At 46.1% G+C, this 72,089-nt stretch overlaps 1 protein-coding gene and 1 pseudogene across 1 annotated transcript; one reads left to right on the top strand and one right to left on the bottom strand.

Moving 5' to 3' along the window:
* The first annotated feature begins 17,472 nt into the window (after positions 1-17,472).
* LOC122936281 lies at positions 17,473-18,063 on the top strand (annotated as a pseudogene).
* A 23,654-nt stretch (positions 18,064-41,717) lies between these two features.
* FBXO30 (F-box protein 30) lies at positions 41,718-71,469 on the bottom strand. Its single transcript, XM_044289457.1, has 3 exons — positions 71,281-71,469; positions 46,704-48,690; positions 41,718-42,061 (listed from the first exon to the last, which is right to left on the bottom strand). The coding sequence occupies exons 1-3, from the start codon at positions 71,316-71,318 to the stop codon at positions 41,858-41,860; spliced, it is 2,229 nt and encodes a 742-aa protein (XP_044145392.1). The 5' UTR covers positions 71,319-71,469; the 3' UTR covers positions 41,718-41,857.
* Positions 71,470-72,089: the final 620 nt, after the last annotated feature.

Below are 72,089 nucleotides of genomic sequence, written 5' to 3'. Positions count from 1 at the left end.
AACCCAAACCCCACCAAAAACCACAAGTGTTAATTCCGGGTTTCGGTTTGTATTAGGTCAGTTCTGCCACAGATCTTACCCTTCCTTTGAACAGAGTGAAATCCACACCAAAGCCACAAATATAGCCGACATGCTGCAGATTTCTAAGGCTAGGTCTACACGACGACATTTGTTGCGCGACAGATAGGGCGCAACATTTGTCGTGCAACATTTTGTTGCACTAATGTCGCGCGACAATTTTTATAATGGCAGTCTATGGTGTCACACTGCAAGATGCGACATGCTGCGACTGCGACAGTCGCAGAAAAATCCATCTCAAATGGATTTTCTGCGACTGTCACGTCGCAGTCGCAGCATGTCGCAGTGCGACACCATAGACTGCCATTATAAAAATTGTTGCGCGACATTAGTGCAACAAAATGTCGCGCGACAAATGTCATCGTGTAGACCTAGCCTCAATCCGCATGGCAAAGTGTACATGAGGGTTGTGCAATCTCATACACCTTGCTGTACATTTAGGCCAGCTGCACATTGTGCAAATTTGTGTGCAGAAAATCCGCATGGATTCCTCACCAAAGCCGCACAGTGTGGTTATGTGGTTTTTGGTGTGGATTTCCCGCAGATCTCATCCTTCCATTGAAGACTTGACATGCCGCAGATTTCAAAATCCACATATCAGGTCAATTTCTGCACTTAAGGTAAAAAGAACGTGTAGATGAGATTTGTCTAATCTCATACACTTTGCTGGTACTCTATTACGCTGCGGTTTTTCCACCATGTGCAGGCATCCTAAAAGTAACCTCCATGGAAATATACTAAAAAATCTGCATTTCAGGTCAAACTATGTGCTGAAAATGTCCGCTTTATGTAGATGTGTGTTTTTTTAAATATCATTAGGGCTTTTTAGGAAATCAGTCCTTTCTTTTGTTTTTTAACCCCTTATGGACAGGGCTCATTTTCACCTTAAGGACCAGGCCATTTTTTGAAAATCTGACCAGTGTCACTTTATGTGTGAATAACTTTTAAACGCTTTTACTTAGCCAGACCATTCTGAGATTGTTATCAGTGTCACATATTGTACTTTATGACACTGGTAAAATAGAGTAGAAAAAAAATATTTTTATTTATAAAAAAATACAAAATTTACCAAAAATGTGGAAAAATTTGTAAATTTCCAAGTTTCAATTTCTCTACTTCTATAATACATAGTAATGTCTCCAAACACAGTTATTACTTTACATTCCCCATATATCTACTTCATGTTTGGATCATTTTGGGAATGAGATTTTATTTTTTGGGGATTTGGGGATGTTACAAAGCTTAGAAGTTTAGAAGCAAATCTTGAAATTGTTCAGAAAATTTCAAGAACCCACTTTTTAAGGACCAGTTCAGGTCTGAAGTCACTTTGTAAGGCTTACATAATAGAAACCACACAAAAATGGCCCCATTCTAGAAACTACCCCCCTCAAGGTATTCAAAACTGATTTTACAAACGTTGTTAACCCTTTAGGTGTTGCACTAGAGTTAATGGCAAATGGAGATAGGAATAGGAGGAAGGCAAACCGTAGAGTCTTGGGAGGCCTCTGTCTCCCCACCTGCTTCATCTGCTTCCTTGGGCTTCTTCTGTCCTCTGGTTTCAGGGCCACCACCTACCATCATAATAGGTATGATGGGGAGTGTTGTAGGTTGCATGGTGGGCCCTCCCAGCATGTAATAGGTGCCATTTTTATTTAACATCGGATATAAGGGGGTGATCTGTTTTAGAACTTTCCCTGTCCCTCCTGTCTTTGTCTCCTCAGAAGCCTGTTTTGCCTCTTCAAAAGTTATCAGAGGAGGATCTGAGCTACAAGGGGTGATGTGTTTGCTATCTAGTGGCGGAGGCTTAGCAGGGCAGAGGGTTGAGCGTACTGGGGGATGGGCACCTACAACTGAGGATGTGACACCATGGGGGTCTGTCCAGCACAAGGAAGATGGGGGCTGGGGGCACTACAAGCAGGACAAGAATCACAGGGGTCTGGATTTGGCTGGCCACAATGCATATATGTCCATCCAACAGACCCTCCCACTGAAATTCCATTCTGTGAGTTGGGTCTCAGTAGGTGAGATTCATCCAGTGCTATTGCTCCAGTGCCATTATAGGGTGGTGGCCCTGGATTTCCTATCTTATGAACATAAGCTTTCAAATTTTCATCCCATCTTTCTGATCCTCCATTAGTAGCCAGATGATTTGCTGTCCAGTGCCATGCTTGCACAGCACTGAGCAAGCCTACTTCAATCAGCTTTCCACGACACTGTCTCGTCACTTTCTTCCACACTTCAGAGTTCTCCATTCTCATTACATCCAGCTATCTTTATTAACTTCCTATAATGCTTAACATGCTTACTGCCTTCCTCACGTGCTACAAGTTGTGGAGCAGTATATTCACCCTCGGGCAGAGATGGAGACAGTCCCATGAGTTTACACACGTGTATAAAAAGACAACAGCACTTCCCCCCTCAACAGTAAGCAGAGTAGACCTCCCTCTTAACAGAATTATACACCGGCATCCACGTCTGGTTTCACCAGGCTGGGTGTCAGGAAACTCCTGTGTCCTAGGCGGTAGCCTTGCTCACTGAGCTACCGGCTACTCAGGACAGCTCCGCTCCTGAACCTAGTGAATAGTTTCCTAGTCTTGGACAATCTCTGATAGTTTAGCCTAATCAGCCATACCTTGGAACTTCCTATATAAACCAGACCTTGTCACTTCCTCCTTGCCAGATTATTGTGCTTCCTACCTCTATCTAGCTCCGTCCTGAGTCTTATCCTGAACTACTGTGTTTACTTGTGTACCGAATTTGGATTGTTACCTTACCACGCTTCTGCCTTATCCTGAACTGCTGAGTTTACTTGTGTACCGAATTTGGATTGTAACTGACCACGCTTCTGCCTTATTCAACTGCTGTGTTTACCTGGTACCAACCCGGACTGTTATTCGACACTGCTTGCTTCCGCTACACCAGTACTCCAGATTGTCTCAGCCATTGGACTCCTTACCTACTTTCCAGGCCTGGACTATTCCTCATTTGAGGTGAGCAATTGTGACATCACTCTTACACTGGGCTAATACATCTGCCACCGCCTCTGGAGATTCCCCAGTCCAAATTACAGGCATAAATGTATTGTAGCCTAAAGCCCCTGCCGGGAGTCGTCCCACTCTGCTTGCATGTTGTCTGGGAAAAGCAGCTGACAAGAAAAACATACAAAACCACAGCAGAGCAAACGTCATCTAGCTCAGTCGAAAGTTCTAAAAAACTTGAGATTTCAATAATCAGCTGAGGGCTGCTATTTTACAGTGTAACAAGCGACCAAGAGAAAGATTACCACAGCACGGTCGGTTACAACGAGAGGCAGGCAAGATAACGAGTTTTCTTACTGTAATCGTTTGTAGGACTGCAGTTCTCATCCTCACATGTCATCCACCGTGCTCTGGGAACCCAAATCTTTGGCTACAGCTGTTATATTCTCTCGAGATCCACGCTGGGCGCCAAAATGTTAAAGATGCTCTAATAAGAGCTATAACGTTTGCTTCTGCTGCTCCAAATTTCTAGCTTAATTCTAGGATTTTGTGTGCACAGAAGAAACGACTTGACACCAGCAGGGTCAATTCAGTTCTTAGCTTTATTACACTGCACATTCCTATACATAGTGAGGAAGTACATTGTGTAATGTCCTCATTGGTCAGTAGTGGTACAACGTATATCACAAATGACCCCTCCAGAAGGGGGGTCTTCCAGGATGGGCTGAGACCCTCATGCTGTCCTTTGTTCTTGGCTTCAAGCAACAGGATATGGGAGTCATCTTGGTTTCTGAAAAATGATATACATATATGCACATCTCTATCAAAATATAATGATTAATCTGGCTGTTAATTCTGTAGGTGACTTATAGCGATTTTTTTTTCTAGGTGCAATCCACCATCTTTGTTCCCCTGACGCAAATATAGTTAATCCGTCTGTTAGTTCGGTGGGTGAAATATACCTAATTTGTGTGTGAGGTACACTGGCATTGCATACCTGACAGGGAAATAAATACAGTTAATCTGTCTGTTAGTTTGGTGGGTGAAATATACCTAATTTGTGTGTGAGGTATGTAGTGTCCCACTAGGTAGGGGTGGGCACTGCACAAGGGTCAATTGGTGTGCACATTACTCCTACTCACAAGGGACAGAAATGTTATATTTAATTGTGCAATTAATGTATTTTCTAATGTGTTTTTATATGCAATGTTCCCCTGTATGATGCAATAGCAGGCCTAGTTGGGTGTAGTTTAGCCTCCCAGACACTAGAGGGAGATAGGGAACCCCTAGTATAAATGTCCAGGCCCAGACAGGGAGTGGTTAGGTCATAGTCAGGAGTCTGTGGAGACAGAAGTGAGAAGGCACCAGCCCAGGATATGCTGAGGGCCTCCTCCTGACATGCAGCTGGACAGTCCTGGTTTCTAGCTGCACCAAGGGGCTAGATGAAGTACAGCCTGCTTGGAGACCGAGTTCATTCCAGGGGACTAGAGGAGTTACCTCGTCAGCCTGAAGCTCCTGAGGCTAAGCTTAGCTCAGTTGAGATACCCCAGTAGAAGGACAGAACCTCCTGGGAGAAAACCCACAGTTCTTCACCAGACAAATCAGGATATTACAAGCAAAAATAAGTAACACTGATGGGCAGATGCCTTAGAAAAGCAAAGCAAGGATTTAATACGAGAGGAAGATATATAGATATACCAAGGATTTAAGCCACCATTTAGGCATCCGGGCCTTGGGATAGAAAGCCAGACAGGAGTTCTAGAAAGAACAGGTACAACCTGATTCTGAGTGCATTGTGGATATACCTGCCATCTTGTGAAATAAGCCTGCTTGTGAAGCTTGTGATCTAAAGGACTGTGTTACCATCTGTGTGTACAAAGTTGGACTGTTAAGTAAAGCAACGTTTGGTTCACTATACCACCTGTGTACCTCACTTATTCCAACTATCAACCGGTGTGCCACCGTCACAGGCACTGGCGTCACGAACCTTAAAGGGACCTTGCCCCAGGCACTCAAAATACCTGTAACATCCAGGGCACCTCATCCACCATCAGGCCTGGTCCCTACATACAGAGTGTGCCCCAGAGGAACCGTGTCTACCTCTCCTTCACTGCCACATGCCTGCCCAGGGTTCTCCAATACAGTGAGCAACCCTCGATTGCCCATAACCGTGACCTCACTTCGCTATACCCTGCAGGTCTGGTGTGTTGCAGGTACACCGGCATTGCATACGAGACAGTGAAATTGATATAGTTAATTCGTCTGTTAGTTCGGTGGGTGACCTCAAAGGATGAGGAGAGCATCAAATAAGGGACGTGGGCCTGGTCGTGGTGCTTCTGGTGTTGGTGGAGCTCCTGTTGCAGGGAGAGGACGTGGTCAATCTGTGCCAGCTACAAGCCAAAATGAAACACCTTCGTCAGGTGCACGTAGATGACAAAAACTTCAGCGTTATTTTGTAGGCCCGAATACCGATGTACGAATGGTGAGGCCAGAACAAGTAGAGGCGGTAGTAGATTGGGTGGCTGACAGTGCCTCCAGTTCCTTCACATTGTCTCCCACCCGCTCCCCGGATGAAAGCGCAGAGTTGACACATGCAGCCCATGGGCATCTGTCTTTCACCTCACCACCTTGCAAATCAGCCAAGCAGTCTGAGCCCCAATCATGCAGCAGTCTCTTATGCTTTTTGATGACTCTGCTGTCAGGGTTTCTATGGGCCATCCACCTAGCCCTGCCCCAGAAGCGGAAGAGATTGAGTGCTCTGATGCCCAACCACTTATGTTTCAGGATGTGGACATGGGAGGACCACCGCAGCACGTCTCTGATGATGACGAAACACAGGTGCCAACTGCTGCGGCTTTCTGCAGTGTGCAGACCGGCAAGGAGGGCAGGGGTGAGGATTGGGTAGAAGATGATGTGGTGGATGATAAGGTCCTAGACCCCACATGAAATCAAGGTCATGCGAGTGATGTGTGCAGTTCAGAGGAAGAGTCTGTCCCCTAGCCAGTACGCCTTCTACTGCCCACCGCACCCAGGGTCTGAGCACACCATAGCCAGCTCCAAGGAGTTCCCTGGCAGTTCTTCAGACAATGTGCTGACAACAAGACGCGAGTGGTTTGCACGCTGTGCAATCAGAACCTGAAGCGAGGCATAAATGTTCTAAACCTGAGCACCACCTGTATGACCAGGCATCTAAATGCAAAGCACGAGCTGCAGTGGAGTAAAGACCTCAAAAACCACGAAAGATCTTAGGCTCCTCCTGCTCCCTCTTCTGCTGCAGTCTCGGCCTCTTCTTCCCCCTCTGGAGTGACAGTTGCACCTGCCACCCAGCAAACAGAGGATGTTTCTACACTGTCCCATGGAAGCGTTCAGCTGTCCATCTCCCAAACACTGGAGAGAAAGAGGATGTACCCCCCCCACCCACCCACCCGCCCGCGATCCCTGGCCCTGAATGCCAGCATTTCAAAATTCCTGGCCTTTGAGATGCTGTCATTCTGTCTGGTGGAGACGGAGACTTTTAAAAACCTTATGGCGGTGGCTGTCCCACAGTACGTAGTTTCCAGCCGCCACTACTTTTCCAGGTGAACCATCCCTGCCCTGCACAACCAAGTGGCGGACAAAATTAGGTGTGCACTGCCCAACGCCATCTGTGGCAAGGTCCACATAACCACTGATACATGGACCAGTAAGCACGGGCAGGGATGTTATATTTCCCTAACTGAACACTGGGGTCCTCTACCACCTCCTCACCCGGTCAGCGTAACACCGTCACCACCAACTTCTGCACAGCCAGGGGGAAACAACAGCAGGCTGTTTTGAAACTCATCTGTTTGGGGGGGGGGGGGAAAGCACACCGCGCAGGAGCTGTGGACGGGCATGGAACAACAGACCGATGAGTGGTTGGTGCCACTGAGGCTCAAGCCCGGACTGGTGGTGTGCGATAACGGGCGAAATCTCGTAGCAGATCTGGGCCTAGCCGGTTTGATGCGTAATTTCAATGTGACATACCCACAACGTGGAACTCCACCTTGCACATGCTGGAGAGGCTGTACGAGCAGCAGAAGGCGATAGTGGAGTTTCAACTGCAGCACGCACGGATGAGTCGCTCTGCGGAACAGCGCTACCTCACCATAAACTAGTGTGCCTCCATGCGGGACGTGTGTACCGTGTTGCACTGTTTCGAGTACTGCACCATCATGGTCAGTGCCGTTGACGCGTCCACAGCGTTACTATCCCACTTCTATGTCTTCTTGAAAAAACACGGGTGATGATGGAAGAGGATGTGGCACAGGAGGGAGAAGAGGGATCATTTCCACGGTTATCAGGCCAGTCTATAACAAGTTGCTCGGAGGGTGGGTTCATGCATCAACAGAGGCCAGTTACACAACTGTCCAGTCAGGGCACAGTTCTGGAGGATGTGGAGAAGGAGGAGGATGATGAGGAGGAACCGTGTTCACAGCAGGGTGGCACCCAAAGCAGCTCATGGGCATCACTGGAGCGTGGCTGGGGGGATACAGAGGACAGCTTGTTCTTTGCATAGGGGCATCCTGGCATACATGAACGACTACATGCGCAACGACCGCCGAGTTGCCCATATTCTCACCAGTGCTGATTACTGGGTGGCCACCCTGCTGCTACAAGGACAACGTGCCATCTTTAATTCCACCACTGGAGCATGATAGGAAGCTGAGCGAGTACAAGTGCACGCTGGTAGACGCGCTGCTGATGGCATTCCCACCTGACAGCGGGGGCTCAATGGAAGCACAAAGTGAAGGTAGAGGAGGAGGAAGAAGTCGCTAACGCAGCTGGGGCACCGCCAGCACCTCATAAGGAAGGGTTAGCATGGCCGAAATGTGGGAAAGCTTTGTCAGCACGCCACAACAACCACCACCACCAGCTGATACGGAACGTCTTAGCAGGAGGCAGCATTTCAGCAACATGGTGGAACAGTACATGTGCAAATGCCTACACGTACTGACTGATGGGTATGCCCCATTCAACTTCTGGGTCTACGAATTGGGCACATGGCCTGGGCTTGCCCTTTACGCCTTGGAGGTGCTGGCCTGCCCTGCAGCCAGTGTATTGTCCGAACGTGTGTTTAGCACGGCAGGGGGCGTTATCACAGACAAGCGCAGCCGCCTGTCCACAGCCAATGTGGACAAGATCACGTTTATAAAAAAAAAACAGGCATGGATCCCACAGGACTTGTCCGTACCTTGTACTGAGTAGACAAGTATACCAGCCGCACCCAGCCATTGTTAAACTCCAGTGCACTTTCTCTTTGCATTCTCTTTTCTAGTTCCCAATGTTTTGGGGTCTTCACAAATTTATTTAAAAAAAAGAAAAAAAAAGGGAAAAAAATAGATAAATAAACATCAAAAACAGTGTTGGTTACCTCCTCCTCCACCACCGCTTCCACCTACACCACCACGTTCACCACGTCCTCAGCCTCCTACTCCACTTTGACCTCTGCCTCCTAGTTCAAGATTATTATTATAATATTTATTTTTCTATTCTATGTTATTTTAAGTCATTTCCCTATCCACAGTTGTTTGCAGGGCAACTGTCCTGCTCTTACCCCCATTTTGCTTCCGTTTGCAGCCCCCTAGCCCTTACTATATCTATTTTACAGGCATTTTAGTGCCCCAAAGATTGGGTCCCCATTGACTTCATTGGGGTTCGGGGTTAAGTTCGAGTCCCGAACCCGAACTTTGAGCCGAAGTTCGGCCGAATCCGGCGAACCCAAACTTAGAGTTGTTCGCTCATCCCTACTGATAAACTCTCCCTCCTGTACCAATAGTTGTTCAGGAAGTGAAAAAATTTATAAATTACAGGTTTTACTGAATCTTTTCCCACAAAAATATATAGCAATCTGCTAATCTCTTCCTGCTCTATAACATAAAAATCTTCAACAAAAGGTGATGTTTTCAGGAGGCTTTTTGCAATTTTAATGTGACCGTTTGTGGATTAAGGTGGTCATAGCCATGAAGTAGCTATCAGGCAAACAATCCATCTAATATTAATATGAGCACAAAAAATAAAATGGAAAATGATCAATCACATACATGTACCTAAAATTTTTGCAAGAGTCTTTCTTGGTGGGGTTTGAGTTGTACCATCCAGTAGCGTAGTAAAGAAGTGTTGCACGCTTAGGATTTTATGAAATGAGGAGTTCATGGACATGGCTATGTGCATGGATACACATGCACTTGCTTGCCCAGGTCAGTGCACTTAAAAACACATATACAATGCCACCTTGCTGTACATATAAATAATACTGTCCCACTGTACTGTATATGAATGCATTAATATACTGTTTAAACACAAATCTGGAGAAACAAAACGTATCCCTATTACACCTGCAATATCTTATATGACCAGCAGATGGTGCATCTATCCTAGGGCTTGATATTGTTAAATAGTTTCAGTGTCTGTTGAGGATAGTAGTTACTTTTGAGTCTAATAATACACAACTAGGGATGAGCAAATCGACTTGGGATGAAACATCCGAAGTCGATTCGCATAAAACATTGTTTCAATACTGTACCTTGGAACCGAACCCGAGTTGGGGAAATGTTTTTTGTACAGTATAAATACATTTTTGAAGTTATTATGCGAAGTCTCACGAGACTTCGCAAAGTAATAACTTCGGCTCATCGGAGCCAATACATTCTAATATTGTACGGAGTGCTCGCTCCGTACAGTATTGAAACAAAGTGAGACTTCGCATAATAACTTCAGAAATTTATTTATACTGTAAAAAAAACATTTCCCAAACTCGGGTTCGGTTCCGAGGTACAGTATTGAAACAAAGTTTTATGCGAATAGACTTCGGATGTTTCATCCGAAGTTGATTTGTTCATCCCTATACACAATTAATAGCTTTTTATCAGAATTTTCCTACACAAAAAATCTAAAATAACATGTGTGTAGTCTGTTTTCCATGCATGCAGCAGAAAATTTTCCTCCGTTTGATAGATGGGTCCATAAACACTTATGGGCCACCATATTTTGCCATTGGCCAGGCGGCTATACATGAGTATTCCTTTTATTTTGCTGTATAGAAAAGGGTAACCTTCTGCACAGCAAGAACGAAAACATCACATGCACACAACGTTATTTGCCTGGCCAAATCCCAGCATATCTGCGAGGTAGTGGCCGGATCTCCACCAGACCCCATTATAGTCAATGGAGCTGTCAGGCATTCTGGCAACATCCGGCAAAGCTGAATCCAGAGTGCTCTGGCAGGCTGCACTCTGCTGGAATTCCTGCCACAAGTGCGAAACAGGCCTTACTTAAATAGCAGCTGCCACATTTGTCATTTGGTCTTGTTCATTCCTAATATCATTTCTCCAGTAATTTACTATGTAATTATTTAGATAACTGGAAGATTTATAAGATTTTTTTACCTTTTCCAGAAATCTACCATACATGTGCGGCGGAAGTCAGCCAATAAGTACCTCAACCATCATAACAACAGTACTAAGGGTCTAGTCTAAGTTGTACTGAAAACCTATAGAGAATAATTAATAACCCCCAATTAATCATGACATCCAAATCAAAAGTATAAAATATATTTAATACTTTTGATTTGGATGTCATGATTAATGTAACAGCGGCTGCAGTACGCCGCTGTTCCCCCGCTTACCGCCGTGGAACTGGGTCGCCTCTGCAGTCCTGGACTCTGTTGCCTGTACATGCTGTGGTGCTGAGGATTCCGTGCCATGGGTTCCATTTAGCCCTGGCCACAGCATGCTTGTTGCTGGTGTCTGGTTTCACTGCCCTGGAGGCGGCAAGCATCACTTTCCTGGGTTGCATGGGTTGGGTCACGTGACCTCACTGAACAACCCAGGCTCTCCAGCAAGGATTTAGTATGCTCGGCCCACTTTCCAGGTGCCTCAGTGTCAAGGTCCTTGTGCTTGCTAAATTCCTTATATTCACGTGTGCTCCTGATTTACGCTTCGTTCCTGGACTCTGCTTCTTGTCTGTTCCCTGCCTGCTTGTATTGACTCTCCTGTTGCCGATCCGGATTGCCTGACCTCTACCTCTGCCGCCTTCCCTGACCTTTTGCTTGTCTGACTACGCCTCTGCTTCATCCTTGATCCTGTTGCTCCTGGTAACGACCACTCCTGCCTGACTACACTGTACTGCTAGTACCTACTCAGGTATCTCCTGGTCCCCCCGGACTAGCTGTCTCTGACTCGGGGACTGCTCTGGAGTAGCTCCTGGCAACTACCCTAAAAGCTCAAGTCTATCCTCACCATCTGAGGCTCTAGTGAAAACCAGGTAGTTGCTTAGACACTCCCCTCCTGAGTATAGCCAGTCAGTGGCACAGTGGGTTCACATCCGCTGATCCGTGATAGTACTCTAAGGCCATGGACCCCGCTGGTCACACCAAGCCTGTCGTGCAGGAATTGCTACATGAAATAAGGCACCAGAGTGAACGTCAGAATGCCATGAAGCAGTTCATGCAAAATGTTGCTGCTCATTTGGACGCTATCCGTTCCAGGGCTACCGCAGGGTCCTCAGTCATGGCTACTCCGGCCATTTCCTTACCGGCGAATATGGATTTGTGTGCTGCCGGCGTGCAACTCCTGCTGCCATCACGCTATGGTGGAGATCCAAAGACCTGTCGTGGATTCCTGAACCAGTGCCTGATCCAATTTGAATTGCATGGGCAGAGGTTTCCCACTGAGCAGTTCAAGGTTGCCTTCATTGTGTCCCTACTGTCTGATGAGGCAATTGCGTGGTCAAATCCTATTTGGGAACATAGAGAGCCAGAGACCACTAATCTGCAGACTTCCCTGGCTACCTTCCGGCTGATCTTTGAAGAGCCCGGCCGCACATCCTCCGCTGCATCAGCTCTGCTGCATCTACAACAGGGTTCCTCGTCTGTGGGTCAGTACGCCATCCAGTTACCCTGGCTGCCGTTGCATGGAACAATGAGGATTAACTGGCGGTGTTCTGGGAGGGCCTTTCTGACCGGATTAAGGATGAATTAGCTGGTCACGACCATCCATCTACTCTGAATGACCTGAACACCTTGGTTTCAGAGAACATTCTAAGGAGGTCGCAAGCCCCAGAAGACCACCTCGTTTGGCTCCATCCTTCCAGAGGCCGGTCTTTCCTCTAGTGTCCACCCCACCTAAAGAGCCCATGCAAATAGAGTGCCTTTGACTATATGACGAGGAACGTTTACACTGTAAGGCAGAAAACATGTGTTTGTATTGTGGAGGCAAGGCCCACTTTGTACATAATTGCCCACAGAAGCCGGGAAACGCCAATGCCTCGGATCAGTTGGAGAGGTGGTCCTAGAAAAGGAGAACTTGAGGAGCTCAAGAGCTGAACCAATAAAAGACTACTTCTTTACGTTGGAGCCCCGGTGTCTTGAGCTTTATCCTATGTCCTCCCCCCCGGAGAATTAAGTGCAACACTCTGTTATTACTTAATAGAGATATCTACCAAAAACTCAATAGAAAATATTGGAGTTTATGTGGAGCCCCCTGGATATTATCAGGAACCCAGAAATTTGCCAACCCAGAAATTTTCTTTCAATTAAAGGAGTGCTTTGCTTCTGCACTGGTTTTGAGTCACCCCGATGTCTCCCGCCAATTTTATTTTAGAGGTGAATGCCTCTTTCATTGGAGCCAGTGCCGTTCTCCTTCAGAGAGGTTCCAAGGGCAAGATGGTTACCTGTGGGTTCTATTTCAAACTCTTTTCACCGGCTGAGAGGAATTACTGTATTGGAGACAGAGAACTTTTAGCCGTAAAACTAGCCTTGGAGGAATGGCGATATCTGTTGGAGGGGGCTCAGCATCCAGTAATAATATTCACGGATAACAAGAATCTCACTTATCTTCAGACAGCTCAGCGTTTGAACCCTAGCCAAGCCAGGTGGGTTCTCTTCTTCTCTCGCTTTAATTTCAAGTTGCACTTTCGCCCAGTGGAGAAAAACTTCAAGGTGGACGCTCTGTCTAGGTCAGGGATGCTCAACCTGCAGCCCTCCAGCTGTTGTAAAACTACAACTCCCACCATGCCCTTCTGTAGGCTGATAGCTGTAGGATGTCCAGGAATTATGGGAGTTGTAGTTTTACAACAGCTGGAGGGCCGCAGATTGAGCATGCCTGGTCTAGGTCATTCGACTTTCCAGACCAGCATGAGGAGACCCAATTCATTGTAGATCTTGCTCGCGTGATCACAGTCGCTCCTGTCCTGGTAAGAGGCATTCCTCCCAGGAGGACGTTTGTGCCTTCGGCCAAAAGAAGACGTATCATAACGTGTGGCCACAACTCCAAACTGTCCGGTCATCCAGGTATTCGCAAGACCACAGAACTAGTGTTTCGCCACTACAGGTGGCTCACATTGTCCAAAGATGTACGTCATTATGTCCCTGCCTGCACTGTCTGTGTGCAAAATAAAATCTCCATAAACATACCGCCTGATTTGTTGCTACTGCTACCTGTTCCTGATGCTCCACAGCAACACATTGCCATGGACTTTATTACAGCTCTACCCTCTTCGGCCGGATGTATCGTGATTTGGGTGGTGCACTTCGTACCTTTGACGACTGCCCTCGGCGGCGCAACTTGCCAAATTGTTTGTGCAACATATATTTTGTTTGCAAAGGCTTAGCTGGGCATATTGTCTCTGATCGGGGACTTCAGTTTATCTCCAAACTCTGGAGAGCTCTTTGCTGACTACTAGAACTTGACCTGGACTTCTCCTCCGGTTATCATACTTAAACCAACAGACAAGTAGAGCGGGCCAATCAGATATTGGAGAATTACCTTTGGCATTTTGTCTCAGCTCAACACGACAACTGGGTACAATTGTTACCTTGGGCAGAGTTCTCCTACAATAATCATACTAGTGAGTCTACGGGGTCATCTCTTTTCTTTGTCGTTTTCGGACAGCATCCTCGTACCCTTCTTCCTGTTCCTATGTCTTCTGGGGTACCAGCGGCGGATTCCTCTTCTAGGGATTTTTTGAATATATGGCAAGATACCAAGACTTTCATCGACAGGGCATTGACCCGCATAAAAACAAATGCGGACCAGAAGAGAAGAAAACCGCCTCAGTTCTCGCTGGGAGATAAGGTTTGGCTTTCCTCCAGAAACATCCGTTTAAAGGTTCCTAGTTTTAAGTTTGCCCTTAGGTTCCTAGGAGCCTTCATAGTTTTGAAGAGGGTCAATGAGGTGACCTATAAGCTACGACTGCCTCTCTCTCTCTTTGTGTCCCCAATGCCTTCCACGTATCCCTGCTCAAACCGGTAGTCATTAACCACTTCTCTACCGCTCCATCTACGGCGGCTCCGATATCTGCAGACTCTGAAGAAACCTTGAAGACAAAGACATCTTGGACTTCAGGAAACGTGGTAAGAAGACCTACTACCTGGTGGATTGGAAGGGCTTCAGTCTGGAAGAGAGGTCTTGGGAGCTGGAGGAGAATATTCACGCTTTGGACCTGATTAAAAGGTTTTTGGCCGGTCGAGGCCTCAGGAAGAGAGGGCGTAAGGGGTGTGGATACCGTAACAGCGGCTGCAGTACGCCGCTGTTCCCTCGCTTACCGCACTGGAGCTGGGCGCAGTGCTCTGCGATGATTCTTCTGTCCACCGCTGCAGTCCTGGACTCTGTTGCCTGTACATGCTGTGGTGCTGAGGATTCCACTCCACAGGTTCCATTCAGCCCTGGCCACAGCATGCTTGTTGCTGGTGTCTGGTTTCACTGCCCTGGGGGCTGCATGCATCACTCCCTGAGCTGCAGGGGTTGTGTCATGTTATCTCCCTGACCAACCCAGGCTCTCTGGCAAGGTTTTAAGTGGCTCGTCCCCCTTCTCAGGTGCCTCAGTGTCAAGGTCCTTGTGCTTGCTAAGTTTCTGTTCTTCGTTCCTGGACTCTGCTTCTTGTCTGTTCCCTGCCTGCTTGTATTGACTCCTGTTGCCGAACCGGATTGCCTGACCTCTACCTGTGCCGCCTGCCCTGACCTTTTGCCTGTCTGACTACGCCTCTGCTTCATCCTTGATCCTGCACTGTTGCTCCTGGTAATGATCATGCCTGCCTGACTACGCTGTACTGCTGGTACCTACTCAGGTATCTCCTGGTCCGCCAGGACAAGTTGCCTCTGACTCGGGGACTGCTCTGGAGTAGCTCCTGGCAACTACCCTTATGGCTCAAGTCTATCCTCACCACCTGAGACTCTAGTTAAAACCAGATAGTTGCTTAGACATGCCCCTCCAGATTATAGTCAGTCAGTGGCACAGTGGATTCACATCTGCTTATATGTGACAATTAATTGGGGGTTATTAGTTATTCTATTTAGGTTTTGGAAGTCCAGTCATTAAACATGGTGCCCACTCAGAAGCTGAGCAGGTACCATAGCCACCAGGTGCCTGCTGTATAAAACAGGCAACATCCACAGACATTTAACCACTCAGATGCTGTGTTCAATTGCAACCATGGCATCCGAGTGGCGAAACCCAGGGAGTGCTGCACTCCTGGGGCTTGAACGCCCCCGCGCCAAGATTGAGGGAGCTGTTCAGTTGTCTCTAGCACTATGAAGGATCCGAGGCCTGCCATAGCAATGTTCCTATGGAGCCCAGCCTATAACCTGTCTTAGTGTCCCCCATTTTGCCACAGTAGACAGCTAATTTATGATTAGGCATGTACATTTTCATAAACTTAGCAACTTATGCCTGCTAAAAAAAACTATGCCACCCAGTAGGTTTTCAACTACCTTTACATTTCCGTCCTGGCACAGCCCCTGCTCCACCCCACTGTCGAAAACATTTGTGACAAAATATTGCTGCACAGCCATTAAAAAGGTGATTTGTGACTTTTTATTTGACTTAAAAAAGTTGCAAATCTCTTAGAAAACATGCCCCATTCTGCCTCACATATAATAAATGTTATCTTGCCACACACAACCCCTATAAATTTGGCTCAGTTAAAGGTTTCGTCTGAAACCCACAGACTTTTGAAGGGAGTCTGGAGAGGATGTGATATCTAAGAAAACCCAGCCTACCTTTTCAATGGTTCCCATCTACAGTCCTTAGTCTTAGGTGACATGTGCATGAATGGCACGGGAACCTCAGTGGTCACGAGCCATACATGCAAACGTCACACTCTCTGTAGTCAACTGCAAAAGTTTGTGGATTTCAGACAACTACTTTAAGACACCAGTCAATGAAGCTGAATTAGGAGATGCTACCTTCCAAACTTAGCTATGATTTCTTGAAAAAGCTGCCCCAGGGCACCTGTTACTGTATCATGCTGAGGTTTCCTTTAAGAAATCTCTTCAGATGCCTCACTCTAGCAGGAAGCCACTGGGAAAAGAGTGGAGTATTACTGGTTTACATTATGGCCTGTGGCTTTATTTGCGCCACATTTATCTATCCTTAATCAGTTACAGACAAATAAAAGCCATTTACATGCTCCTCCAAGAGAGAAATGTCACAAAGAATTAACTTCTTAGCTTTGTAACAATTTGTAGAACGTCACTGACCTTTAAAAATGTAATAAGACTAAAAGGCCTCTCCAGGCAAATGAGAAAATGCCACACAAATGAGATCTGTGCCCTGCGGAGACACAGACTGGGCAACTGCTGTACTGAAAGGTTACATCTGAATCTGCAGAAATGCTGCTTATAAAGAGGAAGTATGGAGCACATAGAAGTGGCATCAAAAGTGGAAACCAAGTTAAAGGGGTTATCCCATCTTAGACATCGCAAGGATATGCCCCCATTGTCTGATAGGTGCGGGTCCCACCTCTGGGACCCGCACCTACAACGAGAACGGAGCATGGTTTCCCAGGGTCCGACCACCACCAGGCACAGCTCCCCGCCTCTCCCATTGAAGTGAATGGGAGCACACCGCACATGCGCGGCCAACGCTCCCATTCATTTCTATGGGGCCGACGGAAATAGCCGAGCCAGCGCTCGGCTATTTTTGGCGGCTCCATAGAAATGAACGGAGGGCGGCTGCACATGCGCAGTGCGCCCTCCTTCACTTTCTCTGCTCCGTTTTCCTTGTAGGTGCGGGTCCCAGCGGTGGGACCCGCACCTATCAGACAATGGGGTCATATAGGCCCCCATTGTCTAAGATGGGATAACCCCTTTAAGGTTCTCACATTAGAGGACATTAACAATTTCTGAAATTCATTTATAATATACACTTGCCCCGTACATCAAAATTACTGGGCCACATAGAAAGAATCTGAATTGGGCCCCCATGTCAAGAGGCACCAGATCTAGCACTGCCGTGATTTTCATTGTTGTGCTTCCATGACAGAGCAGAACTAGCGCAGATGTGAACAAAGCCTAATATACACCTCAGCTGCTGCAGAACATCATAATAGTGATAAGAGAACTACAAGTCTCATCATGACCAGTTTAGGCCTGTTTCACGCAGGACAAGAGAAGACAGAATGTCAGAAGGATACAGTATCGGAGAATCAGTACATGGCAAGCCCTCGCTGATATATTGCTTCTTCACACGGCTAGGGCAGGTTTACCAGTCATGGCTAGACCTTATCTACACCTTACACAGCAGTGCGATGGTTGATGACCATTGGCCTAAGTGCACTCTACAAGATAAGGGTTTATATACTACAGGGTTGATATATAGTAACGTATGCCTTGGGTATCTACCATCTAAATCTCTTCATAGCATTCTTATCGCCGAAGGTAGATCTGTCCTTACTGGAAGATTCAGATGAGGGGCCTTCATTACCCACAAAACAGAATGAAGAGCTTCGTCCGTTTATCCGGAGGCTGCCAGAGTTTAAATTTTGGCATTAGGCCACTAAAGGGATCGTTGTGGCGATGGTGTGCACTTTCTTCGAAGCATTCAATGTCCCCGTATTCTGGCCAATCCTGGTCATGTAATTCATCATGCTTTTCTGCATCACCATAAAGAGACAAATAAAGCACATGGTTAAGTACAGATACATCCCAATCACACACGGCAAGCGGAAATACAAAGGAAGGAGGAAACCGGCAAGCCATTTTCCAGTTAGAAGAAACTGTTGCCTTCTTTATGACTTTCTTATGTAAAAATGTAATCAACAAAAAAAAGGAAAACAAAAACTGAGCCAGTAGTAGCTACAGCAAACTGTTCCGGCAGAGTATAGCCTGCCGGAGCTCTCTGGGTACGATGGGGCCGACAGGGACTCCGATGAGCTCCAGCAGGTTGTTCTCTGCTGGAACTACTGGTGGCAGTGTGAATACATGAAGGGGTAAAATAGGAGAGATCTACAACTCCCAGCAAGTCCAGGCTGTTATTAAGGAACCCAAGTTGACATTACAGGAAGAGGGTATAAGAAGAGAGAACTATAACCCCCAGCATTGCCAGACTGTTATGGATATTATAAAAGGAGAGAATTACAACTCCCAGCATGCCCAGACTGTTATTGTAGGGAATCAGTGAACATTACATGAAGGGGTATACAGAAGGACAAAACTACAACTCCCAGTATTAGGATGTCATGGGCTATCCCAGGTTCCTCCCCATGTAGTTTTACTACATTTTCCTCTTTACGGCTGAGCTCTAGGGATAAGAGTAAGCAGTGGCGTCTCTAGCGTTCAAATTTTGGGGGGGCACACTGGGGGCCAGGACAAAAGTAGGGGGGGCAGCTATAACTACGATGCATTTACACAAGTACGCTTAGAAATGCTACGATACTTTACCCAATACCTAAAACCGCAATAGGGAAGAAAAACCCCAATCATTCAGATTTCAACATGTCCTAGCTGCCTGGGCATGCTGGAATTACTCAAATTCCAGCATCTACTGGCTGTGTCAGAGGCAAGTCCCCTTCTCTTTGATCTGTGGATGACACTGCTATTGGGGGGATCTGTGGATGACACTGCTATGGGGGGGGGGGGATCTGTGGATGACACTGTTATGGAGGGGGGATCTGTGGATGACACTGTTATGGAGGGGGATCTGTGGATGACACTGTTATGGAGGGGGGATCTGTGGATGACACATACCGTTTATAGCATCTTATGCTATATGTGTCATCCACAGATCCACCCCATAACAGTGTCATCCAGGGATCCACCTCCCTATAAGGCCCCATTCACACGTCCGCAATTTTGTTCCGCATTTTGCGTAACGGAATTGCAGACCCATTCATTTCTATGGGGCAGCATGATGTGCTGCCCGGATACGGAAATGCGGACCCGCACTTCCGGGTCCGCAATTTCGTTCCCGAAAAAAATAGAACATATAGGCATATTCTATTAGTGCCGGCAATTAGGGATGAGCGAACTCGAACTGTATAGTTCGGGTTCGTACCGAATTTTGGGGTGTCCGTGACACGGACCCGAACCCGGACATTTTCGTAAAAGTCCGGGTTCGGGTTCGGTGTTCGTCGCTTTCTTCGCGCTTTTGTGACGCTTTCTTGGCGCTTTTTGAAAGGCTGCAAAGCAGCCAATCAACAAGCGTCATACTACTTGCCCCAAGAGGCCATCACAGCCATGCCTACTATTGGCATGGCTGTGATTGGCCAGAGCACCATGTGACCCAGCCTCTATTTAAGCTGGAGTCACATAGCGCCGCCCGTCACTCTGCTCTGATTAGCGTAGGGAGAGGTTGCGGCTGCGACAGTAGGGCGAGATTAGGCAGATTAACTCCTCCAAAGGACTTGATTAACTGATCGATCTGCAGCTGTGGATCATTGAGCTGCTGATCCTCAATTGCTCACTGTTTTTAGGCTGCACAGACCGTTTGTCAGTCTCATTTTTCTGGGGTGATCGGCGGCCATTTTGTGTCTTGTGGTGCGCCAGCACAAGCTGCGACCAAGTGCATTTAACCCTCAATGGTGTGGTTGTTTTTTGGCTAAAGCCTACATCAGGGTGAAGCTGTGACACCAAGTGCATTTAACCAGCAATAGTCTGTTCATTTTTTGGCCATATACAAAATCAGGGGCAAGCTGCGCCTGTCACCAAGTGCATTTAACCCTCAATGGTGTGGTTGTTTTTTGGCTAAAGCCTACATCAGGGTGAAGCTGTCACACCAAGTGCATTTAACCAGCAATAGTCTGTTCATTTTTTGGCCATATACAAAATCAGGGGCAAGCTGCGCCTGTCACCAAGTGCATTTAACCCTCAATGGTGTGGTTGTTTTTTGGCTAAAGCCTACATCAGGGTGAAGCTGTCACACCAAGTGCATTTAACCAGCAATAGTCTGTTCATTTTTTGGCCATATACAAAATCAGGGGCAAGCTGCGCCTGTCACCAAGTGCATTTAACCCTCAATGGTGTGGTTGTTTTTTGGCTAAAGCCTACATCAGGGTGAAGCTGTCACACCAAGTGCATTTAACCAGCAATAGTCTGTTCATTTTTTGGCCATATCCCAGTCTAATTCTGTCACTAAATCCATACCGGTCACCCAGCGCCTAAATACTAGGCCTCAAATTTATATCCAGCTAAATCTGTCCCTAGTGCTGTAGCTGGGCGAGTTATTTAGTGTCCGTTCAAGCACATTTCTTGTTCTGGGTTGAAATACAATTCCCAATTTAGCAATTTCATAATTTAGTGGTTCCTGCTATATCAGAGCTCTTTGAAATCTATCCCAAAAAGGGTATATAATATTGAAGGTGCACATAGGGTCATTCAGAGTAACTTCACACACACCCGCTACTGTGTATTTCCAAGTCTAATTCTGTCACTAAATCCATACCGGTGACCCAGCGCCTAAATACTAGGCCTCAAATTTAATTCCCTCTAAATCTCTCGTTACCCACCGCTGTACTGTTGTTGCTGGGCAAGATATTTAGTGTCCGTCAAAGCACATTTTTTGTTCTGGGTTGAAGTACAATTCCCAATTTAGCAATTTCATAATTTAGTGGTTTCTGCTATATCAGAGCTATTTGAAATCTATCCCAAAAAGGGTATATAATATTGAAGGTGCACATAGGGTCATTCAGAATAACTTCACACACACCCGCTACTGTGTATTTCCAAGTCTAATTCTGTCACTAAACCCATACCTGTCACCCAGCGCCTAAATACTAGGCCTCAAATTTAAATCCCTCTAAATCTCTCGTTACCGTTGTCCTGTTGTAGCTGGGAAAGTTATTTAGTGCCCGTCAAAGCACATTTTTTGTTCTGGGTTGAAGTACAATTCCCAATTTAGCAATTTCATAATTTAGTGGTTCCTGCTATATCAGAGCTATTTGAAATCTATCCCAAAAAGGGTATATAATATTGAAGGTGCACATAGGGTCATTCAGAATAACTTCACACACACCCGCTACTGTGTATTTCCAAGTCTAATTCTGTCACTAAATCCATACCGGTGACCCAGCGCCTAAATACTAGGCCTCAAATTTAATTCCCTCTAAATCTCTCGTTACCCACCGGTGTACTGTTGTTGCTGGGCAAGATATTTAGTGTCCGTCAAAGCACATTTTTTGTTCTGGGTTGAAGTACAATTCCCAATTTAGCAATTTCATAATTTAGTGGTTTCTGCTATATCAGAGCTATTTGAAATCTATCCCAAAAAGGGTATATAATATTGAAGGTGCACATAGGGTCATTCAGAATAACTTCACACACACCCGCTACTGTGTATTTCCAAGTCTAATTCTGTCACTAAACCCATACCTGTCACCCAGCGCCTAAATACTAGGCCTCAAATTTAAATCCCTCTAAATCTCTCGTTACCGTTGTCCTGTTGTAGCTGGGAAAGTTATTTAGTGCCCGTCAAAGCACATTTTTTGTTCTGGGTTGAAGTACAATTCCCAATTTAGCAATTTCATAATTTAGTGGTTCCTGCTATATCAGAGCTATTTGAAATCTATCCCAAAAAGGGTATATAATATTGAAGGTGCACATAGGGTCATTCAGAATAACTTCACACACACCCGCTACTGTGTATTTCCAAGTCTAATTCTGTCACTAAATCCATACCGGTGACCCAGCGCCTAAATACTAGGCCTCAAATTTAATTCCCTCTAAATCTCTCGTTACCCACCGCTGTACTGTTGTTGCTGGGCAAGATATTTAGTGTCCGTCAAAGCACATTTTTTGTTCTGGGTTGAAGTACAATTCCCAATTTAGCAATTTCATAATTTAGTGGTTTCTGCTATATCAGAGCTATTTGAAATCTATCCCTAAAAGGGTATATAATATTGAAGGTGCACATAGGGTCATTCAGAATAACTTCACACACACCCGCTACTGTGTATTTCCAAGTCTAATTCTGTCACTAAACCCATACCTGTCACCCAGCGCCTAAATACTAGGCCTCAAATTTATATCCAGCTAAATCTGTCCCTAGTGCTGTAGCTGGGCGAGTTATTTAGTGTCCGTTCAAGCACATTTCTTGTTCTGGGTTGAAATACAATTCCCAATTTAGCAATTTCATAATTTAGTGGTTCCTGCTATATCAGAGCTCTTTGAAATCTATCCCAAAAAGGGTATATAATATTGAAGGTGCACATAGGGTCATTCAGAGTAACTTCACACACACCCGCTACTGTGTATTTCCAAGTCTAATTCTGTCACTAAATCCATACCGGTGACCCAGCGCCTAAATACTAGGCCTCAAATTTAATTCCCTCTAAATCTCTCGTTACCCACCGCTGTACTGTTGTTGCTGGGCAAGATATTTAGTGTCCGTCAAAGCACATTTTTTGTTCTGGGTTGAAGTACAATTCCCAATTTAGCAATTTCATAATTTAGTGGTTTCTGCTATATCAGAGCTATTTGAAATCTATCCCAAAAAGGGTATATAATATTGAAGGTGCACATAGGGTCATTCAGAATAACTTCACACACACCCGCTACTGTGTATTTCCAAGTCTAATTCTGTCACTAAACCCATACCTGTCACCCAGCGCCTAAATACTAGGCCTCAAATTTAAATCCCTCTAAATCTCTCGTTACCGTTGTCCTGTTGTAGCTGGGAAAGTTATTTAGTGCCCGTCAAAGCACATTTTTTGTTCTGGGTTGAAGTACAATTCCCAATTTAGCAATTTCATAATTTAGTGGTTCCTGCTATATCAGAGCTATTTGAAATCTATCCCAAAAAGGGTATATAATATTGAAGGTGCACATAGGGTCATTCAGAATAACTTCACACACACCCGCTACTGTGTATTTCCAAGTCTAATTCTGTCACTAAATCCATACCGGTGACCCAGCGCCTAAATACTAGGCCTCAAATTTAATTCCCTCTAAATCTCTCGTTACCCACCGGTGTACTGTTGTTGCTGGGCAAGATATTTAGTGTCCGTCAAAGCACATTTTTTGTTCTGGGTTGAAGTACAATTCCCAATTTAGCAATTTCATAATTTAGTGGTTTCTGCTATATCAGAGCTATTTGAAATCTATCCCTAAAAGGGTATATAATATTGAAGGTGCACATAGGGTCATTCAGAATAACTTCACACACACCCGCTACTGTGTATTTCCAAGTCTAATTCTGTCACTAAACCCATACCTGTCACCCAGCGCCTAAATACTAGGCCTCAAATTTAAATCCCTCTAAATCTCTCGTTACCGTTGTCCTGTTGTAGCTGGGAAAGTTATTTAGTGCCCGTCAAAGCACATTTTTTGTTCTGGGTTGAAGTACAATTCCCAATTTAGCAATTTCATAATTTAGTGGTTCCTGCTATATCAGAGCTATTTGAAATCTATCCCAAAAAGGGTATATAATATTGAAGGTGCACATAGGGTCATTCAGAATAACTTCACACACACCCGCTACTGTGTATTTCCAAGTCTAATTCTGTCACTAAATCCATACCGGTGACCCAGCGCCTAAATACTAGGCCTCAAATTTAATTCCCTCTAAATCTCTCGTTACCCACCGCTGTACTGTTGTTGCTGGGCAAGATATTTAGTGTCCGTCAAAGCACATTTTTTGTTCTGGGTTGAAGTACAATTCCCAATTTAGCAATTTCATAATTTAGTGGTTTCTGCTATATCAGAGCTATTTGAAATCTATCCCTAAAAGGGTATATAATATTGAAGGTGCACATAGGGTCATTCAGAATAACTTCACACACACCCGCTACTGTGTATTTCCAAGTCTAATTCTGTCACTAAACCCATACCTGTCACCCAGCGCCTAAATACTAGGCCTCAAATTTATATCCAGCTAAATCTGTCCCTAGTGCTGTAGCTGGGCGAGTTATTTAGTGTCCGTTCAAGCACATTTCTTGTTCTGGGTTGAAATACAATTCCCAATTTAGCAATTTCATAATTTAGTGGTTCCTGCTATATCAGAGCTCTTTGAAATCTATCCCAAAAAGGGTATATAATATTGAAGGTGCACATAGGGTCATTCAGAGTAACTTCACACACACCCGCTACTGTGTATTTCCAAGTCTAATTCTGTCACTAAATCCATACCGGTGACCCAGCGCCTAAATACTAGGCCTCAAATTTAATTCCCTCTAAATCTCTCGTTACCCACCGCTGTACTGTTGTTGCTGGGCAAGATATTTAGTGTCCGTCAAAGCACATTTTTTGTTCTGGGTTGAAGTACAATTCCCAATTTAGCAATTTCATAATTTAGTGGTTTCTGCTATATCAGAGCTATTTGAAATCTATCCCAAAAAGGGTATATAATATTGAAGGTGCACATAGGGTCATTCAGAATAACTTCACACACACCCGCTACTGTGTATTTCCAAGTCTAATTCTGTCACTAAACCCATACCTGTCACCCAGCGCCTAAATACTAGGCCTCAAATTTAAATCCCTCTAAATCTCTCGTTACCGTTGTCCTGTTGTAGCTGGGAAAGTTATTTAGTGCCCGTCAAAGCACATTTTTTGTTCTGGGTTGAAGTACAATTCCCAATTTAGCAATTTCATAATTTAGTGGTTCCTGCTATATCAGAGCTATTTGAAATCTATCCCAAAAAGGGTATATAATATTGAAGGTGCACATAGGGTCATTCAGAATAACTTCACACACACCCGCTACTGTGTATTTCCAAGTCTAATTCTGTCACTAAATCCATACCGGTGACCCAGCGCCTAAATACTAGGCCTCAAATTTAATTCCCTCTAAATCTCTCGTTACCCACCGGTGTACTGTTGTTGCTGGGCAAGATATTTAGTGTCCGTCAAAGCACATTTTTTGTTCTGGGTTGAAGTACAATTCCCAATTTAGCAATTTCATAATTTAGTGGTTTCTGCTATATCAGAGCTATTTGAAATCTATCCCTAAAAGGGTATATAATATTGAAGGTGCACATAGGGTCATTCAGAATAACTTCACACACACCCGCTACTGTGTATTTCCAAGTCTAATTCTGTCACTAAACCCATACCTGTCACCCAGCGCCTAAATACTAGGCCTCAAATTTAAATCCCTCTAAATCTCTCGTTACCGTTGTCCTGTTGTAGCTGGGAAAGTTATTTAGTGCCCGTCAAAGCACATTTTTTGTTCTGGGTTGAAGTACAATTCCCAATTTAGCAATTTCATAATTTAGTGGTTCCTGCTATATCAGAGCTATTTGAAATCTATCCCAAAAAGGGTATATAATATTGAAGGTGCACATTGGGTCATTCAGAATAACTTCACACACACGCTTCTGTGCATTTCCAAGTCTAATTCTGTCACTAAATCCATACCGGTGACCCAGCGCCTAAATACTAGGCCTCAAATTTAATTCCCTCTAAATCTCTCGTTACCCACCGCTGTACTGTTGTTGCTGGGCAAGATATTTAGTGTCCGTCAAAGCACATTTTTTGTTCTGGGTTGAAGTACAATTCCCAATTTAGCAATTTCATAATTTAGTGGTTTCTGCTATATCAGAGCTATTTGAAATCTATCCCTAAAAGGGTATATAATATTGAAGGTGCACATAGGGTCATTCAGAATAACTTCACACACACCCGCTACTGTGTATTTCCAAGTCTAATTCTGTCACTAAATCCATACCGGTGACCCAGCGCCTAAATACTAGGCCTCAAATTTAATTCCCTCTAAATCTCTCGTTACCCACCGTTGTACTGTTGTTGCTGGGCAAGATATTTAGTGTCCGTCAAAGCACATTTTTTGTTCTGGGTTGAAGTACAATTCCCAATTTAGCAATTTCATAATTTAGTGGTTTCTGCTATATCAGAGCTATTTGAAATCTATCCCTAAAAGGGTATATAATATTCAAGGTGCACATTGGGTCATTCAGAATAACTTCACACACACCCGCTACTGTGTATTTTCAAGTCTAATTCTGTCACTAAACCCATACCGGTCACCCAGCGCCTAAATACTAGGCCTCAAATTTATATCCCGCTGAATTTGAATACAATACATTGGGCCAAATAATATATTTGTTGTTGTGGTGAACCATAACAATGAGAAAAACATCTAGTAAGGGACGCGGACGTGGACATGGTCGTGGTGGTGTTAGTGGACCCTCTGGTGCTGGGAGAGGACGTGGCCGTTCTGCCACATCCACACGTCCTAGTGTACCAACTACTTCAGGTCCCAGTAGCCGCCAGAATTTACAGCGATATATGGTGGGGCCCAATGCCGTTCTAAGGATGGTAAGGCCTGAGCAGGTACAGGCATTAGTCAATTGGGTGGCCGACAGTGGATCCAGCACGTTCACATTATCTCCCACCCAGTCTTCTGCAGAAAGCGCACAGATGGCGCCTGAAAACCAACCCCATCAGTCTGTCACATCACCCCCATGCATACCAGGGAAACTGTCTCAGCCTCAAGTTATGCAGCAGTCTCTTATGCTGTTTGAAGACTCCGCTGGCAGGGTTTCCCAAGGGCATCCACCTAGCCCTTCCCCAGCGGTGAAAGACATAGAATGCACTGACGCACAACCACTTATGTTTCCTGATGATGAGGACATGGGAATACCACCTCAGCATGTCTCTGATGATGACGAAACACAGGTGCCAACTGCTGCGTCTTTCTGCAGTGTGCAGACTGAACAGGAGGTCAGGGATCAAGACTGGGTGGAAGACGATGCAGGGGACGATGAGGTCCTAGACCCCACATGGAATGAAGGTCGTGCCACTGACTTTCACAGTTCGGAGGAAGAGGCAGTGGTGAGACCGAGCCAACAGCGTAGCAAAAGAGGGAGCAGTGGGCAAAAGCAGAACACCCGCCGCCAAGAGACTCCGCCTGCTACTGACCGCCGCCATCTGGGACCGAGCACCCCAAAGGCAGCTTCAAGGAGTTCCCTGGCATGGCACTTCTTCAAACAATGTGCTGACGACAAGACCCGAGTGGTTTGCACGCTGTGCCATCAGAGCCTGAAGCGAGGCATTAACGTTCTGAACCTGAGCACAACCTGCATGACCAGGCACCTGCATGCAAAGCATGAACTGCAGTGGAGTAAACACCTTAAAACCAAGGAAGTCACTCAGGCTCCCCCTGCTACCTCTTCTGCTGCTGCCGCCTCGGCCTATTCTGCTGCTGCCGCCTCGGCCTCTTCCTCCGCCTCTGGAGGAACGTTGGCACCTGCCGCCCAGCAAACAGGGGATGTACCACCAACACCACCACCACCACCTCCGTCACCAAGCGTCTCAACCATGTCACACGCCAGCGTTCAGCTCTCCATCTCACAAACATTTGATAGAAAGCGTAAATTCCCACCTAGCCACCCTCGATCCCTGGCCCTGAATGCCAGCATTTCTAAACTACTGGCCTATGAAATGCTGTCATTTAGGCTGGTGGACACAGACAGCTTCAAACAGCTCATGTCGCTTGCTGTCCCACAGTATGTTGTTCCCAGCCGGCACTACTTCTCCAAGAGAGCCGTGCCTTCCCTGCACAACCAAGTATCCGATAAAATCAAGTGTGCACTGCGCAACGCCATCTGTAGCAAGGTCCACCTAACCACAGATACGTGGACCAGTAAGCACGGCCAGGGACGCTATATCTCCCTAACTGCACACTGGGTAAATGTAGTGGCAGCTGGGCCCCAGGCGGAGAGCTGTTTGGCGCACGTCCTTCCGCCGCCAAGGATCGCAGGGCAACATTCTTTGCCTCCTGTTGCCACCTCCTCCTTCTCGGCTTCCTCCTCCTCTTCTTCCACCTGCTCATCCAGTCAGCCACACACCTTCACCACCAACTTCAGCACAGCCCGGGGTAAACGTCAGCAGGCCATTCTGAAACTCATATGTTTGGGGGACAGGCCCCACACCGCACAGGAGTTGTGGCGGGGTATAGAACAACAGACCGACGAGTGGTTGCTGCCGGTGAGCCTCAAGCCCGGCCTGGTGGTGTGTGATAATGGGCGAAATCTCGTTGCAGCTCTGGGACTAGCCAATTTGACGCACATCCCTTGCTTGGCGCATGTGCTGAATTTGGTGGTGCAGAAGTTCATTCACAACTACCCCGACATGTCAGAGCTGCTGCATAAAGTGCGGGCCGTCTGTTCGCGCTTCCGGCGTTCACATCCTGCTGCTGCTCGCCTGTCTGCGCTACAGCGTAACTTCGGCCTTCCCGCTCACCGCCTCATATGCGACGTGCCCACCAGGTGGAACTCCACCTTGCACATGCTGGACAGACTGTGCGAGCAGCAGCAGGCCATAGTGGAGTTTCAGCTGCAGCACGCACGGGTCAGTCGCACTACAGAACAGCACCACTTCACCACCAATGACTGGGCCTCCATGCGAGACCTGTGTGCCCTGTTGCGCTGTTTCGAGTACTCCACCAACATGGCCAGTGGCGATGACACCGTTATCAGCGTTACAATACCACTTCTATGTCTCCTTGAGAAAACACTTAGGGCGATGATGGAACAGGAGGTGGCCCAGGAGGAGGAGGAGGAGGATGAGGAAGAGGGGTCATTTTTAGCACTTTCAGGCCAGTCTCTTCGAAGTGACTCAGAGGGAGGTTTTTTGCAACAGCAGAGGCCAGGTACAAATGTGGCCAGCCAGGGCCCACTACTGGAGGACGAGGAGGACGAGGATGAGGAGGAGGTGGAGGAGGATGAGGATGAAGCATGGTCACAGCGGGGTGGCACCCAACGCAGCTCGGGTCCATCACTGGTGCGTGGCTGGGGGGAAAGGCAGGACGATGACGATACGCCTCCCACAGAGGACAGCTTGTCCTTACCCCTGGGCAGCCTGGCACACATGAGCGACTACATGCTGCAGTGCCTGCGCAACGACAGCAGAGTTGCCCACATTTTAACCTGTGCGGACTACTGGGTTGCCACCCTGCTGGATCCACGCTACAAAGACAATGTGCCCACCTTACTTCCTGCACTGGAGCGTGATAGGAAGATGCGCGAGTACAAGCGCACGTTGGTAGACGCGCTACTGAGAGCATTCCCAAATGTCACAGGGGAACAAGTGGAAGCCCAAGGCCAAGGCAGAGGAGGAGCAAGAGGTCGCCAAGGCAGCTGTGTCACGGCCAGCTCCTCTGAGGGCAGGGTTAGCATGGCAGAGATGTGGAAAACTTTTGTCAACACGCCACAGCTAACTGCACCACCACCTGATACGCAACGTGTTAGCAGGAGGCAACATTTTACTAACATGGTGGAACAGTACGTGTGCACACCCCTCCACGTACTGACTGACGGTTCGGCCCCATTCAACTTCTGGGTCTCTAAATTGTCCACGTGGCCAGAGCTAGCCTTTTATGCCTTGGAGGTGCTGGCCTGCCCGGCAGCCAGCGTTTTGTCTGAACGTGTATTCAGCACGGCAGGGGGCGTCATTACAGACAAACGCAGCCGCCTGTCTACAGCCAATGTGGACAAGCTGACGTTCATAAAAATGAACCAGGCATGGATCCCACAGGACCTGTCCGTCCCTTGTCCAGATTAGACATTAACTACCTCCCCATAACCATATATTATTGGACTCCAGGGCACTTCCTCATTCAATCCTATTTTTATTTTCATTTTACCATTATATTGCGATGCTACCCAAAGTTGAATGAACCTCTCCTCTGCCTGTGTGCTAGGCCTAAATATATGCCAATGGACTGTTGCAGTGGTGGCTGACATGAAGCCTGATTCTCTGCTATGACATGCAGACTAATTCTCTGCTGACATGAAGCCAGATTGTCTGTTACGGGACCTCTCTCCTCTGCCTGGGTGCTGGGCCTAAATTTATGACAATGGACTGTTGCAGTGGTGGCTGACGTGAAGCCTGATTCTCTGCTATGACATGCAGACTGATTCTCTGCTGTCATGAAGCCAGATTGTCTGTTACGGGACCTTTCTCCTCTACCTGGGTTCTGGGCCTAAATTTATGAAAATTGACTCTTACAGTGGTGGGTGACGTGAAGCCTGATTCTCTGCTATGATATGAAGACTGATTCTCTGCTGACATGAAGCCAGATTGTCTGTTACGGGACCTTTCTCCTCTGCCTGGGTTCTGGGCCTAAATTTATGAAAATTGACTCTTACAGTGGTGGGTGACGTGAAGCCTGATTCTCTGCTATGATATGAAGACTGATTCTCTGCTGACATGAAGCCAGATTGTCTGTTACGGGACCTTTCTCCTCTGCCTGGGTTCTGGGCCTAAATTTATGAAAATTGACTCTTACAGTGGTGGGTGACGTGAAGCCTGATTCTCTGCTATGATATGAAGACTGATTCTCTGCTGACATGAAGCCAGATTGTCTGTTACGGGACCTTTCTCCTCTGCCTGGGTTCTGGGCCTAAATTTATGAAAATTGACTCTTACAGTGGTGGGTGACGTGAAGCCTGATTCTCTGCTATGATATGAAGACTGATTCTCTGCTGACATGAAGCCAGATTGTCTGTTACGGGACCTTTCTCCTCTGCCTGGGTTCTGGGCCTAAATTTATGAAAATTGACTCTTACAGTGGTGGGTGACGTGAAGCCTGATTCTCTGCTATGATATGAAGACTGATTCTCTGCTGACATGAAGCCAGATTGTCTGTTACGGGACCTTTCTCCTCTGCCTGGGTTCTGGGCCTAAATTTATGAAAATTGACTCTTACAGTGGTGGGTGACGTGAAGCCTGATTCTCTGCTATGATATGAAGACTGATTCTCTGCTGACATGAAGCCAGATTGTCTGTTACGGGACCTCTCTCCTCTGCCTGGGTGCTGGGCCTAAATATATGCCAATGGACTGTTGCAGTGGTGGCTGACGTGAAGCCTCATTCTCTGCTATGACATGCAGACTAATTCTCTGCTGACATGAAGACAGATTCTCTGTTACGGGACCTCTCTCCTCTGCCTGGGTGCCGGGGCCTAAATATCTGAGAATGGACTGTTCCAGTGGTGGCTGACGTGAAGCCTCATTCTCTGCTATGACATGCAGACTAATTCTCTGCTGACATGAAGACAGATTCTCTGTTACGGGACCTCCCTCCTCTGCCTGGGTGCTGGGCCTAAATATATGCCAATGGACTGTTGCAGTGGTGGCTGACGTGAAGCCTCATTCTCTGCTATGACATGCAGACTAATTCTCTGCTGACATGAAGACAGATTCTCTGTTACGGGACCTCCCTCCTCTGCCTGGGTGCTGGGCCTAAATATATGCCAATGGACTGTTGCAGTGGTGGCTGACGTGAAGCCTCATTCTCTGCTATGACATGCAGACTGATTCTCTGCTGACATGAAGCCAGATTCTCTGTTACGGGACCTCTCTCCTCTGCCTGTGTGTGTGCTGGGCCTAAATATATGCCAATGGACTGTTGCAGTGGTGGCTGACGTGAAGCCTCATTCTCTGCTATGACATGCAGACTGATTCTCTGCTGACATGAAGCCAGATTCTCTGTTACGGGACCTCTCTCCTCTGCCTGTGTGTGTGCTGGGCCTAAATATATGCCAATGGACTGTTGCAGTGGTGGCTGACGTGAAGCCTCATTCTCTGCTATGACATGCAGACTAATTCTCTGCTGACATGAAGACAGATTCTCTGTTACGGGACCTCCCTCCTCTGCCTGGGTGCTGGGCCTAAATATATGCCAATGGACTGTTGCAGTGGTGGCTGACGTGAAGCCTCATTCTCTGCTATGACATGCAGACTGATTCTCTGCTGACATGAAGCCAGATTCTCTGTTACGGGACCTCTCTCCTCTGCCTGTGTGTGTGCTGGGCCTAAATATATGCCAATGGACTGTTGCAGTGGTGGCTGACGTGAAGCCTCATTCTCTGCTATGACATGCAGACTGATTCTCTGCTGACATGAAGCCAGATTCTCTGTTACGGGACCTCTCTCCTCTGCCTGTGTGTGTGCTGGGCCTAAATATATGCCAATGGACTGTTGCAGTGGTGGCTGACGTGAAGCCTCATTCTCTGCTATGACATGCAGACTAATTCTCTGCTGACATGAAGACAGATTCTCTGTTACGGGACCTCCCTCCTCTGCCTGGGTGCTGGGCCTAAATATATGCCAATGGACTGTTGCAGTGGTGGCTGACGTGAAGCCTCATTCTCTGCTATGACATGCAGACTAATTCTCTGCTGACATGAAGACAGATTCTCTGTTACGGGACCTCTCTCCTCTGCCTGGGTGCCGGGGCCTAAATATCTGAGAATGGACTGTTCCAGTGGTGGGTGACGGGAAGCCAGATTCTCTGCTATGGAACCTCTCTCCAATTGATTTTGGTTAATTTTTATTTATTTAATTTTTATTTTAATTCATTTCCCTATCCACATTTGTTTGCAGGGGATTTACCTACATGTTGCTGCCTTTTGCAGCCCTCTAGCTCTTTCCTGGGCTGTTTTACAGCCTTTTTAGTGCCGAAAAGTTCGGGTCCCCATTGACTTCAATGGGGTTCGGGTTCGGGACGAAGTTCGGATCGGGTTCGGATCCCGAACCCGAACATTTCCGGGATGTTCGGCCGAACTTCTCGAACATCCAGGTGTTCGCTCAACTCTACCGGCAATGTGCGGTCTGCAAAATGCAGAACGCACATTGCCGCTGTCCGTGTTTTGCGGATCCGCAAAACACGTTACGGACGTCTGATTGGAGCCTAACCCCCATAACAGTGTCATCTACAGATCCTCCCTCCCATAACAGTGTCATCTACAGATCCCCCCCATAACAGTGTCATCTACAGATCCTCCCCCCATAACAGTGTCATCTACAGATCCTTCCCCCCCATAACAGTGTCATCTACAGATCCTTCCCCCCCATAACAGTGTCATCTACAGATCCTTCCCCCCATAACAGTGTCATCTACAGATCCTCCCCCCCCCCCCATAACAGTGTCATCTACAGATCCTCCCCCCCATAACAGCGTCATCTGCAGATCCTTCCCCCCCCCCCATAACAGTGTCCTCTACAGAGTGGCACAGATCCCCCCATAACAGTGTCATCTACAGATCCTTCCCCCCCCCCCCCCAATAACAGTGTCATCTACAGAGTGGCACAGATCCCCCCCCCCCCCCATAACAGTGTCATCTACAGATCCCCCCCATAACAGTGTAATGACATCCACAGATCTAAACAGTAAACACTGTAATCATCCAGGCTGCAGACGGTAACTTTAACTTTTAAATCAGGAGGATTCAGCGAATCAGCGGCCGCTCTCCTCTCAGAGTCAGATCTCTCTAGTTAGATAGACTTAGTCACTTAGCTAAGTAGCTTACCTTATTAACCTACTCCACTATAGGTCAGGCTTCAGGCTGCTATCTTCGGTACGGTTAGGGTAGGGCCACGGTGATGCCACACTGTCACTGGGCTTGGCTTTAGGGCTTAGGCTACAACTACTTGAACTACAGGCAGTGCGCGGGCTGCGGTGAGCGCTCACAGTGACGTCACGCGCCTGGCCCTGCACAGCCTAGGAGGAGGAGCAGGCACGCCGCCCGCACTGTTATCATACTACCGCGAGCGGCGTGCTGATTTCTCCACAGCAGTACAGCACTGGTTAGGTCCTGGGGACGTGGGGAGAGGTCCGGTCGGATAGAATCGTAGTTTTGAAGTACACTCTGATGAGCGGTCCTCCGGCCCTGCCTGTAGCACAGTGCACACCAAAATGAATCGGGGCACATTTTAGTTGGGGGGGCACAGCTTGATGCAGGGGGGGCCGTGGCCCCCTCTGGCCCCGCCACTGATAGTAAGTGCAGTGAGATCCCCGGGCACCACTCTCCATGTCTGTATACTTAGTTCACATTGTCATAATCGGTGAAAGGTCCTCTTTAAGGCTTACGATTAAACCGCCATCAATTCTACAATCCTGAAACTGCTGCCAGTATGAAAATGAGCCTTGGAGCATAAAGGCAAAAATAAAGTTATAACGTGGCATGCTGTAACTGTCACTAGTCATGGAGACAGTCCCAGTGGCAGGTGTAGTCATGGATCCAGCACATAGTGGAGGGGTTACAGGCCTTGGTTTCATCTGCCCTGGTTTAAAACATTAGAAATGCATTAGCCCAGTACCAAAACCTACAACAAAGTCCTCTCGGCCAACCAAGAACCCTGCTCTGTACAGTTGTCTTCAGACGAATTTCCTTCTCCTTGTGGGGAAGGTTCTTGCTTTGGCCAATAGCTTTCTTTGTGTTGCAAGACCTTTAAAAGGCTGGACATTGACTATGGGGTAATTTTCTCCACTAGTTAGCACTACAGAGCTGTCTTTCTTTTGGAAGCAATTTAATTGTCATTAGGGATGAGCAAACTTCAAGTTTTGAAGTTTGAGTTCGGGCATATGCTGAATTGCGTTATGTATTCCGTTACTATGGACCATATTAAAGGCATTCCGTCATAATAGAAGTCTATGACCAGGATTATGGATCCGTCCGGTTTCTGTTATGCAGGAGAGGACTCGATTATGATGGAATGCATAACGCAATGCCTCTAAAGGGATTCCGTTATGGTGTGTGGTAATGGAATCCATAACGCAATTAAGCATATACCTGAACTTCAAAACTTGAAGAAGTTCACTTATCCTAGGCCTCTTTCACACTACTGTTTTTTTTTTTTTTCCGCTTTGCGGGCCGTTTTTCGCGTTCCGCATACGGTCCGTATACAGAACCATTCATTTCAATGGGTCCGCAAAAAAAGCGGAATGTACTCCGTATTCATTCAGTTTCTGTGTTTCCGTATATCCGTTCCATGCAAAGATAGAACATGTCCTATATTTGGCCGCAAATCACGTTGCGTGGCTCCATTAAAGTCAATGGGTCCGCAAAAAACCCAGAATGCATACAAAAATGCATCCGTATGTCTTCCGTATCTGTTCCGTTTTTTGCGGAACCACCTATTGAAAATGTTATGCCCAGCCCAATTTGTTCTATTTAATTACTGTATACTATATATGCCATACGGAAACACAACGGAAACAAAAAACGGACTGCAAAACACTTTAATAGCCATACGGTAATGTGAAAGAGGCCTTAAAGGGGTTATCCAATACTATAAAAATGTCCCCCATACGCCGGGCCCCTCACAGTGAATATATTTACCCCGCACCGCCGCTGCTTCTACCTGTGCGCTAATGAACATCCGGTGTCAGGGAAGAGCAGCCAATGACAGGCGGGGACAGGGACGAGCATCGTGGGTGATGCTAGGGAGGGCTCATCCCCATCACCGCCTGCCATTGGCTAACCAACCCTTCCCCCTGCCCCCAGATGTTTTCATCCCGCACGGTGAGAAGCAGTGGTGCGGGGATAAGTATATTTACTGTGAAGGGCCCAGAGTATGAGGGATATTTTTATAGTATTGGATAACCCCTTTAATTGTCATACCCTTTTCCCAGGAAGCATTGCATAGTCTATAAGACTCCCTATACCACCTCTGGTGCTCTACACCAGTGTTTCCCAACCAGTGTGCCTCCAGCTGTTGCAAAACTACAACTCCCAGCATGCCTGGACAGCCTTTGGCTGTGCGGGCATGCTGGGAGTTGTAGTTTTACAACAGCTGGAGGCACACTGGTTGGGAAACACTGCTCTACACAAGAAGAAACAGTAGCTGAGTCACATCAAGAAAGCTATTATGATCCTAAATAACACTATAGTGGTGGTTGATGGATGGTACATTTGACAACAGTTATTTTTGATTTTAAGCGGTTGTCCCACAAAAATGTATCACCTATTCACAGGATAAGTGATAAATAACAGATTGTGGGGTACCAAAAGTAGGATTACCCAAATCCTCTCTAAATGCAGCGGTAGTGCACATGTCAGTCCACTGATCCATTCACTTCTGTGGGACAGTCTTTTATTTGCAGTGCCTCGAAAAAGTATTCCTACCCCCTTAAACTTTTCCACATTTTTTTCACGTTACACCCACAAACTTAAATGTATTTTATGTGGATAGACCATCACAAAGTAGCAAGTATGTGTGAAGTGAAATGAAAAAACGTTACATGGCTTTCAATAAATAAGAATCAGAAAAATGTGGCGTGTATTCAGCCCTCTGTACTCTGATACCCCTAAATAAAATCCAGTGTAACCAAAGGCCTTCAGAAGTTACCTAATTAGTAAATAGAGCCCACCTGTGTGTAATTTACTTTGGGTATAACTACATCTGTTTTGTGAAGACCTCAGTTTGTTAGAGAACATTAGTGAGCAAACAGCAAAATGAAAACCAAGGAACACACCAGACAGGTCAGGGATAATGTTGTGAAGAAGTGTAAAGAAGGATTAGGTTATAAAATAATATCCCAAGTTCTAAACATTTCACGGAGCACTGTCTTATCCATCATCCAAAAATGGAAGGAGTATGGCACAACGGGAAACCTACCAAGACATGGCCGTCATCCTAAACTAACAGCCCAGCCAAGAGGCCCGGGGTCACTCTGGAGGGGCTGAAGAGATCCAAAGATCAGGTGGGAGAATCTGTCCACAAAACAATTATTCGTTATGTAGGCCACAAATCTGGCCTTTATGGAAGAGTTGCAAGAACAAAGCCAATTTTGAAAGCAAGCCATAAGAAGTCCAGTTTGCTACAAGCCATGGAGGGGACACAGCAAACATATGGAAAAAGGTGCTCTGGTCAGATTAGACCAACAAACTTTTTGGCCTAAATGCAAAACATTATGTGTGGTGGAAAACTAACACTGCACATCACCCTGAACACACCATCCTCCATCCTCACCGTGTAAGGCTACTTTTACACTTGCATTGTTTTCTGGTATTGATATCCAGCAGTGGATCTCAATACTGGAAGAAACCGTTTCGGTTTAGTCCTCATGCATTCTGAATGGAAAGAGATTCGTTCAGGCTGCCTTCCATTCCGCTTTGTGACCGGACGCGTTTTTGTGTCCGGTCATAAAAACCCTGGGGGGGGGGGGGGGGGGTTGGGGACCGGATCAGTCATTGAAAACGTTGTAAGTCAATGTGACGTATCCATTTTGATGTCACACAACCGCATCCTAACGAACGGATGCATCCTGATGTGCAAAATCAATACTGATCTGTTTAATACCGGAATTAACGACACAAGTGTGAAAGTAGCCTTACATGGAGATGGCAGCATCATTTTTTTGTGGGATGCTTTAGCAGGGACAGGGAAGCTGGTCAAAGTTGATGGAAAGATGGATGGAGCCAAATACAGTGCATATGGGTAATGCTTTGGTTTAAATCGGTTATCCTCCAATTATTCAACACCTATCCACAGGATGAATGATACAGTGCTTTAAAAAAGTATACCCCTTGACCTTTTCCCCCAAAAATGTTTCATGTTATACCCACAAACTTAAATGTCTTTTACTGGTATTTTATGTGATAGACCAACACAAAGTATCAGGAATGTGTAAAATGAAAAGATGCAAGTTTTTCAAAAAAAATTCTAAATAAAAATCTGGAAAGGTGTAGTGTGCATTTGTATTTAGCCCCCCCAGTCAATAGATCTGTCAAGTGTCCTATGTTACACTAGCAGAGTATTACAGGAAAATGTTGAGCTTGGGGATGTATAATTTTATTTTCATGTATAAATCTATTGCCAAGCATCATGGGGAAAGCCTATAAATCCTTCTTCCCCTGAACAGTGATTAATAGAATTTTCCAAAAATTCACACAAAGCTGTCAATCACTCTGTGTGGGCCCAGTGTAAGGAAGTCTCAGGCTCACTGCAATTCATGGCAACTATTGAGACAGTCTTTTACATTAAAACAGCAAATCAAATCCTAAGTAGTAATATATTAGTAAAATTAGATAGATATATCTATCTCTATCTATCAGTAATGTCATGGCCACTAGGGCTCTCCCTTCCACCTAATTTTCAGTCCACTGCAGGTTAGGCTAGATCCATCTCTAACAGAAGTTCATAGGATGTGGGGGCGTGTCAAAGCTAGCTGAGCTCCTGAGCCTGATACACCCACTGCTTCTACACAGATTTTGAAAATGAGATAAGCTCCTGTGTGTCTGTAAAGTCTGATCGTCCCCTCCGTATCGGCTTTCTGAGCTCCCTACAAGAAAACAAATAGTGGAACTTTAGGCAAATGAGGACACAACAGTGCAGTACTGGCAGATTCCATAGAAGGGAACAATCATTGCTTGTGAGAGAAATGCATCTACCTGTGCAGCTGAAACTGAATAATATGCCTGAGGAAGACATTAGAAAATCCCAAAGAAGACCTGTTCCTTCAGAGTTATGATTCTACAATGAAGTACAGCAATTATGCAAACTTTTATTTTATTTTTATAACTCAGGTACGCTTTAAGCATCCAAGTGTAAGTCTGAATCTCAGATAGATAATGCCAAGATATTCAAACAAATGTGAAACTGTTTTATTAGCCTTTATTATACACCAAAATATTTCAGAAAATAAAGCATTTTGAACGCAATGATAAGTAACGGAATCAAATTTTACTGATCAAACAGTAACAGCAAGATTGTTCAATTCATTAACTCAAACCTATCAAAGGTGCATGAAATGCAAAAAAGTGACATATACAATGAGATTTTTCACACTCATAACTTCTTATATTTAAGGACTCTTCTTAATGACCTATCCTTAGGACAGGTCATAATTATCAGACTGTTGTCCGACTCCCAGCAGCACCACCGATCAGCAGTTTGCAGGCGCTGCTGTGCAGCTCTGTACACTGTGTAGCGGCCATGCCTGATTACTGTACCGCTGCACCCATTCACGTGAAAACAGTGTACGGAGCTGTGCTGTTCCAGTGTCACAGATACTGCAGATCTGATACTGATGACCTATGCTAAGAATAGATCAATATTCAAGTCCTGGAAAACCCTTAGTAATTAGTGTTAACACTTTGCACTTGAGGCATAAAATGCATTTCTTCACATGGTGCGTAAGTGGCAATGTATGAATGCATTTTTATACACACAGGTGGTGAAGTGTAAGCTGCGACCCCCCCCCCCCCCCTTTCCTGGGAACTTAGCCAAGTGTAAGTACTACAAGTGCAAAGTGCACTGCTGACAAGTATAGTTTACAGTGTGCTCTAGTCAGTTTTAAGATCCGATATTTGTGGATCATGTCTCTCTAGAGTGGTCAGAGATCTGTTTAATGGCGCTTCAAAATCCCCTGCATAAACATGGTGACTATTTTATTATAACGGGTGGTCCAGGATTAGAAAAACATGGCTGCTTTACTACATCTCCGCCCCATTCACTTCAATGGAACTGAGCTGCAATGCCAGACACACCCATGGACAGCACCACCCCCGTTCATAGGTTTAGTCTGGCATTGCAGCCCAGCTCCACTGAAGTGAATGGGGCCGAGATTTAAAACCACAAACATGTGGACGGGTGAGGTGACGTTTTTTGGAATAAAACCCATTTGTAGTCCTGGAGAACCCTTTTAACTGTCTGCACTCACCATTAGGGGAAGCACAGAATTTTATCACTCCCATGTATACACCAACCGCTCATGTAGAGGTGGCAGCTAGAACGTGTGTAATTTGTCTATGGAGAGGGTTTGGCGGACTGCTAGGGTTTGGCGGACTGAGCTGGACTGCTAGAAATATATACATATTAAGAAATTAATCAACACAGGATTTCAAACCTATTTTGATAGAGCGGGGGGAAAAAAAAAGAAAAAAAAAAGGCAACCATTCACTATACATCTTACTGACCCATACAAAACTAATAAGGCATCTGTAATGAAACAGCTCCTCTGGGGCTGCAAGGTGATTAATGTTAATTCTACAAGTTTACTTAAACCATGGTTTTCAAATGCAACACAATCTTCTGCTCCTTTGGCCAATACTTCAGACTGGGAAGCCACACAGGCAACTTAGGTGCAGACACCCACCACCTACGCCCTAGAGAATTTCCCTGCACCCTTGTCCACACACATTTGGGGGAGTCTGTTACATACATTCTGCCTGTAATTAAGAGGAAAAAAAGCACTTTTTGCCAGAAAGGCACTGTAGTTAAGCTCAGGAAGACTTGCTCAGAAATGAAAATCGGTGTCCCAAATGCATAAGTGAATATGGATTTGTCTCATCTCACAAAGATGATAAAGTAAAACCAAACGAGGGAAAAAAAAAAAAAAAAAAGAAGGCTTAAAAGTCCATCTCATATCCTTAGTCTTAAATATAATTCAGTAAAACAGAAACGACACGTTAAAAATGTAAAAGATGCTGTATGTTAAAAAGGTATGTGTGTGTACTACGCCATACGACCCAAGTGGATCCCACTGTAGATAAATAAGGTAATGAGTGCAACTGAGAACAGCAAACATGCAGAAGCACATGCCCCGAGGAAACGGACCATAGTCCTTCCTACCCCTATACAAGAGGCTGGAAACAACGGACCATAGTCCTTCCTACCCCTATACAAGAGGCTGGAAACGGACCATAGTCCTTCCTACCCCTATACAAGAGGCTGTACTCAATCCCTAGCACAGTCTGCAAACTTCCAGCGCCTTGAGATAAAGTGCTAACACAAAGTCTGTTCCAGGTTCAAGTGCATAAGGCTACTTTCACATCTGCGTTTTAAATTTCGCTATTGAGATCTGTCACAGGATCTCAATAGCGGAAGAAAACGCTTCAGTTTTGTCCCCATTCATTGTCAATGGGGACAAAACTGAACGAAACGGAGTGCACAAAAATGCATTCCATTCCGTCCCCGTCGACAGAAAAACGGTGCAAGCAGCTTTCTGTCCGCAATGTGGTGCGGAGCAATGCAAGTTAATGGGGACGGATCTGTTTTCTCTGACAATAGAAAACGGATCCGTCCCCCCATGACTTTCAATGGTGTTCATGACTGATTCGTCATGGCTATAGAAGACATAATACGTCCGGATCCGTTCATGACAGATGCATGCCCTTGTATTATTGTAACGGAAGCGTTTTTGTACATCCATGACAGATCCGCAAAAATGCTAATGTGAAAGTAGCTTAACCTGCACCAGATGAAGGCGACTAAAGGAGTTAATGGCACTACAAGAGGTCAGTTACTAGGAAGGGATCCCATGTACAGTACTGATGGAAGGCCGAGGAGAAGTTTAAGAGCACCTTCACATTCAGCGGAAATTTCTGTGGCTGGAAATCTGTTCCATTCATATGCTGCAAGCACCTGGATCAGAGGAATGGAACAGATTTTCAGTCGCTGTGCACCCTAAAAGAAACGCTCTTGGAGGCGTGCAGGTCTGTTCTGTACTTGCAGGCTGACCAACACTAAACTGACGGGAAGTCACATGTACATTGCTTTGGGTCAGAATGACGGAACAGGTTAGTATTGTTAAGTGCTTGATACCGGCCCCCATAAATCAGGACACCACGGAAATCCACGAGGGCGCTTTTGACATTTACACATCAGGAAAAAGTCCCACAAACTTTAAGGCATTTCTTACCACTTCCTCCTGAACTAATTCTCTTTAATAGGTTCATAAAAAAATAAACATCACTTCCAAAACCAGTTCTATACAGTGATCGAGCGGCTTCTTACTTTACTATTAAAGTGTCAAAAGAGATTGGATAGCATTTAAAACTGGTGCTTGAGTGTTGGCGTTTGGAAAGTATCCCCCTTCCTCCTATTAAAGGACAGGCTTCAACACGGAGCGGAGGGAGCGGCCATCTTTTGTCAGTTCTCGGGTCACACACATGCAAGGAAGAGGGACAGCCTCTTCTCTCTTCTCCACCGTATTGTAGCTGCACTTATTCAAATGCTCTGCCATGCTCACATTATCTGCAAACTTCCACTCCTTCACTGTGCAGAATGCAGTGCTGAACCGCCAAACCTGAAAGACAGAGCAGCATTAGAGTCACATCCTGGTTTTCCACCACATGGGGGTCCTTTGTCTCCCTGAATGGAGCTGTGGTCGAGCATGCGTGCCGCTGCTAGATTCAGCTCTGCGGGACTCTGCTTCTCTTCGCCAGTCCCACGGAGATGCTCCACTGCCACTCCATTCATAAGGGGAAACAAGAGGAGCCCCGTTTCAGTAATCAGTGGGGTCCCAGTGGTCAAACCCACACTGATCAGATGCTTCTACCTTATCCTGTGGACTTTGCACAAACCCTTTAAAAAAAAAGGGATTTTCTGGGAGTTCAATACCAATGACCTACCCGCCGAAATAGGTGATCAATATCTAATCAGTTGAGGTCAACTCCTTGTATCGACAACTAGTGTTGAGCGAAGTAGTCAGAACCGAAGCAGAGTTCAGTTTCGAGTTTTAAAAGTAGTTTTCCACTTTAAAAATCAACTACCAAAAGTGACTTTGTGAATAACAAACTTCAGCTCATCGGAGCCCATACATTTTAAATACTGTACGGAGACGGAACTACTAATCCAAAGTTTTGAACGAAGAGATGTCGGATGTAGCATCCAAAGCTCGCTTCGTTCAATACAACTGCCAACCTTTTTAAAGGGAATGCGTCACCCCCATCTCCTCATGTCTCCAGGAGGTGTTTGTGTCTGAATTGGGAGTCCATACTGCATATTGTTTTGTTTTTTTACCAGTGATTAAATAAAGGATGAATTTGGATTGCATGTGTGGTTTCATATGTATGGCCCTTTGTATAACTAGACAACACACTGGTTTTTGGTTAGTGTTTTTTTTAAATCAGATTTGGTGTTCTCATTTCTACATAGGATGAAGACGATCCAGTCTGCAAAACGCGGAACACACATGGCCGGTTATCCATGTTTTGCAGATCAGCAATTTGCAAACCACAAAAACAGATTGGGTCGTCTGAATAAGCCCTTTGTAAGATGCGTGGAAGTGATACCCCTACTGTAGGGCTCCCATCAGAGGACCCCCACATAAGTCTGTCAGAATCCACGCCGGGCCAGAACCGCCGGGTAACAGCTGCCTTCACTGCTAATTTTGGTTTGGTGGCAGAGCCGATTGGGTGAAAGAATAAAGGACACAGAAAAAAAAAAGACGGGGACATGCCATAAATCTTAAGATATGACAGCGCTGAAGGAAACTAAAACGCAGTTACAGGGCACTCCATGAACTGGAGGTTGTGGACGGAAAAGACAGATCTTCTAAAAAGTCCAGCTTTTACCGAGCTACTAGTGCTCAAGCTCAGCCACATAGGATTAGAATGAAATGTGCCTCATCATGCTGCCTGTCAGAAGACACGACGCACGTGTCTCAAGTATCAGCAAGGAAAGCCAATACCAGGTTTCTGAAACAGCCAGTAAATGTGGAAGCCTGCTGTCATCTATACAATACTGGTACTCATCCATCATGGCTGCGACCAAGACGTTTAAAGGGAAGGTGTCACCAATAGTTTTATAGTAACTCCTTTTTTTTCTAAGCTCATTATTTTCTGATTACAAAATTTATTATTGTTGTTTCCTGGACATTATTATGGGGGTGGCCATCTGACCCGAGCTGTTCCTAACAGCATTTAGAAAGCATTAGGCCCCATGCACACGGCCGTGTTTCACAGCTGTGTGCGGGCCGTCGAACCGCGGCCTGGATCCCTCCTGAGAGCAGGAGCGCGCGGCGTCACTGGTTGCTATGACGCCGTGCGCTCCCTGCTGCCGGCACAGTACAGTAATACACTGGTATAGATCATACCAGTGTATTACTGTATTGCGGCTGCAGCAGGGAGCGCACGGCGTCATAGCAACCAGTGACGCCGTGCGCTCCTGCTCTCAGGAGGGATCCAGGCCGCGGTTCCACGGCCCGCACACGGCTGTGAAACACGGCCGTGTGCATGGGGCCTTAAGAAGATTAATTTATGGCAGCCACATGGGCCATAGACACAATAGACAGGAGGGGACCTTATTGATTTCTATGGGAGAGTTTTCAAGACATGCTGTGCAACCTATGGAGAGCTCATTGTACAAAGAAAGAGTAGATAAGCTCTGACAATCGCCTATTGTGAATGGTGGATCCTGTCTCATCTACACACAAAGGTGATAGCATTACAGGCAGGATTAGATTAACATAAGCAGGTAACTGCAGTAAAGTGATCTGTACAGACCAAGAAGTGGCGCCTATTAGATATAGTGGCCAGTGCGAAAACTAAAAGGATGTTATTTTTTTTAAATATAGATATTGACATGGAAAATTTAAATGACAAAAAAAAACTATATAAAAATATTTATATATAGCCATTACCCCCAACTCCCCTGACGAAGCCGCATGGCGGCAAAACATGTCGGGTGGGGTAGTGACAATCTACAATTTTTAGATAGGTTGTAGTATAGGGCAAGATCGCAATTGTTGTCCAGCTCAATACATATTGTGCAAATGTTCGGAGGCTAACTGCCTGATCTCCCAGCGTGCGAGATGTGTGAATGAATGATGCAAGTCTGTCGCATAGGGATATAGGAATACATTGTATCTATTTATAAAAGAAACTCCTATACTTCGGACCTATAGGGACAACAAATAATTCACCATTGAAAAACACACCTGCGGTGATACATGGCCACAGGGTATCCATGAGGTTGGCCACCTTTTGAGTAGAGCATTGAGCGAGCGACAGCGCCCCAGGAAAGACAAAGTAAACTGACTTAGCCCGAAACTGCAACCCAATATTTTTAAATGACCTTGTAGTATTGGTTTCTCTAAGTATCTTCATTTTAAAAGTAAATAATAAAGGTTAAAGTTTTAACATATAGATAGGACCCCTAAAAGAAGTTTTTGGTCAAGTGACCATGGTTGGATTTTTGTTACAATCTCCTGAGGGCCCTATAGGGACAAAAATCTGGTTCTATTCCAAGGAGGAACACACTATCTCTGGGAGTATTCGACCTGTCTTCATGCTGTGCTGCAGTGTATAATCGTAATCCTAGTAAGGGGGGTTTACTAATATATATTTGTATAGAGGGTACATTGCTTTTGAATATTTCTGAACACTGTGCTAGACCACCAGGAAAGCAAGCATTAAAAAGGTAGACTCTCAGCGGGAATGTGCCTGTGCAACAAAGCACACTAATATTTTGTCATAAGGAAAACCTGCCACAATTTTCAGCCTGGTATTCTAAGCAGCACTTTTTATCCATTAAATGTCAATAGTAAATGTCTGAAATTGGGAGCGCTGAAAATAGCCCCATAGAAGTGAAATGAGCAGTGGGTGGGCTTGCGCTGTGCGCTTCCCATTCATTTCAATGGGACTGCGAAATATAGCAGAGTGCGCCACGCGGCTATTTTTGGCTCTCCCATAGGAATGAAAAGAGGGCGGCCACGCCCCCTCACTTTACAGGCTCCATTCTAAAGATAGGTGCAGGTCCCAGCTATGGGACCTGCACCTATCAGACAATGGGGCATATCCAAGCAATATGCCCCCAATGTTTGAGGCGAGACAACCCCTTTAACTATTGTTATAAACTCTGTTCACATCACATTTTAACTTAAAAAAAAAAAATATTACAAAATAAACATGATTGTATATTGTAATGGGTCCAAAGATAAATTCCGCATCAGACATTTCAGACTTGGGCTACATGCACACGACAGTGAAAAATGGCCGTGTGGCGGCCGTCTAAATATGGGGCTATTCGCATGGCCGTTCTTTTAACGGCCAATGAATAGCGTCCGTCCAAAAATAGGACATGTCCTATCTTTGGCCGTTTTCATGGCCAGACGGACCCTATTGAAATCAATGGGACCGTTTTTAAAAGGTCAATTGACAGGAGTGCACTCGTCTAACGGCCATTAAAAACGGGTACACAAGCCATTTAGGGGTAAAAACCAAAAAATAAAACTACCTCATCCATTTGCTCGCGGAGCAACAACGTCTTCTCTCTATATTGAGTAGGACCTGCCGAAGGACCTGCGACTTGTGTGGTGACGTAACCATGTGGGAGCGCGCAGTGACGTCCCCGCACACCTTTGGCAGGCCCCGTTCTGTGAAGAGAGAAGAGACTGCTGCAGCGCGAACAAGTGGATAAGGTGAGGTTTTTGTTTTTTTTTGCTGTGGGACTATGGGGGCATCATATAAACCATTGGGGCCCGAAAAAGAAAAAGAAAAAACGCTATGGGGACATTATTTAAGATAGGGCTCTACATTGGGGGCATTATTAAAGCTGGGGGCAGAAAAAATAAAAATCCTACACTATGGGGGACATTATTTTAGCTGGGGGCCTACCATCCTGTGGGTGTTTTCAGAAGGCTGGGTCTATAAATAACTGCCAATCAAATTCATCAATTTTTCATGTCCGGTTTTAAACAGACATGAAACAGATCCAAAACAGACATTAAAAAACGGACACACGGCCAGAAAATGGATGCACACACTGATGCAAAATGGCCATGAAAAACTGAAAAGTGTGTCCGTTTTAAACTGACTTTTTTTTTCCACTGTCGTGTGCATGAGGCCTAAAGGCATTTACGGTATATCCAAGGACAAGAACATTAGAACTAAGAATATTCAACTAGAAATATATTTATATCTTCCAGCTCCTATGTAAACACTAACCTTCTCTTTGATTTGCCAGGAACTTCCATGGGGATACTGTCTCTTTTCCCACAGCAGAACCACCATTCCATGGGCTTGTAGTAAACTGGCACATACATCCCTCATAAGTCTAGACACTCTTGAAAGCTGGCACAAGGAAAAACCATCAAGAAACCCTGCAATATGCTGCAGAACTTCATAAGGCAAACTACTAAGGTGATTAACGGGTGGTCCTAATGAAGAACTTTTTGTAGTTTCAATGTCAATGGGTAAATGAGGTTGAACCCCAAATGATTTCAAGTGTCTGTCGTGGATAATTTTTGATCCTAGAGTTGAAGGACAAAACCTACGTTGGGAATAAGTACATCCATAATATGCTAATGGACATCTCTGTTCCATCCAGCCGTTCAGACCTGCATGAATATCACCATGAACATTCTTAAAGTGAGAGGAAAACTCTTCTCTTCTAAACAATTGTCCACATACAAATGTAAACATAGACCTCTGTTTAGTTTGGTATCTCGCAACACATTCCAGAACCAAGTCCAGACCAAGTGTCTGAAAAGGACTAGGATTAGATAGTTGGGGATTTGCGTGGTCACAAGCAGAAGCTGAAGCTATCTCCCCAACCATGGTATTTGTTGCCAATATTGCAGAAGGAAATGAAAAGGTTTGTGTTCCAAAGTCAACATGATAACCATCTATATTTCGACTGTCTGAAATCCCTCGACCACCAGGAGAATCCCCTAAACAAAATAGCAAAGCAGCTGTAATTAAGTCAATACCATTGAGCCCCATTGGGTCTTCTTGAACTTCCAAGTCAGAAGTGTCCACCGATTTATTTGCGGTTCTAGTCTTGAACCAATACGTATCAGCCAAGAAAGGACTTCTTCCAAAGACAGCAACATTTCGTAATCCTTGTTCATCTTTCTTATCCAATATTTGTTCGCTAGAACCATTTACGAGTGGTGGAGAGGAGACTGGGTTGGCGCTAGGCAAGGAGCTACATTGACTGACGAGTTTCTCAACACCTTCTACGGTGATAACAGCACCATTTCCATTAGGTCCCACAGTAAACACATTATCTTTTCCCTGAGGAGCAAGCATGTTATCATGGAAACCATTGCACATAACAGATACCTGGCTCACGTCATCACTTTCCACCACATAACTACCATTTGTTCGTGGATAGAAATCACTTGACCCATTTTGACACTTTTGTTTCAAGGAGCTGCAGGCCATTCCACTAGCAGCCCCAATACTGTCTTCATTATCAAATTCCTGATCCATAAAGGTATCGTGTATACTATTGTGCTCAGAGAGCTGGAAGTTTTTGTTCATCTCGCAGCTTGCATCTCTTAGCCTTCCATTAAGCACCGCAATGTCTCTTGTGGCACTGTTTAAGATGTCAAGAGCAGCTGCTAAACTTTTAGTGGTCTCTACTGTTGCTTGATAAAGTGCACTGTAGGAATCTTCATCACTGGATACATCATTTGCGATCGCATTGCCCTCATCTTCTGTTTTGACAGCTCTCTGTTTAGGCGATTCAAGTTTTTCAGTAGTTTTAGATATCATGGTGGCCACTTTGAGAGACTCCAAGAGCATTCTTTGATCTTGCAATGCTAGAGCCATATCTAGTTGTTCTACTTCATCAACATCTCTGCTCAAATTCTCGTACGATTTTCTATCGGCGTAGCTCACCGGCCACCTATTCCACTCCATTGTGCAACAAACGACACTGGCAGGGCAGAGCTGTAAATGTTCAGCTAGTTTATTACGAGTCATGAAAAATGGACATCCAAAACCGCTGTTCAAGCAAGGTACTCTTTCTAGGGGACATAACATTCGATGTTCTTCGGCTTTGCATGAATGGAAGACCGCCCCACAAACATGTGGGCAGCCGATGAGATCGCAGGAAATTCCAGTCTCTGGTCTTATCATGCATCTTCGACTGACACAACAAGCACAGTGTGAATGTTGAGGTTCTTCCTCCATCATGGGGCCAGGTCTAAAAGAATAAAAGAAAAATAAATAATTCACCATTATTTTTTAAAGAAAGTACCTTTCTTATTTACACAATTGGACATCTTTTCAATTAAAAACCAAATGATGCCTAAAAATATGCTACTGAACACCATTAGAGGAAAGAATTCACATTCTACGGGACTAATGGAGACCACAAACTGAATAAAGCAGCAGTGCGCATGTCTGAATCAAACTTCTCCTCACCACAGATCATGTAGGGTGAAGGTAATGGGGACTCAGGACCAGTTTTTGTTCCAGTTGTCATACCTGTGGATAAGTGACAAATTTCATTTGTGGGAAACCCCTTTATGGAAAACCCCGGATTGGACCAATAAGTGGAGACCACTAAGTACCCGGTAAGTGTAAAGACAGTGGCTGATCAGTGAGGATTCTGTCTTTCCTTACAAAGCACTCCGAGGTATTTACTAAAAACTCTGCCCAACTCACAGGCATCCACCCAAACCCACAGTCAAGATAAAAAGGTGCCACAAATGCATTTTTTTTTTTTTAATAGGAAACCAGGTACTGACTAAAAACCGTGTTCTCCAGCTTTACCCAAATCTTCTCACTAATGAAATCATATAAAACCTTCTACTCTACTTTGTGTATAATGGCCTCACCATTTCAGATCTCTGCTTGCCATCAGTGAATGCAAAATGTATTTGCAACAAGCCAGGCACCTGTGACACCAGGACATACGGTATCTTCAGCCCCCAAAAGGTAACCAAGAATGTAAGGAACCATACAACATAAATTTGTGATTTATTAACCCCTTAAGGACTGGTCCCTTATTTCCTCCCCAGACTCTTCTTTTAGGACCTGCCAAAGGACCTTTGATGACGTAATCGCCCTCACCACGTGGTGAGGGCGATTACGTCAAAGGTCCTTTGGCAGGTCCTAAAAGAAGACTATGCCGGCTGCACGAACAGGATGAGGTGAGTTTATTTATTTTTTTAACCCCTCAAGTCACAGTTTAGTAAGCATTCTGTATTAAGAATGCTATTATTTTCCCTTATAACCCTGTTATAAGGGAAAATAATAAAGTCTACAAAACACCTAACCCAAACTTCAGTGAAGAAGCCAGGGTTCGGGTCTGGGTACCACAATCAGTTTTTTTCTCCCGCGTGTGCAAAATGCATTGCACTCGCGCGGAAAAAAACTGAGCAACGCAATCAAAACTGACTGAAATTGCGTACGCACTCGCACGATTTTCCCTGATCGCAGACGCAACGTATCCGGAGCTACTCGTCTGCAAAAGGGGCCTTATGGTAACTAGTTGTAGCACCGCAATTTTGCTGCGGGGCCTCAGATCGGAACATCTAAGGGGTAAAATGACCGGGTTCCGTATTGTAGCCAATCTCTGTCACTGCGACCATCTATACAACCCCTTAAGCATAATAACATATAGTATATGTCCATGATTCTGCATTAAGGATCGTAGTTTAAATAATCTGATATAAATGCAGTTCGCTGATTTCTTGGAGAAGACGGTCCTGCGCTGCTGAGCCACCTCTTCATCCTGCGCTGCTGAGCCACCTCTTCATGAAACTGAAGTCTAGCAGAGAGTCCATCAGTTTTTGTAATTGCTGACCATGCCTAACGCCATAATGCTTTGACCACACGGAATAAGATCCACATGCAATTCTCTAATACTGTTTCATTTCTGAATCATCTCATAGAAGGGGTTACAGAATTCCAATGCAAGACGCTATAAACGCGGACCATCCATTGCTTCTGACGTCCGAGCTGTAGATTTTCTCACACAAGAAAGCAGAGACTGAGGAAGGGCGACATGCCGAAATACAGGCCAGCACTGCAGATACACACGTGTTAGAGGAGGAGGCGCCGGGTATACCTCACGGTAGTTTCTGTTTGCTCCTTACATTACAGATTATGAACCTCTGTGTAACAAAGACGTTTTGTAAGAAAGATGACCGGCGAGAACAGTCTGGTTGTTGAGAAAACTATAAATAACATATTTCCACAGAGAGACTTCATTAAGCCACGAACACAACCACGTTTTTATGAGCAGCCTGCTGGGTACACATTCAGGACAGCTGCTGACAACCCCCCATGACAAGAGTCTTGTGCCTTCTGTTTATAACCTGATTATGCAACTTCTCTGCTCGGAAAAATATTAGCGCACAAGAAGCAGACCCAGTCACGAGAAGAGGACAAGAAATGTCCTCATACTGTTTACCTCATCTAGGGCCTAAAGAGGTATCACAATTCACATTAATGTGGTGGCCTCGGGGAAAAGCCAATACTGAACTTTTATTTTAACCATAGTAAAATACAGCCCGAAATTTTATATAATATATCAATGCGTACAATAGTGCGATTGGTTACAGTGCGCAATAGAGGAATCCGGCATCAGGATACTTCTGTATTCGGCGCAGTGAGGAATCCGGCATCAGGAGCGCATCATTCACTCACTGCGCCAAATACAGAAGTGAACGGCGCAGGACAGGGGACCTAGGCAGGATAAAGGGTCAGTAGACGGAGCCTCTAGGTGCTGAATCTACGCCCACATAGCACCTAGAGGCTCATTAGCATATTATAAAAGTGTATTTTTTTTTACCAAAACGGCTGCAGGGAGAAGTGTAAAAAACATGGTGGTAGAAACCCTGTAAAGATTGAGCATGCTGCTTCTTTAAAGGGTGGGGGGGGGGGGGGGATTGTGCTATTGAAACAACTTATCCCCTTTCCACAGGATAGGGGATGTATCTAACCAGTCGGGGTCCGACTGCTGAGGCCGTGCTTCCTGTTTGAATGGCTGGGCAGAAAGCATGCTTGTCCGCCGCTCCATCCAACTCTATGGGACTGCCAGAGATAGCAGAATATAAGCGCTCCTCTCCGGCAGGCCCACCAAGCTGAATGGAGCAGCAATGTGCATGCATGACCGCCACTCCATTCAAATGAGCAGAGCTTACCGCGCCCAGGCCATTGATACTAGTCGGGACGTCACTGGGCCTGCGGTAAACAGCGAGAAGGCTACGGCGCTACTGCCAGCGCCAGCTCAAACAGCTGATCAGCAGGGGTCCCAGGTGTCGGACCCCCGCCGATCAGATGATGGTGATCTATCCAGAGGTTATATCATCAGTTTAAAAAAACTGCAGAACCCCTTTAATGGACAACCGCTTTAAAGGGCATCTGTCAGCAGAGTTGTACCCATGACACTGTCTGACCTGCTGCATGTGCGTTTAGCAGCTAAATGCATCTGTGTTGGCCCCATGTTCATATGTGCCCGCATTGCTGAGAAAAATGAGGTTTTATTATATGCAAATGAGCCTCTAGGAGCAACAGGGCCGTTACTCCTAGATTGCTCAGCTCTCTCTGCAACTGCTGCATCCTCTGCACTTTGACTTGAGGGGGCCTGGCAGCTGCAGAGAGAGCTGAGCCTTTAGATGTAACGGTAACGCCCCCGTTGCTCCTAGAGGTTCATTTGCATTTATTAAAAACATCATTTTTCTCAGCAAAGCGGATACATATGAACAGGGGAGCAACACAGATGTCTTCAGCTGCCAAGTGCACATGCAACAGGTCAGCCAGTTTTATAGGTTCCCTTTAAAAGGGTATCCGTCAGCAGATTTGTACCCATCATGTTGAACATGGCCTCTGACATGAAGGCACAGTGTTATAGAGCAGGATTCACTAAAAACTTTTATATTATTCATTCAAATTCCTGCTCATTCTGGGTTTTGAAGTCCAGGTGGCGGTCCTATCAGTGACTGACAGCCATCTCTGTATACATAGTCAGAGGGTAAGGCTGTCCATCACTGAATGAGCAGGGATTTAGATGAATGAAACACAGGTTTCTAGTGAATCTTTTCCAATAAAACTATACATCAGTCTGCTCAGCTCCTCCTGCTCTATATCAAGCTGCCTGCGGCTCAGATGCCATGTTCAACATAGTTCACTTTAAAGATTTTTGACATTTTTTTTCCCATTCAGAAAATGTTCCGTTTATAATATCACCTACAACTACAGACTGCCCGCTCGTCTGCTTAATAGGGCTGGCACAGAGGTCTAGGAGGCCACATTGCCTTTGCGTGACTGATTTCATACTGAGGTTTCGTCGTACGCCACATCAGACTTCATGGGTGCAGAAGAGCAATGCTACTAATGGACAATATCTCCTTACATACAGAGTCTGGCGGAAAGATTAGAAACCATCTTCAATCCACTGTGCGCGTGAACTCAACTACCAAGCCCAAGAACCCAGCGCCCCTCCTGCGCACACAGCTGAGGACGCCGACTCTCCTCGTGAACACTTTTGGCTTCATGTATTGGGCTTCTTCAGAATTGTCAGGACAAGACCTCAAGAGTGTATTTAAGGACACGCCATCATTAATCTCAGATTTCAGTATGGAACTAGCACGCTGCAACAAAACAGCCAAAGACACAAACACCAAACCTCGGATCTAATGCGTTTGAATATTTCCGATCATCAAAAGAACAATTCTATATTCTTATTTTTTCTAATTTTCTTTTCTTTATAGAATTATAGGGGCTCCCATCATCCCTGAGCTCTTGCAACAGTAGTTTCCAAGATTTGCTTTAGGCCTCATGCACACGACTGTATGTATTTTGCGGTCTGCAAAAAATACGGATGAAGTCTGTGTGCATTCTGTATTTTGCGGAACAGAACAGCTGACCCCTAATAGAACAGTACTATCCTAGTCCATAATGCAGAAATACGGAAACTGAATTCACAAGGAGTACCTTCCATTTTTTTGCGGTTCCATTGAAATAAATGGTTCGCTATACATTCCGCGAAAAAAAAAAAAAAACCCACAACAACATGGAACGGAATGGACACGGAAAGAAAGTAAGTTTGTGTGCATGAGCCCTTACAGTAGGGACCAGTGTGCACTGGGAGACTGCTGTGAGCATGTTCTGTGCAGAAGTCATTGAGGAGGGAGGGGGAGGAGGCGAGCCATCAATGGTGTGCATTCAGACATGGTCAGGACAGGTCATTTATCTACATAGTTACTCAGCTTGTTGTGCAACGCTACATATAAAATAGTATATAAATTATTTATTGTTCTGAAAATTCAGGATAAGGCCTAGTTCACACTTCAGCGATTTAGTCATTGTTTGATCAGTGATTTCCATCAGCAATTGGGAGACAAAACCAGAAGTGGATCCTGCACAGAGATGAGGTATAAGAGACAGATTTATAGCCTTTGTGTTTTTAACCCACACCCGATTCTGGCTCCCGCTCCCTGATGGAAAACACTGACCAAACAATGACTAAAGCCTGTATTTGACAAATCTGCAAGCGATTGTTGGGAGGGAAGCGTGGCAATCACTTGCTAGCTAGCAGAGGTGACTGCTCCTATTACAAGTAGCAATCTCCACCTCTTTGCTATGCCATTGCTTGTCCCCATGCTGTCCAGTGGTTTGCCAGCGGCAGAGGATTCCGTATGCAAACTGATAGCATTTGTCAGAAGGATCAGGATTTATTTTTTTCACATTTTTTCCAGTCTGAGCATGCGCAGTCGGCAAAAACTGATCCGTTTTGCCGGAACACTCGGCATTAATGCATGTCAATGGGAAAAAATGCCGGGCCCAGCAATCCAGAATTTGACAGAGATAAAACTGCAGCATGCTGCGGTATTCTCTCCGTCCTGAAAAGGCAAAAAAGACTGAACTGAAGACATCCTGATGCATCCTGAACAGATTGCTCTCCATTCAGAATGCATTAGGATAAAACTGATCCGTTTTTTTTCCGGTATTGAGCCCCTAGGACGGAACTCTATGCCGGAAAAGAATAATGCTAGTGTGAGAGCACCCTTAGTCAGCACGATCTGCCACCAGCAAGCACTGATTTTTAAGCATGCTTAGGGTACTTTCACACTAGCGTTTTTGTTTTCCAGTATTCAGTTCCGTCACAGGAGCTCTATACCGGAAAGAACTGATCAGTTTTATCCTAATGCATTCCGATTAGGATGCATCAGGATGGCCCATTGGAGAAGACGATTGTCGGGAAGGAAGCGTTCCTTCCTGAAAACCGCTTGCTCGTCAGTGGTGGACAAAGCTGCATTTACATGCAGCAATCTCCTCCACAGTATGGGGAGAAGTAATTGCTAATGCCATCGCTCGTTCCATACAGAATTCTTGCCATCACCTTTTCCTATTGTGTGCACCCACCACTGCTGGATTGCAGGGTGGTCGTAACCACTGGATATGAGCAGTGTATAATGTGATGGAAAAGTTAATCCAGCCAGAAAAGGAGACAATATAGATAAATCACAATACATTAGTAAGTGCCTTGTAGTAACCTACTCTACATGATGAATACCATTTACTGAAGTGGGACAACCATACTAAACTTCATAAACTCAGCCATGTCTATATTTCAGTCCCCAAAAAAATCTGCAAAATACAAAAATATCTTCCATGTGCACATAGGGCTGCAGTAAACGAATATTTTTGTAATCGAGTATTCTATCGATTATATTTCTCGATTCATCGAGTAATCTAATAAGAAAAAGCTACTTAAAATAACGTACGTAATTAGGTATGTATAAAGTTATTGGTTTGAAGGGGTTAATAACTTTATACATGCCTAATGCCAAGGTGCTTCCATTAACCCCTCCAAACCAATAACTTTATACATGCCCATTGGGTTTGGAGGGGTTAATGGAAGCACCTTGGCATTAGGCATGTATAAAGTTATTGGTTTGAAGAGGTTAATGAAAGCACCTTGGAGGTGCCTTCATTAACCCCTCTCTAAACCAATAACTTTATACATGCCAAGGTGGTGCCTACAGCCTCCATTAACCACTCTCTCCATCTGCCTGCCTCCCCCCAGCCTCTGAGCTGCCTGCCTCCCCCCAGCCTCTGAGCTGCCTGCCTCCCCCCAGCCTCTGAGCTGCCTGCCTCCCCCCAGCCTCTGAGCTGCCTGCCTCCCCCCAGCCTCTGAGCTGCCTGCCCCCTCTGGTAACGCAACCCCCCCCCCCCCAGTATTAATCATTGGTGGCAGTGGCCACAGGGTCCCCCCACCCATCATTGGTGGCAGTTTGCAGTTCCGATCGGAGCCCCAGCAGTGTAATGCTGGGGCTCCGATCGGTTACCATGGCAGCCAGGACGCTACTGAAGTCCTGGCTGCCATGGTATGTTAGTGAGCAGAGAGCAGCATTATACTCACGTGTGCTGTGGCGCCGGTCGCTCCTTCTTCTGTCTGTGCGGCGGATTGCTAATGCTTACAGCATTAGCAATGCACCGCACAGACCTATGAGAAGGAGCGACTGGCGGCCACAGCGCACGTGAACTGCAAACTGCCACCAATGATGGGGGGGAGGAGGGGGACCCTGTGGGATATGGCCAGCACATTCATTGGTGGCGCAGTGGCCACAGTCCCTCCCCTCCTCCTCCTACTCGGTCCTCATTGGTCTTCAGCGGCAGCCGCGCACAGTGGGGAGGGAGGGACTCCCTCCTTCTCCCTCCGCTGTGCCGGCCGGCCCAGTCCTGCCTCTCCGGCCTCCGGAGGACACGGAGCGGTGAGTGACACGCTTAATTTCACTCCCGCTCTGTGATCACGTGATGTAAACGATTACTCGATGCAGGGAAACTGAATTTTTTTACTCGATTTAATCGAGTTATTCGAATAATCGTTTCAGCCCTATGTGCACGCACTCCCATCAACTGAATAAGGACAATAATAGGACATGTCCTTGGCCCCACAGAAATGAATGGGTCTGCGTGGGATCTGCCAAAAAAAAAAAAAAAACGCAGGTAGCACATGGATGAATAATACGGTCGTGCGAATGAGCGCCTAGATGTTTTTACACTGGCAACATATTTAACAACCATACTACCACAAACAAGACAGGCGTTCTAGACGGCCATGTACCGTTATATGCACAGAATATACTAAATGAATAACACAGTCTTCTGTCAGGCCTTAAAAGGAAAGCAAAAAGATTTCCTGCACATTCAATTCTGGGCACCGGACCAGCAGCATTTCTACCACGATAAACACGGCCGGGGGGGGGGGGGGGTATAAATCTTACAGACTGTGCAGCTACACCAGCGGATTCTGACACAGCACTGTATACACCTGCACACAGGTAAAGAGCCCCAAAAAACCACAGTATGGCCAACAAGCTCTTTACCCTGGCGAGGCCCCATTAAAACGACCGTATGGCCGCTGTGCCCATGTTGTGGAACGCAAACAGAGGGCCTGTAAAAAACACGTCCACCAGCCGCGTGAACGCCGTACTGCGGTGCATACCCATTGACTTCAATGGGTCCACGATCTGCAAGATAGGACATGTCCCATCTTTTACATGCAGAGGCACGGACAGGGAAGCGCTTCCGTGTCCATGCCTCTGCAACTCAAAACATAGGACATGTCTTGCAAATCTCGGACGCATTTAAGTCAATACGGAGCACACATGGCTGGTGCCCGCATTTGAGGACCCGCTGTTTGTGGTCCGCAACACTGGCACAGCGGCCATACGGTCATCTAAATGGGGCCTGAAGAAAAGGGTGGCACTAGATTGACAGGTTTTGTGCTGTACAAGAACAAGCCCCGGTTCTTTTTAAGTAGATGATAGGAGTAGTGCCTCATGCACACGACTAACCATTTCGTGGTCCACAAAATAGAGATAGCGGCTACAAGCATGCCGTACTTTTATCACCATCTTCACTAGATTTGTCTATCCTTGTACGCAAAAAGGAGAATAGGACATTTATTTTTATTTTTTTCAGAATGGCCAGACAGATGCAGGCCGCACTCAGATGATATCCATGTCCGTGTGTTATCCACAAAAATTACAGATCAGGCGCGGACCAAAGCTACAGTCATGTGCATGAGGCCCAAGTGTGGCTCACCTCATTGTGGTGTGCCACAGACATGGATGAGACAAGGCTGCTCCAACCCCAAGAGGATTGTGGTGCAGGTGCTATTCTGAGCAAATTTTTAAAGAGGGAAGGTGTCAAAAAATGACCGGTTTAAATCACGTTTTTAATGTTACACTTTTATTGTTTTAGAATTTTGGGGGATTTTTTATTGTATTAATCAATGTCACCATCGATATAAAAATGTATAAAAGACTGCAGTGTTCACACTGGCCAGTAGGCCTAAAATATGTTAAAGGGGTTTTCTGCTTTTGTCATATTGATGACCGATCCTCAGGATTAGGGATGAGCGAATCGACTTCGAATGAAACATCCGAAGTCGATTCGCATAAAACTTCATTCTAATACTGTATGGAGCAGGAGCTCCATACAGTATTAGAATGTATTGGCTCCAATGAGCCGAAGTTATTGCTTTGCAAAGGCTCGCGAGACTTCACATAATAACTTCAGAAAATTGTACTGTAGAAAACATTTTCCGAACTGTAGTTCGGTTCCAAGTGGTTCTGAGTTCGGGAAATGTTTTTTTTTTTTACAGTACTAGTTAATTTATGAAGTTATTGCGCAAAGTCTTGCGAGACTTCGAAACAATAACTTCGGCTCATCAGAGCCAATACATTCTAATACTGTACGGAGCTCCTGCTCTGTACAGTATTGGAATAAAGTTTTATGTTAATCGACTTCGGATGTTTCATCCGAAGTTGATTCGCTCATCCCTACTCAGGATAGGTCATCAATATCAGATTGGCAGGGGTCCAACTGCCGATTAACTGTTTACCTGCTCACTGTCAACATCGCAGCGGTGTAGAGTGTAATTACAGCTCCTCCGTCCCTATACATCAATAGGACGGCTCCGTTCTATTCACCCATTGAAGAGAATGGGGGCGGAGGAGCTGTGATCACACCTTCTTGTCTGTGCCATGTTAACGTTGAGCAGGCAAACAGCTTATCAGCAGGGATGCTGGCATTCGGGCCCCTGCTAATGAGGACCTATCCTGAGGGTAGGTCATCACTATAACAAAAAGCACACAACACCTATAAAACTTCCTGTCTTGAGTGCAGCTACATGGACCACAGACACATTGGACAGGAGCGGACCCACTTATATAGGAGTTTTGAAGGCACGCTCTGTGACCTTTGCAGAGGTCAGGAGGGAGTAGATACGCTGTGATATCACTTTTCTGATGGCATGTTCTTTTACGTTCCTCCTACAATCTTTGGATGTGCTCCACATATGGAACCTCTTACACTGAGTGTTATTCATTGAACACTAATGAAAATGGGTCTGGATCATCTCTACCTTGGCATATCTAGATTATGTTGGTACTGGCCAGGTTGGGAAATTTTCTGATATTTGTTCTCTAAATGTTGACACTCAGGTGACTTTATGAATCTGTCGTCTGAACAGGGAAGACCTGCACTTCGGAATATCAGAATCAAGATGAAGCAGTTAAAATGAAACTACTACACGGGGATACTTACACGAGTGCCTAGTATGACTGTAGGCTCACCATTCGGGACTCCTAAAGGGAGTGTGTGTACATAATTGATGGGGGCTCTGGGTTTTGGAGAACGGCAGCACTGCAGCCCTTAAAGGGGGGGGGGGGTCACACCTCCTTCCCTGCTGCAACTGTGACTCCAAAGTCGCAGAAGAAAATCCAATACTGCTGAATTTTTTGCGATTGTTGATCCAGTTCACATCGCCGTTTAGCTTTCTATTCTTTTGATCCGTCAGACAAGGAAGGAAAAAAGCCGGATCCGTTATTTTAAAGATCAGTTTGCGTCAGTTCCGTCAGAGATCAGTTATTTTTTTTATGAGAAAAATTCCTGCATGCACTGAGCAGATCATTTTTTTTTTTTTTTTTTTTTTTTTTACAGGATGCTGAAAATAAAGGATTTTTTAAAAAATGTTCTTCTGACGGATCAGGAGAACGGAAAGCTAAGCGGTCATGTGAACCCGGCCAAAGGCTAGTTTCACACTAGTGCTAGACACTTCTGGCAGACTGTCCCGGCAGGGAGCGCGCAGAGGTTTTCGTCAGGTTGTGGCCGGATCTCCACCGGTCCACATTATGGTTAACGGGACTGCATGGCAACGCGGTAGCTTCTGGCAATGCTGGAATGCAGGGAGCTCCAAGAGGCTTTAAACCCATGCAGAGCCAGGAGAACATCTTAGACTCTCTTTAAGTAACAATTCTTAGGAAAAGAAAACTGCCCTGAGTAGTAACAGGTGAATATATTGTACTATAGCATTGAATGGAATTCAGAAACTGCGACAGATGCTCTTTAAGTTCCTCGGGCTATAAAAAGAAGTGAAATGTAGAGGATAATTAGGAACAGAGCGGTGTCTGCTGTAAGGATTAGTACAGTACGGCGTATGCGGTGGCCGAGTGGTATGCACCTCTCAGAATGTGCGATGATTTACGGAGACATCTGAGCATTCTTTCCCATTTATCGGCCCCCGTGCCATTTGTGGCTAGGACAGCTGCTGGTCACACTTGACCTAGGGTGTGGAGAGAATATGATGCTAAACTGGTAGTCAGGAGTTATCAGGCTACAGGAACCTCGGTAGTCAGAGAGTGAGAAAAATCTTTACCAGGGGTCATCAATATCTGATCGGCAGGGGTCCGACCAGCAGTTTTTAGAGGCCGCACATAGGCACTTCCGTTGATGTAGCCGCTTGGATGCAACAAGAGCAACTGTGACACCCTCATTGCACCAAGTAGTGTGTTGTGTTGTTCAAGCTGAACCATAAAAAGTAATAAAGGAGAAATCATTTTTAAAAGGGAACCGGTCACCAATTCTAGGCAGCATAAACCCTGATTAATAGCTTAGACACCGATTTAGTAGATGTGTGCGCCTTTACAAGTGATGGCCTATCCTCAGGATAAGGCCTCATGCACACGACCGTTGTTTGGCCGTTTTGTGCTTTGGGGGACCGCGGGCAACATTCATGCGGCTGTCGCAATGGATCCAGATCCGTTATCTGTCCACACTATTTTTTGCGGTGCGGTGAGAAACCCCACAGAAGCACTCCGTAGTGCTTCTGTGCCTCCGCTCTGCACCTTCCGGATTGTGGACCCATTAAAGTGAACGGCCGTGTATCACGGATGCAGACCCAGTGCCTGCATATTGCGGACCTGCTGTTTGTGGGCCGCAATAAGGGCAACGGCCGTGTGCATGAGACCTAAGCCACCACTATCTGGTCAGTGGGGGTCCGATAGCATGCACCTCCGTGATCTGCTGTTTTGCAGTAGCTGCAGAACCAGAACTACACATCCCCATCTGCTATGAAGTGAATGGATCAACATCTGTCTTATGTGGTAGTCCAGCCAGAAGCACTAATCACCTATCCACTGGATAAGTAATACATGCCTCATTGCTGGGGTACAACCACAGCAACCCCCACTGATTGTCAGAAAGGGAACATGGTACCCCCTACCCTCCAGCCACAAGACGGTAGCTAGGAGAAGTTTGAATGTAGCAGCGGTTGAGCATTGTGCCCTGCCACTCTATACAAAGCCTATGGCACTGACAAATAGATTATTAAGAGTCCATTCACACATCTGTATGTGTTTTGCAGATCCGCAAAACACGGACACCGGAAATGTGCATTCCGCATTTTGCAAACCGCACATCGCCGACACTCTCATAGAAAATGCCTCTCTTGTCCGCAATTGTGGACAAGAATAGGACATGTTCTATTTTTTTGCGGAATGGAAGTGCGGATCCGGAAGTGCAGATGCGGACAGCACATTTCGGCCCTATTGAAAATGAATGGATCCGCACCTGTTCCGCAAAATTGCAGAACGGATGCAGACCCATTTTGCGGACGTGTGAATGGACCCTAAAACCGATTCTCCCATCTTGTCCCCGGGACAACCGTTCCTTTCTACATGTGACACTTGGGTTCACAGGAAAGCTTTCATTTTCTCCCCTTCTTCAGAAATCTGATAACTATATGTAACATACGGTCTGACCCTGTATAAGCGCGCACAGGCCCCAAGTAACACAAACCTGGTCCAAGCACTTCCCTGGAGTCTCATGGGCAAGGAATGGACGGACTTGTGTCCGATTTCACAAGGGGGTTATTGTTCACAGCATTTTCTTAAAATAACAGTTTATTAGTCCCGCTTTTTACTCGATCTAATCACAGGTTCATGTCAGCCGTGTCTAATAATTCTAGGTCATCATCTATAATGACATACTCCCCGATCCGGTGATGTCACAAAGCACCATCATTTATACAGATTTAGGGCTGATTCATACGAGTGTGCACAGTCCAGGAAACACGGGCCGCTAGTCGGCCATTTACTATGTGATTGCGGGTCTAATGTACTGTTCTCTCATGTGACCCCCGATCAGATAGGAACCGATCATAAATCACTCGTGCGGGCAGTTCTGCTCAGGGGAGCTGCGGACGACGCACCATACACATTTCCCGGACCGAATGCAGTCGTGTGAATCAGCCCTTAGGCTGCAAGTATACCACACCTGCCCATGGACTATGTCTGGTACTACAGCTCAAGATGCAATACCACATACAACCTGCAGGAAAGTGTGGCGCTGGTTTTAGAAGAAAGAAGCCATGTTTTTCTAATGCTGGACAGCTCCTTTAGAGGGGTGGTCTCACGAAGACCTCTCCAAATAGGTAACAGAGGTGGGGTACTGAAATTCTGTCTGGCTGCAACTGCCACTGGGGGGGACTGAGGAGTTTACTGTATATAATTCGATACCCAGCTATTAACTCTTGCATGCCTGCAGCTCTCTGACCACAGGGAACACCCACTGTGCAAACATAAATGTACTCCTCCATATTATATGTGATATGAATATTGCACTTAAAGGGGCGGTCCCTAAATATAAAGGTATCCTCTACCTCATGATGCGTCCGATTGGTGGGGAGTCTAACCGCTGGGACCCCCACCATTTCAGAGAGCACATCTTGTACCGCTGGGACCCCCACCATTTCAGAGAGCACATCTTGTACCGCTGGGACCCCCACCATTTCAGAGAGCACATCTTGTACCGCTGGGACCCCCACCATTTCAGAGAGCACATCTTGTGTCATTGTCCCCCTGAGGCTGGGTTCAGACCTGAGCGTTCGCGATGGAGCGCTCTGTATGCGTGATTGTACCGGCGTTTGCAATCGCGCATACAGAGACAAGCGAACACCCATTGTCGAGCGTTCCCGAAAGCCTATGTACGGGAACGCACGACAAGACGCCCCAAAGAAGCTCATGTACTACTTGGGGCGTCACGCCCAGGTGAGAACCATGCCAATAGGGAAGCATTGGTTTCTCCTTGTTGAGCATTTTACAGCGCGTAGGAACGCGCTGTAAGACGCTCAGGTGTGAACCCAGCCTTACAGCACATGAATGGAGGTACGGTGGAGCAAGCACTTTCAGCTCCATGCATCTCTAGAATGCCAGAGATAGCCGAGCACTATAATTGACTATCTTAGGACTACAGGATATGAATGGAGGGCCAATGTACATGGTCAATTGTTACAAGGTGGGAGACAAGACCCACATTCTTATGAATGTTGGGACCCCAACAGCTGTATCCACCTAGACACTTATTCCCCATCCCGTGGACAGTGGATTGGGACAACCCTTTTATGCTCCCCCTAGTGGTGGCTGCAGGCATCCAGGATTTTATCATACGACTTTCGGTCTATGCAGAGCGGCTGGAGCCCAACTTCAGGAAAAACTCAGCTCCTAACGTGGTATGAAATTAAACAGCACAATACATTGGACTGCGGTCTCTTAGTGTAAGGAAAAGGCTGTTGCACGTGACTTGGGAATAGGAAGGGGATCCGCACTAGGATGTAACCAGATGACATTAATAAGGGTCCCGGTGACCAGACAGGTGGGAAAGGCTTGAGATTTCAAGAATTTGTTAAATATTTAAAGCACCTAATCACCAATAAACTCTGCTCTACATATAAATGAAAGGCCGTTCATGAGATGAGCAGTTTAACCCGATTAGTGACCCTCATTAGGAACAGATTTCATTTTCACTGCACTTACACTGGTGGTAGAAAGCGTAATCTGTTACTAGGGGGTCCACAATAACAGATGTACTGTAGAAGGTGAGGCCTCCGGAGGGAAGATGCCTAGAAGAAACTAGAGTGAAACCGGTCTGATTCCAATTGTCGACCCCACTCACTTGTATAATACAAAGCGTATGACCATAACCATACACCCGGTCAGATAGGAACTATCAAAGGTTTATGATGCAGTCAGTTTAGGGGAGTGGAGCAGCGATCTGTCCAAGAAATACGGCGGACACACAGGCCATGTTTCCCGGATAAAGCGCGGCTGTGTGAATCAGGCTGTACAGATTCTGCTTCTGAAATATACAGTAATTGTGTTCATCTCCACAACAATCTACTCTGTCGTCATTAAAAGGTTAAAAGATCTTGGCCACCTAAAGTGCATTGGTCCAAGCATGCAAAAATCTTAGCCTCAAAGGCTGCATTTCCACAGCTATGTGAATGTGTAAGACTAGCTGAACGTGCAAACTAAAGTCTACGGAGCTGGAGAAAGGAGGCTGCCCGATAACCTCCGAACCCGCCTGATCAGCTACTCCAGCCGTAAGCAATCGCTCCACGTCAGCGGGAAGCTGGAGATGTAAGGCACAGGAGCACGTCACATGCAGTACGGAGACCCCATCGTTCTTCATGGACTGCAGAGATGGGGATCCTAGAATAGTGTGACCGTAGTCTAGACTCCTACAAAACTGTCAACTTTTCCTGAATCTTCGCTTCAATCTCCATGCTCCCTCTGGGCTCCACTGTTTACTACCCAAACTTCCAGGTTGAGGGTGTAGACGAGCTGCAGCCACAACACTTCCCATAGTGCTGTGTACTAGAAGACCAGCCAGAAATGTACACCCCTACTACACTCTTCTCTGGGCTGAAAACTCCACCCACTATGGCCCACATAACCTCCATATGACTAGCAGTAACAGACCATTACTGTGGAGAATCCAGCTGGAGTTTCTCTTTACCTCTAGTGGACCCTCCCCGTCACTCCATTGGCTGCGGGATGACAACAGGTTGTCATGACACCCAGGGGACTCTCCCACAGCCGTATGCCTACCAGGCCATGCGCAGTACAGCAAATTCTACAAAGGAACAGTAGAACGCGTGCACCAGTTACATATAGTACAGTGAAGTCCCATGATTAAAGGGCCGGACAAATGCCTGGCTCTGTCAAACAAGCATAAGGCTGGGTTCACACCTGAGCGTTTTAAAGCGCGTTCCTACGCGCTGTAAAACGCTCAACAGGCAAAAACCAATGTTTCCCTATGAGCATGGTTCTCATCTGAGCGTTTTAGAGCACGTACGAACGCGCTGTAATACGCCCTCCGCCTCAGGAAGTACAGGAGCTTCTCTGGGGCGTATTGTCGCGCGTAACACCTCTGTTTTTCATTGTACGCCTCTGTGGTCAATAGCAAGAACGCGCGTACAACGTGCGTTTCCAAAATACGCCTCAAAAACGCCTGTAAACAGCACTTATCGAATACGCTCAGGTGTGAACCCAGCCTAAGGGAGGGGCTGGAAGAGAACAGCAATGGAACTAAAGTGCACAAAGAGCTTGGGCACGCTCTTGGTGCACTTAACAGTTCACTTACATAATTAATCAAAAGGCTTTTCTTCAGTAATGAAGAAACAACGGGAAATAAATAAATCAGGGAACTGTTTTATTATATGCAGCAAGCCAAACCAGCCGCGGCCTTCTCTCAGCTTTTCCCAGGCCGAGTGATGACACGTTCATCGATCACAAGGCCTAGGAGCAACTCAGCCCCATAGAAGTGAATGGGGCTGAGCGGGGTTCCTTGGCAAGAACGGAGACGGCTGTGGTGCTCACCGCTGATCGGCAGAGGTCCCCGCTCAGATAGGTCATCAGTATAAAAATCTTGGAAAACCCTATTAAGTTATCCTCTATCCACAGGATAAGTACTAGATTTATCCCTAGCACTCAGCGCTCCAGATGGCTACCAAAATGGTCGCAAATGCGCCTTACAATTTGCAGACAAGACTTTTTAGCCTAGTCGACATTTGCGACAGGGCTGCCGCGCTGTACCTGTATATTGCGGCAGGGCATCGGAGTCAATAATTCCTTGTCCCGTCGCCGATCACCTACGCTACAGGCCTGAGGTCTATTTGGTAGTGAAATCCCAGAGGAGGCGGGCGTGAGGACATCACGCCCGCCTGTGCTGGGACGCACAGCAGTGAGCTGTGCCCTTCTGCGTCGCACCATCCCGAGCCGTACCAGCAGCTAGTGAGCGCCAGCGAAAGGACACGGGCAAGTATAAGATTTTTTTTTAAGTGCCAACATTACTGGCCGGAAATGGGGAGTAATTACTATATAGGGGCAATGTGGGGGAAAATTACTATGTGGGGGAAGTTACTACTGTGCGGGGGGAGGAATTAATCTAAGGTTTTATTATTATTACTGGGGGCACTCTAGGTGGCATTCATAATTGCTGTAGACACTATAGGGACATTATTTCTAGTGGGGTCACTATTTTTTCAGCAGTATAGTACCTGGACCATTGGGGAGCACCACAGGCACAGTATTGGGAGTGGCAGCAGGATGACATTGTTGGAACATCATGATGGGGGGGGGGGGGGTTTGACGGAAACAAATAGAAAAATCGAATGTGTCTGTAGAGACTAGATGCGGATGAAATAATTTGTAATGGAGGTCTGGGTCAAATGGAGGAGAAGAGGAAAGAGAACGTCTACATGGCAGGGGCTGTCACTGGATGTAAGAGGTATGTGGTGCTGTATTCTCCTATATGTAGCGCTGGCTCACTACTGTGACCTGCGTCTCGTCTTCTCCAAGTCTTTTTTTTTTTTTTTTTTTTATATATCTTTTCAATTTGGCGACTAAAAATTTAAATTTGGCGACTACATTTTTCAGTTTAGGAGCCAATGGTTCCTGTTTATTTTTTTTAGTCTGGAGCACTGGCACTCCCACCAATCACAAGAAAGGGGCCCTTGTACCCCATGGAGGGCCAGTCAGGCATGTGTGTGGCCACTCCATTTTTATTTTTTTTTTATGGGAGTTATGGAGCAGCACTCGGCCATTTCCGGAACCCTCATAGAAATAAATGGAGCATCTGCTTGCATGCCCGACTAGCCACTAGGACCCCACAGGGGTAACTCCGGAATACCTCTTTAATAGATCCACTTTTTGAACTCACTAGAGAGAATGAAGACCGTCCCACTTTGGTGCCCAGGTATCCAGTCCTACACACTTTTGCCCCACAAAAAACAAAGCCTCCTATGATCACATTGATGGGGGAATTGCTTTTGGAATGTGGCTGCAGGTCAGTCATGCTGCATACTGCGCAGCATAAGTGTGAAATGCAAAAAAAAAAAATGGCAGAACTGAAAAAGTTAATAACAGCTATATATACACAAATTACACGCATCTCTAAATGATACCAGTGAAAACGCTGCTCTGATGGAAACCATGTCCTCAGTGCCGGACCAAGACTGGTCAGATGAGAGGAAATTTCCCTTCAGGGCTCGATCTGCCAGCAAAACAGCAGCAGATGAAAAACCAATTAATTTATACTGGGCAGGGTGCGGACCGCCGGGTGTCACCCTGTATTTGGGTTTGTGTATCTACATCAGCAGCGCTCACCGGTTAGAACAGAGCAAATAGGAGACAATGATAAGTGTATTGTTCCTTCCATGATTCATACGGCAGGAGCCATGGGCAACCCGTACTCTGATAACTCCCCCTTCACAGCCGACGCTGGTCTACCGCAGTCCTTCCAAGGATGGAGCTTCTGTCACAGCTGTGTAAGAGCGCTGCTCCGGACTGTGAGTGGGACATGTACTTTCTTCTCTACAGACCCCAGAGATAGAACGTGACCAGACAGCGCGGTCACAGCCTAGTGTATACGGGCACCAATAAATCTATTAAATAACGTACCCTCAGAATAGGTCGTCAGTATGTGATCGGTGGGGGTCTGACACCCAGGACTAGGGCTGAAACGATTACTCACATTAAAATCGATTAACTTGACAAAAAAATCCTTGATGCAAATTGTTTGCATCGATGATTCGTTTGCGCCATGTGACCACACCGAGTGTGAGTGACGTAGGGTTGTTTCGATGCCAAAATTTTGATTCGGTTTCGATACCATAAAAAAGTATTGCGATACTCAATACCACGCGAAAGAAATAAAAAAAGCCGCGTGCATTGCGCATTTTATGGAACGTCCGGCCCATAATAGAACAGTCAGATCCTATTTTTGGGGGGACAAGGCGACTGACCGCATAGGACATTTTTTGATATTTTAATAGTTTGGACTTTCAGACGTGGCTATAAGTAATATAATTTATTGTTTATATATTTCATATGTAAAATTGGGAAAGGGGGTGATTCATACTTAATATTTTGATTTTTTTTTATTTAATAACCATTTCCCCCCTTAGGGGCTAGAACCTGGGATCTTTTCATCCCTTGTCCTATTCACCCTAATAGATCTCTATTAGGGTGAATAGGACCTTACACGGTCCCTGCTGCCCTGTTCACAAAGCAGCAGGGAGCCGACTATGGCAGCCAGGGCTTCAGTAGCGTCCTGGCTACCATGGTAACCAATCAGAGCCCCAGGATTACACTGCTGGGGCTCCGATCGGAAGCTGCCACTAATGAGGAGGTGAGGGGACTCTGTGGCCACTGCCAATGATTTTAATACTTGGGGGTAGTTGAGGGGAAGGGGCGCACTGCGCCACCAATGATTTTAATACTGGGGAGGAGGGCACACTGCACCACCAATGATAATATAATTAACATTTAATACAGGAGGCGGGTTAACTGCCGCTAATCGCAGCTCCCCGTATAGTCTGCATCCGTTATTTGAGGGCGTAAAGCGGCGGTGTGCATGAAGCCTATCGGACAACAAATCTCTATTGATTTTATCACCCCCCCCCCCCCCAATACTTTGTCCCCCTCCATAGCCTATCGCAGGGGTCACCCCAATCTTCAGCACTCCTGCTGTTGTGAAAAATAAGACTCCCAGTGCGCACACCGGCTCAGTTGTTCCATAGAAGAGAATAGGAGTTATAGTTTCAGAACAGCTGGAGGTTGCTGATCCCCGATATATAAACTCAAACATAAAAACCTGATGACTATGAACAGCAAGTGTGACACCACCAGAACCTTACCGGAGGCCGCAGCCCCCCTTACCGAAGACCACCTTACACCAACATAGAACGAGACCAACGGAACCCACAAGGCCGTCACACCCCGTGGAACTATCAGACATGAACTCAGGTCAGATAAGTGCAGAAATGTCGGTCAGGACCCCAATGCAGGCAGAATGGGTCCCTGGGGCCTCATCATAAAGGCAGCAGTCACGGACAGAGGACCCTTCAGGGAGATCAGGACTCACGCACATTGCAGGAAACTGCACAAATAGCAATTCCCGAATATACTTCCATTATAGTAAACGCAGCCTTGTCATCGCAGCCGTTCATAAAAGGACCATCCCGAGCATGGCAGTGTAATTGGGGAATTACTATGCATGCAATTCTCTAACCACCCCGAGCATGGCAGTGTATCGGGGAATTACTATGCATGCAATTCTCTAACCACACCAGTGTATCGGGGAATTACTATAGATGCAATTCTCAATTCTCTAACCACCCCGAGCATGCCAGTGTGTCGGGGAATTACTATAGATGCAATTCTCTAACCACCCCGAGCATGGCAGTGTGTCGGGGAATTACTATGCATGCAATTCTCTAACCACCCCGAGCATGGCAGTGTGTCGGGGAATTACTATAGATGCAATTCTCTAACCACCCCGAGCATGGCAGTGTATCGGGGAATTACTATAGATGCAATTCTCTAACCACCCCGAGCATGCCAGTGTGTCGGGGAATTACTATAGATGCAATTCTCTAACCACCCCGAGCATGCCAGTGTGTCGGGGAATTACTATAGATGCAATTCTCTAACCACCCCGAGCATGCCAGTGTGTCGGGGAATTACTATAGATGCAATTCTCTAACCACCCCGAGCATGCCAGTGTGTCGGGGAATTACTATAGATGCAATTCTCTAACCACCCCGAGCATGCCAGTGTGTCGGGGAATTACTATAGATGCAATTCTCTAACCACCCCGAGCATGCCAGTGTGTCGGGGAATTACTATAGATGCAATTCTCTAACCACCCCGAGCATGCCAGTGTGTCGGGGAATTACTATAGATGCAATTCTCTAACCACCCCGAGCATGCCAGTGTGTCGGGGAATTACTATAGATGCAATTCTCTAACCACCCCGAGCATGCCAGTGTGTCGGGGAATTACTATAGATGCAATTCTCTAACCACCCCGAGCATGCCAGTGTGTCGGGGAATTACTATAGATGCAATTCTCTAACCACCCCGAGCATGCCAGTGTGTCGGGGAATTACTATAGATGCAATTCTCTAACCACCCCGAGCATGCCAGTGTGTCGGGGAATTACTATAGATGCAATTCTCTAACCACCCCGAGCATGCCAGTGTGTCGGGGAATTACTATAGATGCAATTCTCTAACCACCCCGAGCATGCCAGTGTGTCGGGGAATTACTATAGATGCAATTCTCTAACCACCCCGAGCATGCCAGTGTGTCGGGGAATTACTATAGATGCAATTCTCTAACCACCCCGAGCATGGCAGTGTGTCGGGGAACTACTATAGATGCAATTCTCTAACCACCCCAAGAATGGCAGTGTGTCGGGGAATTACTATAGATGCAATTCTCTAACCACCCCGAGCATGCCAGTGTGTCGGGGAATTACTATAGATGCAATTCTCTAACCACCCCGAGCATGCCAGTGTGTCGGGGAATTACTATAGATGCAATTCTCTAACCACCCCGAGCATGGCAGTGTATCGGGGAATTACTATAGATGCAATTCTCTAACCACCCCGAGCATGCCAGTGTATCGGGGAACTACTATAGATGCAATTCTCTAACCACCCCAAGCATGCCAGTGTGTCGGGGAATTACTATAGATGCAATTCTCTAACCACCCCGAGCATGGCAGTGTGTCGGGGAATTTCTATAGATGCAATTCTCTAACCACCCCGAGCATGGCAGTGTGTCGGGGAATTACTATAGATGCAATTCTCTAACCACCCCAAGCATGCCAGTGTGTCGGGGAATTACTATAGATGCAATTCTCTAACCACCCCGAGCATGCCAGTGTGTCGGGGAATTACTATAGATGCAATTCTCTAACCACCCCGAGCATGCCAGTGTATTGGGGAATTACTATGCATGCAATTCTCTAACACACAGGTTACAGGGTGACAATATGGGGACACTACATGTTACCCCAGGGTGACACTGCACTTTCCAGCTGATGACTGGAGTGAATCACATCCCAGGAACTGTATGTGAATGGCATCATATGGGGCGCAGCAGGTGAGTGGAAGACGGCAGGTACACCTTTAAGAACCAACCTCAACCTCCTCCGTTCCGGTGTAACTTGTCACACAAGATGGAAGGGGCTGTCAGTCTGCATTGGCCAAGGACCTAGGTGGACCGCAGGGCATAGTCCTGCACTGAGAAGTTGTCCCAGTGACGTCACTGCCGCCCCCTTAGACCGTGTTACGTAAGGACACACACAACCCGCTAGGGTCTGCCATGTAAAGTGAGGTAGAAGCGGCCTAGAGGTCTCACCTCGTCCCGCCCGGGGGCAGCGCGCAGGAGCCGGGCATAGGCGCTGCGGCCTCCTCTGGTCCGGACGCGGCCTCCTCAGCGCCACAAGCCGCCGCCTCTCCACTTCCTTTTAAACCTGAGTTGTCCGGTCACTGCTCCCCTGCGCCTGGCTCCTCTCTCTGTTTCTCCGCCGTCCTTCCCGTCGCTATGTCGTCATCACCTGCGTCACCAAATCTCCTCCCAATTTCCCCGCCCACCAGTTCTAACGAGGAAGGGGGCGGTGACGTCACGAATCTGTCGCTAGGAAAGCCATTTTTTTGGAAGGAATGAGCGGAGCTGATTTTTGTTCTTTTTCTGATGTGATGAATGTGTTTTATACACTTGAGGGATCCAAATCTGGTGCAGTACTAGTAAAGAAAGGAGGCCGAGGGCAAAGGCTGCTGCTTGAATAGCATCTGTCAGCAGGATCAACTCTATTACACCAAGCATACTAGGGATTCTGCTCAGGGGTGTATACAAATCTCACAGGACCCTATACATAGAATGGGACCCCTGTGCGTCAATCACACACAAGCAATCCAGAACTAGGGAGGAGTGAATCGACTTCAGAATGATGAAACATCCAAAGTCGATTCGCACAAAACTTCGTTTCAATGTTGTACGGAGCAGTGTTAGAATATATTGGCTCCTATGGGCCAAAGTTTACACTTCGAATAATAACTTCAGAAATGTATTTATACTGTAAAAAAACATTCCCCAAGGTACTGCTTGGGGAAGGTTCGGGAAATGTTTTTTTTACATTAGAATAACTTCAGCTCATCAGAGCCAAT

The sequence above is a fragment of the Bufo gargarizans genome, chromosome 4 (genome assembly GCF_014858855.1).
Source record: "Bufo gargarizans isolate SCDJY-AF-19 chromosome 4, ASM1485885v1, whole genome shotgun sequence".
In the NCBI taxonomy this organism is placed as follows: Eukaryota; Metazoa; Chordata; class Amphibia; order Anura; family Bufonidae; genus Bufo; species Bufo gargarizans.
Note: the sequence above shows the minus strand (reverse complement) of the source record. Positions and strands in the feature narration are given on the sequence as shown.

Bases quoted from the DNA above. Each gene is read 5' to 3' on its own strand.
- FBXO30 (XM_044289457.1), bottom strand. From the start codon at position 71,318: ATGCCCGGCTCCTGCGCGCTGCCCCCGGGCGGGACGAG. The intron at 48,691-71,280 runs GTGAGACCTCTA...TTATTCTTTTAG, and splicing joins CTGCCCCCGGGCGGGACGAG to ACCTGGCCCCATGATGGAGG. The intron at 42,062-46,703 runs GTTAGTGTTTAC...TCTGTCTTTCAG, and splicing joins CCTGGCAAATCAAAGAGAAG to GTTTGGCGGTTCAGCACTGC.